At 45.5% G+C, this 72,089-nt stretch overlaps 1 protein-coding gene and 1 gene segment (V, D, J or C); one reads left to right on the top strand and one right to left on the bottom strand.

The window, feature by feature from the left end:
• Positions 1-5,385: 5,385 nt before the first annotated feature.
• LOC113408074 lies at positions 5,386-7,381 on the bottom strand. The segment is given in 2 exon segments: positions 5,386-5,681; positions 7,324-7,381. Coding segments are annotated over 2 exon segments (354 nt in total).
• A 10,503-nt stretch (positions 7,382-17,884) lies between these two features.
• On the top strand, positions 17,885-50,946 carry LOC112104998 (putative DBH-like monooxygenase protein 2). Its single transcript, XM_024197626.2, has 14 exons — positions 17,885-18,166; positions 23,371-23,517; positions 25,834-25,995; positions 31,636-31,719; positions 33,030-33,200; positions 34,907-35,009; positions 35,912-36,078; positions 36,838-36,929; positions 45,532-45,628; positions 45,879-45,938; positions 46,290-46,420; positions 46,716-46,830; positions 50,347-50,433; positions 50,917-50,946. Exons 1-14 carry the CDS (start codon positions 17,885-17,887, stop codon positions 50,944-50,946), a joined length of 1,728 nt encoding a protein of 575 aa, XP_024053394.2.
• Positions 50,947-72,089: the final 21,143 nt, after the last annotated feature.

Raw genomic sequence — 72,089 nt, 5'->3', positions numbered from 1 at the left:
CTGAGAGCAGGAGATGTCTCTACATGATGGCAGCTTTCCCCTGCTCTGTTTCCTCCATCGTCTCAGTTTCCTTCTCTCTGACCCTCAATGGGTGAGAGAAAGGAAGGGCTACTACACTTCTCAGTGGGAGGAGAAACACTGAGGTGTCATTTCAGAGAAGAAACGTACGTTTGCCCATGTCCTCCCCTCACTCCGCCTCCTGGACGGTCAATTTCATGAATCTCCTGGTCACTGGTGTCTGGTCCCATTCTCCTGGATGATATCTTCGTGCCATTAATGCAGGAATCAGCATTTCTCCTGAGGAATGATAGAGAAGACACCAACACAGGAGGGAACGCATGGCAGCCCACAGATCCTAGTGATGGACAGCAGATCCTGACACTCAGTGGATACACTCGACTAGACTCACTCAGGAGGAGGACCTGAGTCTGTTATTTAATTTACATTTTCATATTTTAATTGATTGTTTTTATGTTATTTCTCTCATTCTCTTTATCCATGAGTCCAATGGTCCTATGTCTGTTTTTTGGACAAGAAGATAAAGAAACCAGAAGAATCACTGTCTTTAAGAGTTTCATGGAAGTTATTCCAGAATGAGGGAAGGTGTGAATTTAAAGAGGATTAGCTATTCTGGAATAAGAGTGCCCACCCATGAAGCTATTGTGGAATAGCTATTCTGGTCAATTTCCCTATGTACAGAAGCCCTCACTAAAAACCTAGCTGACTGAATTATCTGTCATGTGCAGAGGGCACTGAGCAGCCTGAGGCATTGGGGATTGGTCCTGCTTTGAGCAGGGGGTTGGACTAGATGACCTCCTGAGGTCCCTTCCAACCCTGATATTCTATGATTCTATGAACACATCGGTTGGTGTGTGTGATCATGGCTGTCTATTTTCTGGGAAGAAGGACAAAGAAACCAGAAAATACACCATTTCTTATTTTAATAAACCTAACTGGTTAAAGGTTACACCTCTGAGCAAATAATCCAACATGTGCAGAGGGCACTGAGGAGCCTGGGGCATGTCAGTGTAACACATCGGTTAGTGTGTGTGATCATGGCTCCCCCTAGCGATGGGCTGGCAGAGCTGATGAGAGTGAGTAGGAAAGGGAGAGAACCGCATGACCGCAGCGCAGGTGTGTCCTGTTTGTGGGGAGCCTGTGAGGGAGAGAGTTAGCAGCGTGTACAGTGGGGAGAGATGTGTGATGGGGGCTGATGATGATGGGAAGGATAACAGTGTCCCTGACTGATAAGGGGTCTCCCTTGAAGGGTCTCTGCACTGTTGGTGTTAGCTCATCTCCCTCCTGCTGGATAACTGACCAGTTCCCCCAGAGCCTCTTGGTTTCAGACTCCTGGTGCTGGGCTGAGATTCCCCCAGTGGGACAGTTATCCCTGAATGAAGGAAGGTTTTTGTCACCATTTCTGCTCTGTTCTCTCACTGTGCCCTTTGCTGCAGGTGCAGTAGATGATCTGGGACTGAGTCACATTCTTCATCTCCAGCCTGAGCTCTGTATCACTGACCCGTTCAGTCTGATAGGATGTTCCCATCCTGAATGTGTTACCAGTATCACCTTTGTTTCTTAAAGATTCCAGTAAGTGCATCTGGCCTTGGGCATCCTGCAGGTACCAGCTCATCCAGGGGTAGGTTGTGTCCTTCAAGGTGCAGGTCACTGACTCTGATGCTCCCAACCGCACCATTAAATATGGGGATGACTGCTCCACTAATCTGCCCTCTGCACCTGAAAGACAAAGGGAATACCGCATGGGGTGATGAACCTCTCCAAGGAGCCTGACCCCACCCAGGTGGCTACTGCAGGGAGCCCCAGTCTCACCTGAGAGGGCAGTGGCCAGCAGCCCCATTAGCAGAGAGAGGAGCTGCAGAATCCCCATGATCCTCTCAGTGTCTGCACAGGGAAGTGTCTGTGGGGTGTTTGCAGAGCCCGGGGGGGAGGGGGAGGGAAGGGAGGGGCGGGGATGAAACTTACACATCCCTTGTGTATGGTAAATAGGCATGGCCAGGGATATCAGTGTTGATAAATGTATTAAGCCCAGCCCAGAGCACCTGCTCTTTCTGTGTGACACTGCCAGACTAAGAGGAGCAGCTCTTCCCACCTGGACAGTAGAAGGAACTGAGAAAACTTGAAGAACTCAGGCACATGCCCTCCCCTAGAGAAAAGTGACAATTTCATTTGTGCGCGTGCGCGCGCACACACACACACACACACACACACACACACAATGCATTCTCGCAGGCCACCTTGTCCATCCTGTCCTGTTGGGCAGTGCTGCACAGCAGGAGCCGAGGGAATCTATATGCACACACATCTATTATGTCATTATGTATATCGCGCATACTTGGCAAAAGTATGGAGGGTAGATGGGTCATTGCAAAAGCATGTGAGTTACACAAGAAAAAGAGCCCACTAACTCGTACATGATGGGCTGAATGGGGGATGCTCAGTTTTTGTGCATGTTGTAGAACTGTACCAAGGCCTCCACAATGAGGTGTGATCTGAGCTGAATTAAACGTGATTACCTACAAGGGCAGCAGACAAAAGGGAACAGGCAGCTTCCCTTGGATCTCTGCTGCTCCGTACATCGAACCACAGCAGATATTGGTGCTGGTGGGGATTCTTAGTGGATGTGCTGGTGACTCCTGTAGTATCACACTCAATTGCCATGTGGATGCCCAATATCTCTTACACTTGCACCAGTCATATAGATGAACCTTCCTGAGCATAGGTCCTTGTCTTCATTCTAGGTTTGTCTCCGAATGGGTCAGCTCTGTGCTATGGGAATGATTTCTGTTCATTTCAATGTATTGCTAGAGGTTTTTGATTGACTTTATCTGTTTACTACATCTCCAGCACCATGTGCACCAATGGGAAGACAACATTCCTGAGCTTATAAGGATATACTGCTACAGCAGAAATAGGACTGTAAGGGCAGCTCTGTCAGACATTCAGTGGCATTTATACACACTCATATCCAAGTCCACTGAGCATTTCTTCCCTTAACCCCTGATTTGCATTAAATGTCAAGGGTCATTCCCTGTCTGAAATTCAGAGCCACATTCTCCTTATGCACCTATCTTCCACCCTCATGGTTTCTGTCTACCCACGGCCGGTGCTACCATTTAGGCCAACTAGGCGGTTGCCTAGGGCGCCAAGTTTTGGGGGCGCCAAAAAGCGGCGCCCCCAATTTTTTTTTTTTAACAGCGGCCGCTGCGCTGGGAGGGAGAGGGAGTGTGAGCTGCCGCCGGCAGCCCAAGGGTTCCCTGGGTCAGCGCGCCGCCAGCAGCCCAGGGGTTCCCCGGGTCAGAGCTGCTGCACGGATCCCCGGGCCGGGGGGTGGGGAGCTGCCGTGGGGGGGGGGGCGCGGGGGGGGGGGGGGGGAGCTGCCGCGGGGCTGGGGGAGGGGGCACAAGGTGGAAGTTTCACCTAGGGTGCGAAACTTCCTTGCACCGGCCCTGTGTCTATCTGCTTCGGCTGATACCATCAACTGCCACGTCCCTGCTCTATGAATAATGGAGCTTTACAGGTTGTGGTTCCTGTCACCAACAGGCCGTCTCCTGTTTCCAAAGTCTTCAGGAGCCTTTCTGGGTAAATCTTGACTCTTCATGATATAGAATGGCCTCCCTACTTCAAATCATCCTCACTACAAGCTGATCGGATGCCAAATTTGAGTATTAATTTCAGAAATTCTTAATAGTAGTTCAGTGCCCTCTACAGGGAATGGAGAGATGTTGCAGACAGCCCTGTTCATCTATCTCTCACATGATCCACACTTAGAGGGAATGGCAGCTGCAGGGGACTAGGTTAGGTTGGGGACCTCCACTCTCTCCTCCCCTCTCTGTCTCATTTTTGCTGCACCTCCTCACAGCTCTCTCACATTGTGATTTGCTGCAGGCACAGAAATGCATGGCTGAATGATGCAGTCTCAGCTGGGGAATCCCCCAGACAAAGTACTTCATGGAAGTTCTAATCACCATGTAGACTAGATCCATGTATGGTGTGATTGTCTCCTCATCTGAGGAAAGGAAGAAAGCTTCTAGCTCATTGCCTTCCTCTGCCTGATGGTACCACTCCATGACAGAGTACATGGTGTCTTTCATTTGGCAGGGGATGCTCAAAGATGACCCCTGCTGGTCATGCAGGTTTAAAGGTTGATCCATAAACTGCAGCCGTTCACCTGCAACACATACCAGCACAGACATCTCATATATTCACAGATACATATATTTTAAGACAACGAGGAACCTTTATGATCATCTAGTCTGACCTCCCAAATAGCACAGTCCAGAGAATTTCATCTACTAATTCCTACACCTAACCCACAGCATCTGGCTCAGTTAAAGCATATCAAGATATACAAACCTGCTTTATGGGTTCCAGATGTTGAAGAATCCACCACATCCCACGGGAAGTTTTTTCAGTGGGTAATTATGCTCACTGTTAAAAAAGTTGTATCTTATTTTTAGTGTGAATTAATCTAAATTCAGATTCTAACCATTGGATCTCATTATGCCTTTATGCCATAGAATGAAGAGCAGTCCATGACCAGAAATCTTCTTCCCATGCAAGTACTTATAGATTGTAGTCAAGTTACCTCTTCACCTACCCTTGGATAATTAAACAGATTGAATTTTTGTGTTTCACTGTAAAGCAGGTTTTCCAGATGACAAATCATTCTTTTCTGAACCCTTTGCAATATTTCAACATCTTTTTTGAATTGTGGGCCCCAGAACTGGACAGGGTATTCCAGTAATCCCGTATACAGAAATAACTCCCCCTAATCGCTTCTACTCCACCTGTTCCTACTTAGATATCTATGGCTCAGCAGTCATGTGAATAAGACCATATCAGGACAGTCCCCAGAGACACAGTCAGACCAAACCACAGGGGAATGAGAGCTGGGATCTGCAATTGGATTTGGGTGTTTAATTTAAAGAAACAGAAAAAGTGAAGAGAAAGGAATTGAAAGTGAGGGAGCTGGAACAAAGGAAATAGTAGGAGAATGACAGACTATAGAGAAGGAATGGAAGGAATTGGGAAGGCAAGAGAGAGAAGTTCAAGCAGTAAAGAGCAATGTCTGATTTTGAAAGCCCAACAGTGAAATCCTGGCCCCATTGAAATCAGTGGCAAAACTCCCATTGTTATTAATAGAGCCCAAGTCACATCTCAAGTGTATGACCAGGTCAGTGATCTGGGATGGGGGCTCCAGGGGCTCTTTGCACCCCTTTGGGAGACATTCTGTATATCCCAGACACTTCATCTGGGAACCACTGCCCTACAGTGTCCTTTCAACTCCTAGGCACACACAGCTCCCCTGTCTCCTCCCCTGTCTCTGTCTTGCTGGGTTTTTGCTGGCTGTCTCAGGGCTCTGTGTCACTGTGCAGTGCTGCAGGCGCAGTAATACACAGCTGAGTCCGACCATGAAAGGTCTTTCCATTGTAGATGCCAATTGTTGTTCTTCCTCCAGGCTGACATGGGCTCAGCTGTGAAGTTGGTCCCAGATCCATCTCCTGAAGAGTAGAAGAGCTGCCCCAGCTCCTCTGCCTTCTTCTGCCAGTACCAGTACATCCAGTAGTGGCTCGTTTCTTTTAATGTACACTGCAGAGTTTGGGATTCTCCTGCAACCCCTGTGAGGAAGGGCAGCTGCTCCACGTAGGCCGATCCTACACCTGGAAGGAAACAGGAAACAATATGATAGAACAGATGGTGACAAGTTGATGAAAAAGTCTGACAGGGAGGAAGGAAGGGAAAGAAGGAAAGTCAGAAGGAGAGAAAGAGGGTAAAAAATTGAGAAGCAGAATAAAAGATAAAATGAAAAACAGGACAGTCATCTTCACTGTTCAGCCAAACAGGAGTCATTGTGGGAGATTCTTGGCTGAGAGCTGACTTCCATATGCAGTCAATTCATGGGATATGCGCTAAGTGTGTCCTATTTAGGATTCACTCTTGGGTCAGACACTCTGAGTTGGGTGTTTTACCCACAAGTCCTTGTTTCTGGGTGGTTCTCTCTGTTCCTCCCAGCATTTCTAAGCAGATGCAGTCTCCAGTGATCCCCTCACACCTCAGTCTCAATGACGAGAATGTGTCCCTTCAACTTGAGATTCTGGGCCTGTCTACCCCACCCCATCCCCATGGCCACTCAGACAGTACCTGGGGCCCAGAGAAGTAGTGCTGAGAGCAGGAGATGTCTCCACATGATGTCAGCTTTGCCCTGCTCTGTCTCCTCTATGCTTTGGGTTTCCTTCTCTCTGCGCTTCAAGAGAAGTGAGAGGGGATGGACAAATACATTCTTCAGTGGGAGGAGAAACACTATGGTGTCACTGCAGAGGAAAGGCTCATGGCTTCTCATGACCTCCTCTCATTCTGCTTTCTGGATGGCCAGTTTCATGAATGTCCTGGAGACTCATGTCTGATCCCCTTCTCCCGGATGATGCCTTCCTGCTTCTAATGCAGAAGTGAGAATTTCTCCTGAAAAATATTGATGGGGAAGATGCCATCAGAGGAGATGTCACATGTGATCATGTAGCAGACCACAAATCCTAGCTATGAACATAGACTCCTGATACATGACTAGAGTCACCCTGGCTCAGACTCTAGGGGCTTCAGATACCAAGGCTTCACAATGCACAGAATGTGGATTATATTCATTGCTTAATATGGTTTTTTATATTCAAAATGATTGTTTTTATGTTATCTCTCTTTAAGAACGTATGCCAGTGCAAGTGTCTCTTTGTCTGTATTCTGCATAGTAGGATAAAGACACCAGAAGAACCACCATCACTGGGGCTTTGTCAGAGAAGTTAGTCTGGATAGCTATTGCAGTCAATTTCCCCATGCACAGACACTCTAACTAAAAATGTATCTGGCTAAAGGTTACAGTTCTGAGCAAATTATACATCATGTGCTGAGGGCACTGACCAGACAGGGGAGTGTCAGTGTAACACACCAGTTTGTGCATTTGATTGTGGCTCCATCTAGTGACCAGCTGGCAGAACCGATTCGTGTGTGTGGGAAACAGAAGAGAGCAAATACAATGAGAGTGCAGGTGTATCCTGTGTGTGGGGAGCCTGTGAGAGAGAGATTCAGAGCGGGAGACGTGATGGGGCTACTGCTGATGGGAAAGATAATGGTGCCCCTAACTACCTTGACAGGTCTCTGTACTACTGGTGTTAGTCCACCTGCCTCCTGCTGTTTAACTGACTGCTCCACTAATCTGCCCTCTGCACTTGAAAGACAAAGCTTGACATCTTATGGTGTGATGACACCTCTCCAGAGAGCCTGACCCCACCCCAGTGGCTGCTGTAGGCTCACTTGAGAGGTCAGGGACCAGTAGCCCCATTAGCAGAGAGAGGAGCTGCAGCATCGTCATGTCCCTCTCAGTGTCTGCACAGGGAGGTGTCTTTGGGGGGTTGTAGAGCTTGTGGGAGGAGAGGGGATGAAACTTACACATCCCTGCTGTGTAAAGTAGATGTGTGACCACAGGTATCAGTGTGTGCTCTCTCCTGCCCTCCCCTCCCATCAATACTGGAAGTAGTTGCTCTACCGCCCCTGGCCAAAGGGATAATGCAGGAGCACTTGGGGTGGTCTGAAACATACTTGCTATTAGTGAGCTGTATTGCAAACCTGCATGTAAGAAGATACATTGCTGATAACTGGGAGATAGTTACACTTATGGAGAGAGGATAGATAAATACCCATCTGTAATCCAAACCAAACCATCTCTGAAGAAGCAATTCCACTGAGCTAGCAAAGGAAAACGGATACAGGTGTTTGTATGATATAGCCCAGGAGGCAGGTGGCACTGCCTGTTCATTGAAATGTGTGGAATGTGGATATCAGGAGATTCTCTGCTGGGACTAAATACATAAAGGAATTTTTCCAGCTACTGAATTCAGTCTAAGATGTTGCTACATCTTTGCAAGAAAAGTATGTGGCCACAAAGTAGCAACATTACTCCAGAAATCTTTTCTATAGCCGCGTAGGATTTGGATAGGATGTCTCACTCATGCAGAAGGCTGGATGGATGGCCTGGCTTTGTGTAATGTTGAATACTCAGTGTTATGCAACACATTATAATGTAACACAATGCAATACCATACATTTCATTGTAATATCATCCAGTGTAGCATAATATAGTACTGTGCAAAACATTGCAATGTGACACAACAGAGTATGATGCAATACAACACCATGCAATGCAATACAATACAATGCATGTATATGCAGTTTCTTGCATAGCCAATAACACAAACTATCTTCCAGGGAGAGGGAATGTTAAGTGAAAAACAAGTGAAAAATGTCAGAGTGCATAATAAAGGAGAGATGGGACTGAGTGCATTGGTGCAAGGGGAGCAGAGGGAAAGGCACAGCTTTATTTAGAGGGAGCAATGGGAGACAGATTGGGCTGTGTGGGGCAGTAAGTGGATATAAGATCAGGGAATGGTGAGTTGGGAGAAGAACTAAAAAACAGAGTCTGTGATTTTGAATTGAATTCAGGGACAGCCAGGAAATGTGAATGTTGGTGAGGATGCTCCAGACATACAACATGTTGTAGCAAAGACATCTCCCCCAGGCAACATTTACCCTTATTCTGTTCAGGTAACTCTTCTGCATGTGTATCCTATGGCTGGGATAGTCTGAGCTGTCATAAGCCATCCTGCAAGTCACAGTTCTGTTTCACCCTGAGCTCTGACATGTTCTCCTGAGAGCTTGTTCCACCTTTGACCTCTTCCCCTCTCTTATCTAACAACCGTTTCCCTCAAAACTACAACCTTTGACTTGACCTGATTTGACTGTCCATGCCTGAGTTGTCTCCCTCTGTCTAATCCTGCATTTCTGACTGTTTCCAAAATCTCTTCCTGAACAGCGTGCAAGTCCCTCATTCTTAACGTGGCAAAAACTGAGTACCTTATTCTTCCTCCTAACCCCTGTCATCTTACCTTACTCTCCTTTGCTTTTGACAGTGTCACCCTCCCTCTCACCCAAACTTGAACCCTGGGGATCGTCTTTGACTCCTCCCATCCCAGCTGTGTCCAAATCCTCCCACTTCTTCCTCCACAACTTATCAGTTACCTGACCCTTCTCTCTGCGCAGACAACCAAAACATATTTTCAGGCCCTGAACATTCCCCATATTGACTGCTGTTACCTCCTCCTCCTCTCTGGTCTCACTGATACCCATTTTGCAAACACTCTGCTGTATCCAAAATGCATCTATAACATATTTGTGTGGGCCAGAAAGACAATTTTTCAACCACAGCCCAAATGTAACTGACAAGCTTTTATAAGTATGTCTTCACAATATGGAGCACATACTGATGGCATCACTTGTTCCTCTGCAGGCATTTGGGAAGCAGAAGGATGGTGTAAGGAGGTTGTGATGCTGGTAAACCAAGTGCCAGCTCTGGCCAACTCCATATGCATTAGCTAAGAACTGACAAACTCATAGCTGGAAACCAAACCAGCTCACTTGTATGCTAGTTTTCTTCAAAACAGCTATTAGTCTTATAAGAATGTATTTAGAGTTTAGACTCTACAAAATGCTTGTAAATTGTTGCATGCATTAATCTCACTTGTAATGTCTGTATTCCATGCTACAGGGTAAAATATAAGTTTGTTTTGTAATTGTACAAATGCCTGCTCTGAATTTGTGAACTCAGATGGGAAGAGTGACTCCCCTGCCCATCCCGGAAGACTATCAAATTTAAGTGGGCCATCATAGGACAAAAGCTTTGTGAATCGGTCCATCTATCCATGGAGAAGTACATTCAGAAGGCCTTATTCCATAGATTTCAATACTGTTTGGACTCTCACAGGGGCTGGAGCTAAGAAACAAAAAGCAGAGAGCCCCAAGGTCGACCTGAGTTAAGCCCTAAAAAGCCATTTAGTGGTGACTGATTACTACATCTCTGTCACCTTTTGATGTAGGAATGTGTTGCTCCCTAATCATAAGCCTTGAAGAACGGCAAACTGTTCCCTCGGAATTGAGGCGGGAGTGACCTTGTTCTAGTGCCTATGTTTGGAAAACATATTGGCTAGCCTGATAGTACCTTTGCAGCTGGCTGTTCACGCGCTCTACAGATGAGTTTGCTATCTTGTATAATTGCACACTGCGTGTATCCTGCCTGCCTTCTGAATGGGCAAAGATGTAACCACTAAGAAGAGTTGTAAACAAAGTAAGGAGAGAAATAAAAACCCCAGGAAAAGTTTTCCTGGGAGGCTTTTGGCTTGAGGCTTTTTGCAGGAGGCTTGTAAAGCCCTCTGGCTACCAACAAACCTGGCGTTCTGTTTCCTTTCCTGCGTCGTCACCACTGCAGCTGGTGACCCCGACGTGATACCCCTCTACTCACCGGCTGGAGATGCCGAGCGCGCCCGCGGCTGTTTGCCGCCCCTAATTCGTGAGTATGGGGGGGGGACTCTCCAGTGCCCAGAAGGAGCACGCAAGAGAGTTACATAAGATTATACGGCAGCGATCATGCATCGCTGTCCCGGTCGCTCATATTGAGGACCTTCTAAGGGAAATAGATCGCCAGTGCCCCTGGTATCCTGACTGCGGGTCTTTACAGCTTTTTGATTGGATACGGATTGGGATCACCTTGTATAGTGAACCCCGTGCCCCAGTTCAGCACCTGCTGCTCTGGCAGCGTTGTAAGGAGGCGCTGGAGGGGTTCGGCCCCGATGGCCTTAAGCCGGCTTCCCCTTTGCCCCCAGGTGAGGGGCCACCCCCCTCCTGCCCGCAGCTGACCCTCCCTGCGCCGCCGCCCGTGGCGGCGCCCCCATGCCTACCGGTCGGGCGGGGGGGCGCTGTCGCCGTGGCGGTGCAGCCGGTGCGCGAGGCCGGTCTCTTGACCGGCAAGGAATCCAGCCATGGGTTCGAGGCGTTTCCCGTCTCTAGGCGGGATAATGGAAATGGGGGGCAGATAGTGGACTGGGAGGCTCTCCCCTACTCGGTTCTGCACGAGCTCCGGGGGATCTTGAAAGGTGTGTCTAACGGTTATCACATGCTCCCCCAAGATTGGAAAGACATGTGTCGCATGATGCTGTCTCCCGCGCAATATGTTGTGTGGGACAGCGAGTACCAGCGAGAGGCGCTTGCGGCAGCAGCACAAGGTGGGGGGGCTTATCTTGCTGAGCAGTTGTATGGCACAGGGCAGTTTTTGAGCATCCCCCAGCAGGTGGAGGGCACGCCCCGGGCAGCTTATCCCTGGTGGTCTAGTGGTTAGGATTCGGCGCTCTCACCGCCGCGGCCCGAGTCCGTGGGCGGATGATGGAGGGGGTACATTTCCACCTGTGGGGCCGTGATGTATTAATGCTTTAACTGCCACCATCCATATTGATGATTAGGCATATGGCCCTCCCCCTCCGTTGGCTCACTGATGAGCCCGTCTGGGTTGCACAGTGGCCGCTTCCTCTGGACAAGCTGGAGGCCCTCCAGCACTTGGTTAATGACCAGCTACGGGCAGGGCATGTGGAGGAGTCCACTAGCCCCTTTATTACCCCCGTGTTTGAAAGCTGGAGTTAGAAGTAAAAGGCAATCAAAAGACTTGGGAAAGTCAATTGTGTCCCTTTTAAGTAAGAATCTTTAAGCTGTGGATAGCTTTGGATCTGGAAGCAAGCCAGAAAGCATCTGTATTAATGCAATTTTCTAACTAATAAGGTAGAAGCCACTGAAATCTGAACTGCCTATGAAACAAATACAAGGAAACATTTTAAGCAATGACTGACTGCCCAGAAGGGGTAGACCTCTGTTCTTTTGTTTTTCAGATCATCAGAGAAAACGGATGCCAGCTAAACAGCATTCAATGTACCATGCATTTACTGGCACAATAGGAATTATTTTTGTGTTTTATGGCAAAAATTGTTGTTAAGAATTGCATACCAACAGTCTTTGGAAACAAGGACATGGAAAGTTAACCCACTCCCCATATTGCCCGTGGGATCCTTCTGGCTACCTCAGATTTTTAGCCAGAGGGCTGGGGAGGGAGGAAAGCAATTAGACACCTGAGGTTGTACCGAGTGCACTCCTCAAAAGTGGGTGTGCTTGTCCCAGTTTGTTGCTCCAAAGCTCTGTAATAAAGTTATTTTACTGGAAGAGTGAAGGTTTCCTTTGTAGGTTAAGAGAAGCCAAGAAGAGAAGAGGAAAAAGCACAGAATGAGTTAATTGAGAGGAAGATACAGCTTGCAGGCTCATCCAAGGTCACAGCCAAAACTTGGCTGACCCCCAAGACAAAGGGGGGGCTTAAATGTGCCCAAGCAACTAAGATCTGCAAAATACAGACAATGCATTAATGAAATGTGTTAGGTTTTTTTACAGGTAAAGAAATGCTATCCAAAAATCTTAGCACCCCTGCCATTAATTGAAACAAGGAAACTGAGTCTATGTAAAGTCCATCAACGAAAGACTGCTTTGGCTCCATGCTGGAAAGGCCCTTTCCAAGTCCTGTTAACCACCAACACTGCTGTGAAGTGCCAAGGACTGACTGCCTGGACCCATGCTTTTCACTGCAAAAAGACCCCTCCACCTCGGGAGGACTTTCTGACTGATGATAAGCCTATTTCTCCTTCTAGTTCTGCTGTGCCGTCTGGACAGCAGGAAAAAGGAAAAAAAGACAAGGTGAAGTGCTAGTAACCTCTCCCTTGTCCACTGACAGACCTACTGTTGCTTTGAATTTCTTTAGAAGACACAAAACCACTACAGGGTGATGTGCTAGTAACCTCTCCCCTGTATAATGCTAAATCATGACTGTTTCAGGAAAAGAGAAGAAGGAACACTTGCTTCATTGAAACCACAAAGTCCAGGGATTCCTGACTACAAGAGACATTAAGAACTGACCCTGGTGAAGAAACAAAGAATCATACATTGGCAGGAAGAAACCTGTGGAACCCATGCTTGGGAATGTGATATTGATTGGATTTTGGGGTTTATTCTACAGGCTGCGCCCTGTGGTTTTGGATAAGTCCCTCAGCATGTATTGCCCCTGCCATTTCCTTCATTACACTATTACCCCTGTAATACATCCAAATACAGACAATGACCCAGAAGTTGCTGACAGAGATGGTATTGAATATCACTGAGGCTGGGAAGGCATTGCAGTGGGATCTAGCATGTTCAGGCTTGGCCCACTGCCCTTACAGACACATCAGGAGTACCATCTGATCTGTGGCCATGGAGACATACTTGAAAACTTTCTGGATGGAAGTGCAGACGTTCTCAGTGCTCCTTCCAAGCATATGGACCGGTTGGGGGGGTGTGGGCTCCCACATACCAAATCCTGCCGGGCCCATGGGGAGGATGCATGTGGGATTGGGTAATTCACCAAGACGTCTGGGAAATTAGACCACCTGGTATGCCCAATCGATTTTTAGTCAGTGCTCCTGGGATTACACCTGACAGGACACTTACTTTTTCAAGCTAACGACAGCTGTGTGTATATTAAGGACACCACACTACAAGACATTTGGGTCCACCTGGCAAAAGTATTGAACCAATCTGATTTCTGCCTGGCCGTTGCCCCGGAAATGCAAGGTCTGTTAAGTACCTGCCTTGTTCCTGTCTGCAAATCACCCAGTAACATCTGGGGTGTGAGACAGTGAAAGAAATGTGTTGTTTTAAGCTTACTAATAATAGTAATTGTATGTAATAGCAAATTGATATGCTAAAATGTTATGCTTAAGCCATTTGCTAAGATGTTTTTCCTCCTTGGTGGAATTATATTTAGTTATAGCCACCCTTAGAGTGGATAAAGACCCTTTTATAGTATGGGGCCTTAGTTTTGATTTTTGGCGTTTTGCTTTGCTGCTTTGTTTAATGTTTACCCAATTTAGTGGCGTTGTGTATGCTACCCTCCAAAGGTGCCTTGTCTAAACACCGCATATAAAATAAAACAGGGGGGGATGTAGGAATGTGTTGCTCCCTAATCATAAGCCTTGAAGAACGGCAAACTGTTCCCTCGGAATTGAGGCGGGAGTGACCTTGTTCTAGTGCCTATGTTTGGAAAACATATTGGCTAGCCTGATAGTACCTTTGCAGCTGGCTGTTCACGCGCTCTACAGATGAGTTTGCTATCTTGTATAATTGCACACTGCGTGTATCCTGCCTGCCTTCTGAATGGGCAAAGATGTAACCACTAAGAAGAGTTGTAAACAAAGTAAGGCGAGAAATAAAAACCCCAGGAAAAGTTTTCCTGGGAGGCTTTTGGCTTGAGGCTTTTTGCAGGAGGCTTGTAAAGCCCTCTGGCTACCAACAAACCTGGCGTTCTGTTTCCTTTCCTGCGTCGTCACCACTGCATTTTGAATCACAGACTGAAGCTCATTTGTGCATATATGTTTGCTTGCTTTAAATTGTAAATAACTCTCATTTCTTTTTCCTTGTTAATAAATCTTTAGTTAATTTATTACAGGACTGGCTACAAGCGTTGTCTTTGTTGTGACTTCTAAGGTACAAATTGATGTGGGATAAGTGACGGTTTCTTGGGACTGGAAGGAATCTGAATATTTTGTGATTTTTGGTGTAAGTGACCATTTAGACTGGATAGACTGGAGTGCCCACGTGGACTGTCTGTGACTCCATGGTAACACTGTTATAGTGATCCAGGAGTTCACATTTGTTACTGGGTTAATGAAATCTGATTATGGAACATACCACCAGTTTGGGGTGTTTGCCCTGCTTTTGACAGTCTGCCCTTTTCCTTCTGTGGGTGTCTCTGTCTCCTGTGTTACACAGATCCTCAAGGCTGCTATCGTGCTGCTGGCCTTATGGATTTGAGCCTCCTCCTTTCACTCTACACCTAGCTCTTCTGCTCTTTTAGTCTTCTAAAGGCATTTTTTATCTCATTTAGCTCCTCTTTCATTTCATAATCTCGCTTGGCATGTTTCTCGTTGTCAGTTTGTGTGGTATGTTCCTGTTCCTGGATATATCTCCCATGCCAGTCACCACTGATATGGAGACAGGGAGTCTTGCCCAAATCCTCCTCCTTAAAAGAAACCATGCAATTCTAATCTCTGTCACACAGCTAAAATATCTCCTCCTGTAATCCCTAGATAGTTGCCTCTTCCAGCAACGTCTCAGGTGCATCCTCTTATCTCACATCCTCTCCATGTGATGCAGAGATTCTCTGCCCTTCCTTTGCAAAAGAAAGTGAACATGAGTTTAGATTTTGTGACAATGAAAACAAAAGCAGGGGCTGGCCGGTGATAGGAAGAGCAGGAGCTGTTCTGTACACACTCACACACCCACATAGCCTTTGTTGAGGTCTCTCAGTCCTGTGCTGCAGCACCCCCTGCTATCCTGGTCCTGGATTTCACACTCAGCTCTGCCAGTGCCCCTCAATCCTGCCCTGCAGCCCCCTGCTCTTCCAGTCCTGAGCTCCTGACACAGCTTTGCCTGTGCCCCTCAGTCCTGACATGCAGCATTGTGTGGTATCCTATTCTTGAAATCCTCACACAGCTCTGCCTGCACCTCTCTCTTGCCTGCAGTACCCAAAGATATGTGTCCTAGACCTCTCTTGAGCAGAAGATGTTAATTGTGCTGTATTTTGCAATGGTTTAACTTTGTTCGCAAAAAGAGGCTAGAATGCAACACACACACATTCACTGTCTTCAGGAAGACTGTCAGCAAAACAACCTTGGATCCAAGAATAACGTGTGGAACCTGATCCATTTAAATCCTGTCCCTAAGAATCTGATTAGATGCCCTTCCTTCTCTGTTCTCTATCTGTTTTGGGAGTGCCAGTCCCAGCGGATTAACATGCAAGGCTGCTCTGGGCATTTCTAGCAGGTATAAAGAAAGAACTAACAACCCCCTGACACAACAACCCCCTCCCCTCACAGGTGTGAGTTGTGGCTCATGGGGTGAGGAAACAGATCACAGTGGTTTATATAACTGAACATTTTGGAGATGAGACAAAGCAACTGAGGAAAAACAAGCCACTCCCTGCAGAACCGGTTGGGTGGTTGCTGGGTTGCTGGGGCCCGCCACTGTTGATATTATTACTGCACACTGATAATGTCTCTGGGAGGGTTAAAGTGTTTTGTTGGTGTTCCAGTCTCCCAATCAAGGGTCAATGCATGGGACAAGGGTGTTTCTCTAATCAGGGCCGGCTCCAGGGTTTGGGCCGCCCCAAGCAGCCAAAACAAAAAACAAACAAACAAAAAAAGCCGCGATCGCGATCTGCGGCGGCAATTCGGCGGGAGGTCCTTCGCTCCCAGGCGGAGTGAGGGACCGTCCGCCGAATTGCCGCCGAATACCTGGACGTGCTGCCCCTCTCCGGAGCGGCCGCCCCAAGCACCTGCTTGACAAGCTGGTGCCTGGAGCCGGCCCTGTCTCTAATTCATATCCCCTTCCATACTATTCAAATCCCCCTTCTTTAACTATTGTAACAATGGCCTCAAGTCCCTGCTCTTCAGAATCTGCCCCACACATCCAGTACTAAAAAGCATGGCCATGCATCACACCCTCGCCTCAGACAACTACCCTGCCTGCCCAGGCATTGTAGGAATGAACTGAAAATAGCTATCTTGCTATTTGAAACATTCCTTCAGCCTGCCTCAGGGATGTGGCTTCTCATTACAATGCACCCCAGCAACTCTCCTCAAGAACCACAGCACTTTCCTCCTCTATGTGCCTTCCCCAAATGTCACCTGGTGTGAGAGCCCTCTCTCTGAAGCTCCAGTCACCCAGAACAGACTCTCTTTTTCTCTCTGTCTCATTGACAGTTTTCGTATTATTTCAGAACCCAGGGGGAAACTTTTTGCCTTTATACTATTATTATTATTGTTGTGGTAGTGCCTAGAGGTGAATCAGACCAGGGCCCCATTGTGCTGGTGCTGTATAAACATAGAATCATAGATTTTCGGCCAGAAGGAACCATTCTGATCATCTAGTTTGACTTGTATAACACAGGCCAGAGAATTTCACCCAATAATGCCTGCATCAAAGCCTGTGACTTCCGGTTCAGCTACAGCATATCTTTTAGAAAGACAGATAGTCTTGATTTTAAAACATCAGATGATGGGGATCTATTGTGTTCCTAGGTAACATATGGTAAATGACAGTCTCTGCCCCAAACAGCTTACACTCTAAAAGACAAGACATAAGAAATGGATGACAAAATCAGCTGGGTAAGGTACAGGGTGCGGGAGATAGGTTAAAAATATTAGGACATGGGCACTTTTTAATCTCTCTCTCTCACCCTCTTCCATTGTTATTGAATTCTGTACACTATTCTGAGTGTTATCATTTGGACAAAGGCTATTACTTGTGATGGACCCAATTCCATGAGGGGAATGCAGTCTCCAGCGCTCACGGTCTTTTTCCTGATACTGACACTGGGACTGCCCCGACTGATGGTGCTTTTTCTGATGCAGACTCTCCTCCCATGAGGAATGGACTGAGATTCACCAACATATTGCTTCTGAACGGCCCTCACAGCTAATGACTACGTGATACTAATGAATGATTGGGGATCACTCCAGCCTTTCCAAGATAGGGGCGAGCTGATGAGAGGAGTCCTTAAAAGAAATCCTTTCTCTTTGTGAACAGAGGTAACAGCATTCCCATCCAAACTGGTATTCTGAGAACCAGCATGAGTCCCCTCCTGCATCCAGGTAGGTCCAAAGAGCTGTTCAATATCTCGTGACACTAGCACATAGGGTCCCTGGTACCTGTCTCCCCCGGGCATGGCACCAAGGTGTATTATGTAACGTGTTGACTTTGTGCCATCTACTTAATCAGATGTAGAAGAACAAGTTGCTGCCCTTCCTCTTTGGCACCAGGCCCTGCCTTGCTAGACATCCATATAAGTTGGACCCCTTACCTCAGAGCATCCAGCCCAGGGGATCAGCACGAGAGACAGGCTACCCTGATCCTGATGAAGATGACGAGCCTCCTGTGGACCAAGAGCTTTCTCTTCCTCCTGTCCATCCCGTGCCTCTGCTCCAGCCAGCCCTCACCTTCCCCGCTGCGTTTCTCTGCTTTCCTGGACCACTCAAACATGGTCTTCATGCGCTGGGACCATGATGAAGAGGAGATGATGACCTTTGAGCTCCAGGTCCGCACTGTTGGCTGGGTGGCATTTGGATTCAGCCCTCATGGAGAGTTGCCTGGGTCTGACATTGTGATCGGGGGCGTTTTCCCCAATGGCAGCATCTATTTCTCTGTAAGTTGAAAACATTTCCCCTCCTTCCCCCTTTGAAGAGGGTCATGTTTTACACATACTGCATTCAAGGCAGGATTCTATGCGGGCTGAGTTCACAAGCAGGAAGATTTAGATAAGTTTGGGTTGTTCCATCTACTATCAGGTCAGTGGATGCTTCCAGAAGCAGTATAGTCCTGCTAACACATGGCTGATGCACCAACACACATGCAGTCAACATGCAGCTAGGTTCACACCTATATCCCTCACCACTATACATGCTCATATAGACACACCTGCTACCTGCCCTCACCTAGATACATACCTGAAAACACTGCACGCTTCTTGTTACTAACATGCCCATGCTCTAATGAAAGTCCCTGGTCCACCAGTTCAATGACCCCTATGACTAGAGATGGGGAAATCATGTATGGTTTATTTCACTGATTCTCAACCAGGGGTATGTGTACCCATGGGGGTACACAGAGGTCTTCCAGGAGGTACATCAACTCATCTAGATATTTGCTTAGTTTTACAACAGGCTACATAAAAAGCACTAGCGAAGTCAGCACAAACAAACATTTCATACAGACAATGACTTGTTTATATTGCTCTAATACTATACACTGAAATGTAAGTACAATATTTATATTCCAATTGATTTATTTTACAATTATATGGTAAAAATGAGAACATAAGCAATTTTTCAGTACTAGTGGCTGTGACACTTTTGTATTTTTATGTCTGATTTTTAAGCAAGTAGTTTTTAAGTGAGCTGAAACTTGCGGGTATGCCAGATAAATCAGACTCCTACAAGGGATGCAGTAGTCTGGAAAGGTTGAGAACCTCTGGTTTATTTTATGTGGATTCTGATGACATTTGTTTTGTCAGTTTCACTTCCTGTGGTTTCACTTGCCTTGAGTTTTGCTATGTCTTTTTTTCCATCCAGACGAAAGATGCACTAAATCCCTACCACTCTGACTTCTCCCAATCCTTGAAAGGCCAGATAAAATGTAACCTGTATCCAAACCATTCCTCATTCTGAATTTGCAGAACCAAACCCCAGCTGATTAGGTTTTGCAAAATCAAAGCCACCCCAGTTTGCCCATTACAGAACACAGTTCAAACTCAGTACAGTATGGTGAACATGAGAGTCTAACCAAACCAACGAATTCTGTGAAGACTTGGGTGTTACTTGCAAAAAAATTACCATGTATTTACTTATCACCAAGCCCCTTAGAAAACCAAAGAGCTTAATCTCAGAATAGTTCTGTTTATCCAGAGGCTTTTTTTTTTCTGAACATTGATGAAACTTTGCAGGGTCAAAATATATCTATTCTACTCAGCTGGTTTCATTTCCATGTTTGAATCTGAAACTAAATGAGTTTTGCATGTTTTCATTGGTTGGTTGTGAAACTCTGGTCACAATGACCAGAATTTTCAAAATGATTCAGAGATGCTTTAATTTTTTAAGGTGTCTCATGATGTCCTCCTAACAGTGAGGCATCCCAAATCATTAGCTTATGTAACTTCAAGATTGTGGCTAGCATGGGACCTCTGATGGCTGGGAAACCACAGGTGAGGGGCAAAGAGGTTCCAATAGTCTTGGCAGATCCAGAAAGGTTTATAAGAATATAGGCAAGCACGCACACATGAATACACACATCTACACCCCATCTTAATTAGCTGAACCAGTGGTACAAACAGTAGGTAAATTCAGGGGAGGGAATGTAGTTTAGTGTAGATGTAGTATGTGTGTATGTTTACATTGCTCTCTTGCCCTCTCTCTCTTAATCATTCTTCTCTGTCTTTCTCAAGAGTGAGAGAGATTTTTCCAAATAAGTCTCAGGGTTAAGAACTGTCTATAGTGAATGATTTTACTTTTAGTTTTTAATACTTATTTTGTTTATTGGCTTTTGTGTAACTCATTTTGGAACTGTTCATCTTTGCATTTTTAGCTTAGTAAATAAAGTAACACAAAGGGGAATTTCAAAGAATAGAAAACAAAGGAGGCATTTTCAAACTCCCCTCTGTAATGTGATTCCCAGCTTGGTAAAGGAGTGGTTTAGAGGGATCTGAGAAGCTACAATTAGAGGCAATGGAGGTGAAATTGAGCAGAAAAAAAGAATGTCAGGCTGGGTATCAGGAAATGCAGTGAAAGTGATACTAGGGTTTGGATAGTCACCCCAAGGAGCAGAGATGTGCTACCAATATATTCACAAGGGGCTCCTATAAAAATGTTCCCTCTTATCCCATGATAAACTCCTGTCCTGGGGACATGTGCTCACATTTAAATGCTTTCACAGTCATGATTGATAGAGGGGACTCCAGTTGGCAAAGAAACTTATATTAAGTGCACTTAATTGAAAAAAATGTACTTTGTACCAGAAAAATATTCTGAGCACATAAATAGTTAAGCAAGGTGTTCTGCTTGTTAATTTGAAATGGGATGGGTTGATGGGAGTGAGGTGGTGATATTATAGGGGGATATAGGGGGCCTCCTGTCATAGGAAATTTTGTTTTTTGTCCATTTCAAAGGTGTGTGTGTGGAGGGGGGGGGGATTCCTCAAACTCTTTCATAGTGTATGGACTATATTTCAGTCACAGAGCATATCTTGATGGCACCACATTTCTCAGTTGCGATAGAGGGCCACCTCCCGTCACATTCACAATTACATTGATCACCTCCCTTTCCATTCATAATCACATAACTCTTCAACTGCTTAGACAGATAAGTAGCATTAGGAAGGTACCTGATGAATGTGTAAAGGTCATTTAATGCAATTTTGAAGCTGGAAATTAGGAGAAAAACACCAGCTGTTTGTGCACCACCAGCAAGTGCTGTGCAGACCACTACTGATCCATGGACAACAGTCTGAAACTAGACAAAACCTAGGAGTATACATTGTGGGGGTGGATCTCTTGTCTATCATTGCAGCAGGGCTGGCTCCAGGCACCAGCCGAGCAAGCTAGTGCTTGGGGCGGCAACTTGTAGGAGGCGGCATTCCGCCCAATCCTAGGGCGGCACGGCCGCTTTTTCTTTTCTTTTTTTTTGTTTTGTTTTGTTGTTGTTCCGCTCTGGCCACCCTTTAGGGGGCGACGAAGTGGAGGACAGCAAGCCCGGCAGCAAGCCCGGCAGGGCAGTCCGCGTCCTTCCTTCCCAGCCGACCGGAGCAGCGTGGAGCCCTCCCGGCAGGCGGCAGGCGGCCCCGGCAGTGCCCCACTGAAGCCCTGGCCGCCCCCCTTCTCTCTCCCACCCCTCCCCTCCCCCAGCTAGCCAGGGCACATCTGCAGCTCAGGGAGTCCCCCTGCACCCTGGCTCCGGCCGCGCCGCCGGTTTTTTTTTTTTTTCTCCTTCCCCCTCCGCCCCCCCCGGTTTTTTTTTTTTTTTTGCTTGGGGCGGCCAAAAAGCCAGAGCCGGCCCTGCATTGCAGTGCCATTCTGTACTATCCTCAAGAAATATTTTGTGTGGAGCCCTTAATGATGAGAAATGAGGGGTGAATTTGCTTGGCTGTGATAACATGCTGTGAATCTTGTTTTAGAGTTGTTTCATTTATACAGTTGTCTCCATCTTCCTTGGGTCGGTTGAACTTTTTTCTCACTACATATTTGTCCTACATGACTAATCTCATTCAGCCCAGCTTGGTTCCCATTTACTTTAAATTCCTTTTCTGTGGCAGGCTGCAGAACATTATCCAATTCCTTGGTTTTACTCCAAATCATCAGATCCTCAATGATTCTGCCCTATTCTGCACCTAGCCCTTCTAGGTGCCAGTACATGTAAGAGCCATTTTCTCAGGATATGTACAAACAATGAGGGTGTATTTGGCGGGTGTAGTCCTATCTTGTCTCTGATTAGCTGATGTGAAGTTACATGGATATATTTCTGAAACTGACCAGAATGATACTGTTCTCTCAATGATTCTACCCAGATGTAGGATTTCATGCTTTGTTGCACCCCTCTGATCCTGAGGCAATCCTGGAGAGAAGTCACTTAAACATCTATTTCCCAAAAGGAGAGTTGAAGGTGTACAATTTTGCATTTTCTGTATTGAGTCAACTTGCCAAAACCCTTGACTTCAAAATACAAGAGCATTTTCTGTACTGCTGCAAGTCTAGGCATGGCAGGCCAGATTTTTAAAGGTATTTAGGCACCTAGAGATTCACATAGGTACCTATTAGGATTTTTGAAAGCACTAGGAGCCTAATTCTCATTGAAATCAATGTGAGTTGGGCACCTAGGCACTTTTGAAAATCCCACTACGCCCTTATCTGTATCTTTAAGCATCTAAATATCTTTAAAAATCTGGCCTGACATTTTCTCCTGTTCTCATAGGGTAGCACTCACCTTTGATTACCTCATTCAATCCCTTTGATGTGTGTATAAATTCTAAACGTGTTTGGTTTTCTTACAGTGACTGTACTGATAAAGCAGTCTGCTAGGCAGAATATTCAGAAGGGTTCATCACCCATAACCAGGGCCCATTTTTAAAAGGCTGGGTGCTGATCTCTTTTGAAAATCTGCCCATAAGTGTTACAATGGGAGGTGCTGGGTGCACAGCTCTTTTAATCATCTGCTCTATTGACTTCTTCACTTGCTCCATTTTTTGCCAAAGATTCAGTTTAGTTTACTTCTGAAATTGATCATGTGACACACACGAGTAAGAGACTGATCTTTAGTTCTTCAGCTGATCTGGGTCAGGAGTAGGGGTAGTCAGAAAAAGTGTGTGTAAGAGAGAGACTCTATAGCTTGGTGGTAAGAAAAACTCTGCTTTCCCTCTCCTCCCAGTATCCTGGATCTGAAAAACCTTCCTGATTAAATTTGCATTGAAACCAACATGTTTCCATGACGCATTCTGGTTTTGACTAAATGCCACTTTTCAGTGAAAAAAAGTTTTATCTAAATTTTTCTGACCAGCTCTAGTCTGGATTACCAAAGGTCATTCTGTCACTATATAGGTGTCAGTACACAGGGATTTCAGGGGCTACTGTCACATTGAAGAGAGGGAGGGAATGGACAAAATGTGACTATTGTGTTTCTCTGATTTGTAGGAAACTCTCAATGAAGGCAGAGGGGCCTTTCAATGTCATAGTTACTTTAACAATTATTCAATCTCTATCAGTGCTATTTAGAGAGATGCTGTCTCAGGATGTGAAGAGAAGTTACTTCTCTTCTCTCTGTGTTGTTTCCTCATTTGATTTGACATCTCTCTCCATGTCCAATCCAGGACTGGCATGCTGTGGATGAGGAAAATCTCAAGGAGGACAAGAGCCAGGACTACCAGCTGCTGTCACTAACAGAGGATGAGACTTTCACCACCTTGCGGTTCAAACGCTACTTCCAGACATGTGACCCAAATGACCTGGATATCACGGTAATGGAGGAGACAATCCTTCTGCACAAGGAGCCACATATAAGTGAAACAAACATGCCTCCCCCCTTGTACTCTGATGTATACCGGAGACCTTAAACAGGGAACTTCTCTTATAACAGTAGAGGAACAGGAAGTATACAGTCTAAAAATAAGAGTGTATTGCAACAGTTTATGATGATGTAGAATGTGTTGATAGGATTAGTAGTTCCCTTTTAGTATAGACCTCTGTGTGGACAGTGTTCAGGACTGGGGAGATGTGAGCCTCAAAACATTCTGAGGCTTGAATACAACCTCTGGCTTCTGGGAAACGCAACTAAACTTAGGCAGAGCTTTTAAAGTCTCTTTTTGCACTCTTGACCCTTCACCTCATCCTTTCCTACTTCTCTTTTTCTGTCTGCCTCTTTCTATCTATCCCTCTTTCATAGATCATGGATCTGCCTCTTTAATAAAGAAGATAAATTTTACAAGTCAATGAACATCACATATATAGAACCATCACTTGAGTGCAGTGTATGATACGAGCTGTTAAAGACATAAGATGGGGCTTTCAGTTGTGCTCATCATTTGCATAACTCAGTTCCCATTAAATCCATTGTTTCAATGGGAACAGCATAGGCACAATGCAAAGTGTTTTGGAAAGTCTCACCCCGGATCTTTTTTAATTGAAATGCTGTGCAGGGGTTTCAGATTGATAGCAAAATTACAATTAAAAAGTCTGATCAACCTAAAAATGACAATATGAGTTAGTGATATTATTATTCTTAATTAGTATTATAGTACCTAGAAGCCCTATTTTCAAAAGATCTGCTTTGTCACTGGTACATTAATGGACAGATTACCAGAACTCTAATTACACAAATGTGTATGTTTGTGGATCTAAATTGGGAACACATTTGTCATCATTCTGCATGTAACTGCATGTACAAATGACCACTTAGATACATGGCTGGTCGTCAGGGCTCAGTTACCAAGATTACATTTGAAGTTGCACTAAGTGCACTCACAGAACAGGCACACAAATAGACATTTTCCCACATTCACTAACACATGCAGCAATTCTGAAAATTTGGCCTTCAGTGTCAGACTTTAGCTCTCATGGATCTTGTGATGCTCCCCAGGGGTACCCAGAGCTGTGAGGTATTTCACCACTACCTGCCCTTAGAGTGAGGCAGTGTTGTCTGCGTCTACTGTTGCTCAGCTCTGTGAAACCAACAGCCTCTGACCCCACAAGCACTGCCTTCCAGGTCTCCACAGACATCACTGTCTCTGTGCAGACTAGTGTTGGCTCTGCTGCCCAGAGACAAGACAACCTCCTTTGGTTTAGTCTCAGGTGTCTTCCCATCCCCCTGCTTATGCCACATGCAGATTTGGCTTATAATGCTTAATTTACATTGGACAAAGAGACAAACATCTTATCTCCCTCTGGAAGAAACCTGTTTGTCAGTTCTGCCAAGTTACATAATTTAAAACATAATTCCAGGATGTGTACATAACTTTTAAAATATCATCAGTGCATACATTTCACAATGATATTAATGCCCAGCTTGATATCAGCTTTCGATACCTTACAAGACACTATTTAAGATAAATTAAAAGCAGTGTGTTTGGTGTAGTGAGTTTGTCAGGCCTGTTAAGAATTGCTGTTATAGAAGAGTGAACCCTTTGTCAGTTGGCATTGATAGTCACAAACCTCAGTACCTGAAAATCAGACAAGGTGTCTCAACTTGTGGGCACACACAAAAATGTAAGTACCCAAAACTAGTGACCATTTCTGAAAATTCTGGCCTCATTCAAATCCTTACACCTTTCCTCTTGATCTCCAACCTATTCTCTTTCACTCACCAGGTCCTTAAACATTGTACATGTGTGTATGTGAATATTGTGGTGCAGTGTGTAATATGATTGTGGAATGTGTTTGGATGATGTTTTTTGAAGGGTTTTCCTATCAGCTTTGCCTTATGGAAAACGATCATGAGCCTTTGTACAGAAGTGTTTTGTGTTGTTGCACTGCACATGTTTGCTGTGTTTTCTTGTGTAGGAGTGACCTGTGTGTGGGAGGCATGTAGTGTGTGTGCATATCAGTGATGTGAGGGGTGTGTGTTTTAGTGTGTAATGTGTGTAGTGCATTTTAATGTATGTCTCATTGTAGGGGTGTAATAGGTGTGGGGTGTTTTGATGTGTGGAATGTGCATAGTATGTTTCAGCATGTGTACTGTGAGTGTGTGTGTGTATGTCTGTGAATGAGAGTGTATATGCAGGTATGTGGAAGCTGTGATGTCATGAGGAGGATTTTGCAGTAAATTTCTCTCCTTACAGGGTGACACCGCACGCCTGATTTCTGCTTTTGGCACTGACGACACAGTCCAATTCTCCAAAAGCCAAAGATTCCTCAAATCTCTCTTTCTGATGAGGGTCATAAGCCCAACTGAATTGAATGACCCCAAAATATTCTTCACCTATGACCTGAAGCTAAATGATGTGAGTATCTGACCACAGCACTGCCTATCCTCTGGACACAAGAATCCCCACTCCCTGACATTCTTTTCAGTAGAATTGATGGTGGCCAATATGGATGGATGGATGGATGGATGGACACGGCTATCTTGATGAATGTGTGAATGGGCAGAGAGATTCAGCAGTAAAGTGGAAGAGGATGGGTTTGTTTTGAGGAAGGGCTAGGCTGCGTTCTATATTAGGGAAATATTTGGGGATATTATCTCTTCCTTTTCAGGCCAATTATATAGGCTGGGACCAGTTTAAATTTCTGTTGTTACCAAAAGAAAATTACACACAAACAAAAGTGATTATTCAGCTCTCAGAAATGTTCCCTTGACTTGACTTTTATTTGAAAAATAAAACACACTGTTGTGCTGTTTGGCTGTTCTATCATGTATATACGTTACACACACAAACTATGTTAAAAGAACATTATTAAGGTTGCAAAGACAAACATTGAAAAGTTAGGAAATGCCAGAATTAAGGTTATCTGTAGCACCTTAGTTTGTCCCCTTGTGTGTATGCATTATGAAACAATCTTTAATTCCATGATCACATACAATTTTTTTTTCACAGGACTCTGCTGCATTCAGCGCACTGGACAGAGGGTGCTCATTGAATGAGCAGCTATTCTCCTCATCACTCAATGAGTGGCCTCAGGCTTTATTTACTGCACACTTTTAAAAGCTGGCTCTGAATATAGAATTATTAATTTCCTTGTAGGCTTTCCTATGGTGCTCATCACTATAGTACTGGAGTGTTTCACAAACATTAATTAATTTATCTTTTCAGCACCCCTATAAGGTTGTGGGGTAATATTATCTCCTTTTTACAAATGGGGAACTGAGAGACGGAGAGATTAAGTTTAACAGTATTCACTAAGTTTGGGTGTCCAATTTTAGATGCTTAGGATCTGATTTTTTCCAACTATGTAGCATTATATAGCACTTTATATGTTCAAGCACAGCTCCCATTGACTTCAGTTGCAGCTGTGAGCACTAAGCACTTCTTCAAATCAGACCCCAGGGTCTCAAATTGGGTACCTATAAAATGAGAAACAATTAGAGGCCATCTGTGAAAAGTTTGGTTTAAGTGACCTGCCCAGCATCACACCGGAACGCTGTGGAAGAGGCAGGAATAGAAGCCAATTCTTGAGTCCAGGGCATCCAGTTCTTCACCTCCCTTAACCATGAGGCCATCCTTTCTCTTTCTGCCTCTTTCACTACACACCTTCCAGCTTCTGCAACAAACGAGGCAAAGATCCTAAACACAACAGCCACCTTTAATACACAACCCTGATTATTCCACAGGACCCCTGCCTCATTCAGTGCACAAGATAGACCTGCCCTAGGGATTAAAGTAGCATGTGATCATGGAAGAAAGACTGCATCATAAAACATATTCACAAGGGAGCTGAATTAAGGTTTCATAGGTAGCCTTAATTCTGGCACTTCCTAACATTTGGGTGTTTGACTTTACAATGTTGACTTTAATGTTCTTTGGATATATTTGTGTGTGTGTGATTGCCTATGTTCTTAATAAAGCAAACTGAAAAAACAGAAACTCCAACATGTGGCAACCTGACCAGACCTGACCTCTTCCACTGGAGTTAATAAAGTAACTGACAGCAGCAGTAGATTGTCATCCTCTGAGCACGAGATGGGGATGGGATACTTTGCCACTGGGTTTCACAGATATTTGCTGATAGTAGAGGAATAGTGAGACTCAGGAATACTGGTTCCACTGCAGGCTCTGGAGGAGTGTGCTGCAGTGGGCACAGCATCTTCTGCCTGTATTTCAAAAGCTTGATATTTTCTGCTCCATCTCCCCCATCCCAGTCCTGTCTCTTTCCTACCCCTAGCTCCTTGGCTGAGTCCCATTCTGTGTACCTACCCAGTCTCTACTCCTCAGACTTCTCATTCCAGTCTCAATCTCCTTCCCAGAAAGTCCAAGTCTCCCCACCACAGGCTCATTTTCTGAGTCCCAATCCCCAGCTCCCAGTCTCTCTCCCTTCCCACATCCAATCCCAGTCTTCTTGTCCATTCAGGCCCAATTCGCTCATTACAGCTGCTCATCTGATCTGTCTCTGCCAATCCCAATGCACCCCAGCTCATTATCAGACCTCTCTGTCTTTCCCCATTCCATCCATGTTACTGGTTCCTAGTGCCATTCTCCTTTTCCGGCCAGCCCCAGTCTCTCCAGATCCTTGTCCAATCTCAGTGTCCCTACCAGCCAGCTGGTTCCTAGCCAACCCTCTTCCCCTATTTCTTTCATCATCTCCCAGTCCCCCTATACAGGCTCCCAGTTCCAGCCTTTCCACTCAACCAGTCCCAGATTCCCTTTGCCCACCTCCCCACTGGCTTCCAGTCCCCGTTTCCTTGACCAACCAGTCCCACCAGCATTTCCCCCTTTTTCTGAGTCTCTTTGCCCAGCCAGCCCAGTTCCTGCCCTCAGCTCCCAGTCCCAGTCTCTGTACACAGCCATCTCAGTCGCCCCCTCCAACACCCAATTACAGTTTTTCTCCCCCTCCAGTCTCAGTCTCACCAGGTTTCTTGTCCCAATCTGTTTCCTTCCTTCCCTCCCACCCACCACCTGCAGTCCAACTCTTGTCCCCTCTGCATTTGAATCAGGTAGCCTCTTCCTTCATGCTGCCTGGGCTCCAGCAGAATGGTCACTGAGAGCACAGGCTTCCAGTTCTCAGTTTCAGTATGTGGCATCACTCTTGCTGGGAACAGCATTTACAGGGAAAGCCAGCTTTGCCCCTGTAGCCCTGGGCTGGTGGGAGCATGCTCTGTGGGAATGGTCAGCACGAGGCGCTGTAAGAGGACGGAGCACGTTCAGTAAGGATGGACACTTGGAGATTTTAGCTTCCAAAATCAGTCTCTACTGAGCATGTGCAAAACTGCAATTTGTCAAAGGCTTACATAACTTGGCCACATTTTGGCAGATTTTCATGGTGGGGGGGTGGCAAAAGGCCACATTCCTGACACAAAGGCTAGCCTATGCCAAATTTCAAGCCTCTTCTCCAGAGCATGGAGGACCTACGGCTTCTCAAAGAAAAGGTCTAAAAAACCTTTTTTTTTCAAAACATGGGCAAAACAAAGTATTTTCCCTAGCTTCTTTCTCAGAAATGTTGGAACTCTTTTGGGTGAATTTAAAATATATATATATTCAGGCTGAGTCAGACATCCAGCATGGGAAATTTCAGCCCAAACAGTTAAAGTTTCACAAAGTTATAAGCAACAGAAAATGAGCCTTACAATGGGAAATGTTAGGCGACCTTAATAGATAGGGTTACCTGCCCGGCCTATAACAACTATAGTGTCTCATGGAAGCACACAGTCAAAATATAACAAGTGTATTTACTGCTCCCAGTTTACTGTTGCCTGTTATTGGAAACTGCATGTTCCTCATGGAGAAGAGCTGCGCTGGGAACTCAGGAATAGCCCCTATATCATGGCTCTGCTAGAGCTCTGGAAAACACAGCACACACTGTGTGCTCCCTCCTGTACTAACAAAAACAATGTCTCACATTCATTACTGAACTGCCATTACTGGTGACACAGCAGCACTTGTGTGCAAGGAACAAGGGATCATGAGAGCACTGGAGGAGGATGGAACACATTTAGCATCCACACAAAGAGCTGGGGTCCCATTAAAATAGACTTCACCACAAACATAGCACCCCCTGTCTTAAACCCACAGATTCTACAAGTAGAAGCTGATCACACTGACCTACTTCAAGTAAACAACCAAATATTTTTGAACATAGTGATCTAGAGGAAAAGGATGTCAGGCAGGGATGCCAAATGTGCTAAATACAGAGGATGTGGTGCAGGCTCTTACCTGGCTATTACCAGTGACGGAGGAGCAGGGGGATTCAGAGTAGTTCCTCTGCTGATTAATCATCCTGGCATGATTTACAAAGTGATAGATGATGACTCTGATCAGGCTAGCTCAGTGCACATTAGGCAGAAGGTAAGGGAGGAGTGTGAGGGTCTGTCTCTGAGGTGCTCTAGGGCAGGTGGAAGAAGTAGCCAAAAAGGACCAACTCACTGTGGTACACCACTGACATTGTTCAGCGCAGCTGCAAAATAAGGAGGCTTGGCACCTGGTGGGGAAAAGTAGAGGCTACCACTATTGAAGCAAAGTGGGGGGAGGGAAAGGGACCGGTCACCTCTTTAGTGCTCCACCTAGACAGCATCTGCCAATGCAAGCAGCAATATCACACGATACAGCACCCCCTGCTAACCAGCTGGCATCAGGGTGCAGTGTAGTAGTATTTTCCTCTAAACTCTAATGGTGACACCTGCACAATTACTCAGCTCTGTAGGAGCAGGTTTAGCCTTCGAATGGGCATTGATCTTAGGTTTGTAAAACTGCAGAAATGTGGGGTAGCATCTTGGCTGTGGGGAGGGGAGCCTATCCAACATTATGCACCGTATCTGAGGAGCAGCAAATGTAGCCACTGGCCAGAAGGCTGAGCAGCAGTGCCACAAGGAAACTCTCAGCTCCAGTGTCATCATGGCCAAGAAAGCCAAAGCACTGTGAGGGAGCAAAACTAAGTTGGGGGCAATCCAGAGATTCCCCAAGAGTTGGGGGCAGCCTGAGGTCTTCTCTGGAGAAAGGGGCAGTCCAGGGAATCCCCCAGAGTTGAAGCAGCCTGCTGCTCCATTTCATTTAGAGAAAATTGAATGGAAATACCTTGATTTTTTTCTAAATGAAAATTTTCAGAATTTCCTTCCCATGGAAATTTCAAAATGTCAAGTTTTTGTTCTGATTCATAATTAAAACTTTTTAAAATGTTAGAATTTCCCCTGGAATTGATATGTCAAGTTTCAACTAGCTTTACTTACCTGCTCCCACATGGAAGGGGAGGGCTTCCTCCAGCTGATGAAGCCTGTTGCAGATCCCAATCTGTGCCATGTCTGTAGCATGCAGAAAGAGCCCTTGGAGCTGTGACAGGGGAGGGTGCATTGATCATGGACAGGTGGACCAGTGGAGAAACCACATATGACACGTCCACTGCTGCACACTGGGTGAGCCTGAGCATTCAGCAGCAGTGCACCACACTATGCATGACTGGCTTTGAGAAACAACACTGCTACTGATATACCAGAGGGAGTGGGATCGGTTATAGAGAACATGATGATATCCATTCCTCTCTGGTCTGGGTTTGTGACCTCAGGCAATTGGCAAAATATGACTGAGACAGAGCATGATGGAGCATGATGGAGAGTTCCCACACTTAGATTTTGATATGGAAAATGTCATTCCAAATTATATGTGGGGGTGGTGGGGGAGGGGGGAAATGTGGAAGGAAAAGGATTTGTTGAAAATTCACTGGCAATTGTTTCATTCTTTCACTGGAAAAAAATTGTTAAAGCCTTCACTATTTCTTTGATACCAGCCCACTTATTGCTGCCAAAAACAAATGTATTTCTTGCCAGTCTCCTGATGAAATGGGACAGTGCTAAAGAATGTGGGGACATGGGCCCAGCTATCAATCTGATTCTCCATTTTCTTCCTCCATTTTGCCTCTCCATTCACACTTGCATCCTGCCTGGGCTGCTGTTCGTGCCCTGGCAAGTTTAGTTTTCTCTGCTTTTTTTTTTTTTCCAGTTCCCCATCCCAGCTGATGAAACCACATATGCCTGTACCTTTATCCCACTGCCCATCCTTAAGCAGAAGCACCACATCTACAAGGTAACCCGACAAGTCCGACTGTCTGTCTTTTGGAGCATCCTGTTAGTCTATGTTAATTGAGAGTATCCTGTCTGCCTTTCAGTGTCCTTGGGTGGGAACATCTGGTGTCTACATCTGTCTCTCTTGAAGCACCCTGTCTTTCTGTCTGTGTCCTTGGGAGCATCTTGTATAACTCTGAGAGTCTTTGGATGCAACAGACCAAATCAATCCCTAGTATAAATCCTACCAACTTCAATGGGCTGACTCCATGGATTAACTTGATTCATTTTATTGGTCTGTGTCTCTTTGTTAGTGGACAGTACTCAGGACTCCAGGATATTCTAAGTTTATAAAAGGTGCAAAGACTTTTGCTCTTGCCCTTGGAAATTACTAGAGATATTTGTTTAAAATAGAAAACTAACCATTTTTGCAATGCAACTTTCATTAAGGTACAATACACATAATTTAAAAAAGCCAAACACCACAGCCCATTTCGAAGTCCAGCTCATTTTTCAAGTGAAGATGACTTTCCAATTAAGGGCATGCAAATATTCATATTTTTGCATTTTTTCTAATATAAAAATAAACACTTCATTGAAATCATATAAAAGAAAATTTCAGAGGGGAAGAAATGGTGTGGTATTAAAAGGTGAAGATCTGCCTATGCAACTCCACAAAACAGAAAATGTGAATACTTTTTGACAGCTCTGATATAGCTACACAACAATCTATGGTCCTGATTCTGCAAAGTGTTAAGTGCCAGCAAAGAGGTGCTGAATCCCTGCTGCTTTCATGGAAGTAAGTGGAAGTTAAAGGCACCCAGCACCTTGCATGACTGGGCTTTTGCCAGTAAATCATGTCTGGCTGAACCCTCAAGGAAATCTGGTTAAATTCCTCATGTTCATCAAGCTGCTTGACTGAGCATCAGATGCGGGATGAAGAAGGGTACAGACAACAGGGTTTCAATATCTTCAATCATCCATTTGGTGCAGAGTTTCAGAGTAAAGTAATGATCTCTCTAGTCTGAACTCCCCCCCCCCACCACCACCTCCTCCAGGTATACCAGGTCAATGGCCCATCTAGTCTTGTCCCTCGCAATGGCCAGATGCTTCAGGGGAAGATATCCACCCCACATCAGTGCACTCAGACAGTACAATAGTATACTATGGAGAAGGGTGAATGTGCCCAAGACACAAGCTGCTTTCCCTTTCTGGAGACCATCAGACCCATGTCCCTCTGTCCAGGTCTCTATTGACTACTCCTTTTAGTAACCTGGAGACAGGTTTTCAGGGTTCAGGATAACTTTCCTCAAATCTTTCTCTTGGTTACAGTTTGAGCCCATAATAACAACCCACCAAAACAGATCGATGGTTCATCACATTCTGGTCTATGCCTGTAGCAATGGCAGTGTGTTACCCACAGGCATCAGCGAATGTTATGGGGCCGATCCAGATTTTGCCCTGTGCTCCCAGGTGGTTGTAGGCTGGGCCGTTGGAGGAGGGGTGAGTATGAATGGTTCATCACATGACCTACCTCTTGTTATGACTGATGATACCCTTTGGTCAGACTAGTCCTGTAATGCATCTAATTCTGCAGTACTGTCTCACTGGAGAATTTCTTCCTGACCCTCCCCAGAAAGTGATCAGTTTAACCATTGAAGCATGAGGATTGATGGCCCTCGTAATTTTTATACTAGCTGCTGTCACTCTGTGTGTTATTCTTATTCATACATATGGCAAATCCTTTATGGACACTAAGTAATAATATCCTGAGTCATGGAGTTCCACAGGTTAATTATATGCCACATTAAAAAGCTATTATTTTATTGGCTTCTACGTAATCCTCTCTGATGTTCTTTCCTTTTCAACATAATACAATAAAAAGTAAAATCCGGTTGACTCATGTGGGAAAGTCAATACTAGATGCAGCTCTGGGTGAATGATTCCTAGTGTCTGGTGCTGCAAAGATGTTCTCAGCATCCACCCTGTGATAATCACTTTGCCTTTCATGGAACATCTGTATTTCTATGGTTGGAAGGTAGGAGAGTGGTTAGGTAAATCACAGAATAGAAGTAAAAACATTTTAATTGGCAAAGTCAGCAGATCTGGCACACATGGAAAAGCCACACTCAAAATGCCATTTGTTCATAGTAGAGTTAGTTGAAAGTTTTCAATGGAACAGTTTTCTGTTGAAAACTAGAGGTTCTTTTTTAATCATATGCTGGAATTTGTCAATTTTGTCTAAATTTTTACAGGAAAATGTCAAAATATTTTGTTTAGACAATGATAAAAGTAGAAGTAGTTGGGAGTCAGAATTTCCATTCCATGGGAAATTCCAACCTTTGGAAAGCAAAAATGTTCCAAATAAAAATAAATTTCAAAATTTCCCAGAAAAGCAAAAATCTAAAAATTGTCATCTCAGGACCATCAGAGTGTTTTATTTCCCTTTTATGCTTTTGATGTGCAGTATTTTGTTTAGATATTATATTATATTATATTATATTATATTATATTATAAACTCAATATATAATACACAAACATAACATTAAATATACTATGGGATAGACATAAAATAATATTAAAACTAATATTTAATATAATATAACATTTGAAACAAATTTAATCAAACTGTTTTATTGTCAAGATGAAATCTTTCCATTTTTTCCCATCAAACATTTTGTTAAAATCCACACATTCCTGTGAAATATTTTTTTTCAGTGAAACTGCTTTTTTACTAGAAATCTATTCTGTTGAAAAATTTTGACCATCTGTAGTTGAAATGTTTTGATATATTTCATTGCCATTTTTATATTAAATATTAGTTTTATTATTATATAATTTAATATGTATATATTTTACTTAATATTGTAGATAGTATAAAATGAGCATCTGTGTAGATCTTTAAATGAACTGAAATGATAAAGTAAAAACAAAACATTTCAAGAGTCCCAAATCTTTTTCTTCCTGAATTTTCATTTCATGGGAGACTTAAGAATTTCAGTCTTTCATTCGTATTCAGAATTTCACGCAGAGTAGAAATTCCCATTCCCATTCCCATCCAGTTCTAGTACATACCAGTAGTTATTGACACATGAATATCAGGACCTCTCTGCAAATTTCCAGCTCTCTGCAGGGAAGGAAACAGCTGAGAAGAGATGAGAAATGATTCCTGAATTGTAAACGTTCTTCTTCTTTCCCCTCCCCTCAGTCCTACCAGTTCCCAAATGAAGCTGCAATCTCCATAGGTACACCTATGGATCCTCAATACATCCGGCTGGAAATCCACTACAGCAATTTTGACTTGATACCAGGTGGGTAAAGATGGATGGGTATCTGGCAAGAAACGGCCATGAAAAGGGGCTCATAATTGTCATTCTCATGTTTTTTTCTCTTACATACACACTAGAAACCAGCTTCCAAATGAAATGACCTCTGGTCTTAAATAGCACAAGTTCCATGACAGCAAGAGGAAGCTGTTAAGGTCCCCAGTTCACAAAGGCATTAAGCATAGGCCTAACTTTAAGCAAATGAATAATCTCACATGCTTATCAGAGGATCAGGAGGGAGCCAGGGGTATGTGAGAGGCTCATAACAACACTATTTTGCATGTGTATAGTGCTGACCATATCACTCAAAAATGCTTTATAAATATTAGTGACTTAGGCCTCACAACAACCATCAAAGGTAAATCAGCATTAATTATTATCCCCATTTTACAGAAGGGGAAACTGAAGCACAGATTTTAAGTGACCTACTTGAGACCACAACACTGCAATTCAGCACCAGAGCAGGGAACAGACTCACATCCCCATTTGCTGACTTACAGCCCCATGTTTTAACCACTAACCAGTGCTTCCTCATATGGAGGTGCTGGGGCAGTATTACCAGGTCAGGGAGATCAAGGGCTACATAGAAGATCTGGAAGTATTGGAGTGTTGGTGAGAGAAAGGCAATACCAGAGTAGAGTTGTGGTGCAGGAAGCATAGAGCTGTATAAGGGAGTTAAGGAATGTGTGGCTAGGACAAGGCTGGGGGTATATGAGGAACATGAGGATGCTTAGAGAAATATGGGAGGGCTGAGGACAGACAGTGTGAATGATGGGAGAGACAGGGGTTCAGCCAGGAGGCTCTCAGGGGGCATGAGAAGTTGGGAGAGCATAAGAGCAAGAAGGTCTACTGGAGAAGTTGTTGAGAGAGTCAGTGTGTTTTTATAGGATTAATTGACAACTCAGGGATACGACTCTACTGCACCCCGGACCTGCGGCCATATGACATGGGGGTGCTACAAACAGGGGTGTTCACCTTCCCTGTCCATTTCATTCCCCCTGGAGCAGATGCCTACAAATCCTATGGACTCTGCAAAAGCAGTCAGTTCAATGAGGTAAGTTCTGGGAAGCCAATAATTCCCCTTTCCCCCTAGGTTCACATCCTGCTCAGGTCATGCCTGAAATTAATTAAGTGCAGATGTCACCCTAGTCTCCATTTTAAAAAACTACCATAAGGCTCAGCGTGATTATTCAGAAGAAGCAGTAGGAATGGAGCAGCAGGCGATGCTGCAGATAAGGAAAGAGGAGCATTAACTGAAGGTTTCAGGTCCAATGCACAAGTCAATATTATCCCCATAGAAGAGAAGGTGAAAGATAGATGTAATGACTTCTCCAGGATCCCAGAGAGAGTTTGTGCCAGCGGTGTTTAGAGTGCCCAACCCTGGGTGTTCATCAGCAGTGATAGCTCTCTGCCAGTCACCAGCTGGTGGTCCAGAGAGAGCTGGTGGCAGCCCTCAGGTCATCAGTGGAACACACAGTGCTGAAAATTCATGTGTAGCCTCCCCCCACTCCCCCCCAAAAAATCAAGGGATATCCAGCTTCAGGTATCCCCGACTCAAGCAACTAATTCTAGGTGGCCCAGCAGGGACTGCAAACAACCTGCAGTTTTCAGGAAGACAAACTGTCAACCCAAGGTGACCTCTGCAAGGAAATAGGCTAGAAGCTTCCTTTTTAAAACTGAGAGCTAAAATTAGCCTTGACATTTACAGAAGAGAACTGAAGCCTATGGACATTACAGACCCCAATAGCCAGCCCTGGGCTGCACTGGCAGGACCAGACAGCCATTCTCTAACCCTCTTTCCTTTGATCTGCAGATGAATGGGACACCTGTGCCAGATCTGAAGGTGTTTGGCTTCTTGCTGCACACTCATCTGGCTGGGAGAGGACTGAAAGTTGTTCAGTACCGGTAAAAAAAAGTGAATTCCCACTTCAGCTGGTCATGCCTGGGGTTCAATCTAATCCAGGGGACAGGGGAACCTTTCAGGGGTATAATGGAAGGAATAACCTTCTTGGACTAGACCCCATGTACCTGTCATGGTGAGAGACTATGGCTGGGAGTCCAACATTTTCTGAATTGCAATGCAGAGAACTAAGTCCTCGGGGATCAGACTCAACTCAATGGACAGCAAGATCCGGAGGGAGAATTTGAGCTGGACCCTTGCACAGGTGCACTAGGGCAGGGGAGGGTATAAGGAGCCTTCCCTCTCTTTTCTGTAAGAGCCAGCTGCAAATGCAGTCCCTGTATTCTCCTGAGCTAGTCAGCCCAAGGGAAGGAGCTGTCTGGTATGGCCCTGCACCACTGGACAGCCAGCAGAGCTGGTTGGCCAGAGAGGGGAGTACCTGCTGAATCCCTCTAGGGGTGCATCCTCAGAAATCATTATGGGGAAACGCAGGGCCACACCATCACCAGTCTACCAATGTGGGCTTGTGCCTGAGACTGTGAATTGAGCATTAAGCATTAAACTCTAGGCAGCCTCCATAACAGGGGTGGGTAAACATCAATCCTTCTGTTGTAGTGGTATCAAAAATAGAGCTGGACCTTGAACCAAAATCCCAGATCCAAACCTGCTTAATGCCTGGGGACATTCTGCTTCAGGTCAGCTCCAAAATCTAAAGCACAGACCTATCTCCGGTCCAAAGTGTTTTACTCAGAACCTGGTGTAACAACCCAGAGTAATGTGAAAGAAACTGAGCATCTAAGGGACCCAGGGGGAGAAATTCTCAAGCAAAGGCCTTCTTGGCTCTTGAGGCTACCTTGACATTTCACAGACATTTCACTAAGATCCTTAATTTGGAAAGAGTGAGATTTCCCATATGCAGAGGACCAGCACAAGATCTATGCACCACAGAAGTACAATTTAAGCCCTGTTTTGAGTATTTAAGTGGTGTGTAAGCCTTGTGTGGGTATCTGCCTCAGGTGAATTTCACCCAAGGGAGGAGAGAGAGAGAGAGAAAGAGAGAGGATGGGTTGTAACTAGTGACAGATGGATCCAATAAAGATTCAGAGTTTTTGTTAGGAGGCATGTTCAAATTTTATCCAAATGGACTACCAGAGATAGAGATTTTCCCTGCATTGGCACTGTAGCTGACCTGCAAGCTGGGTTCAGAGGTCATGAGACAGACCTGTGAATATAGGGATGTTTTAGTCTTGGTGGGCATCCCCCCTTCTAGACTGAAAGTCTTACAGGAACAGTAGAGTTAGTCAGGAATTCTCCATGGAAAATTTGTTGATTTTTCATCAGGAAAACTAAACTGAATGCTTTAAGTGGGTTCAACATGAATCTAAATATTTCAGTTGAACTGAGCCAAAAATTTCATTTCAAGTGAATTCAACATAAATTGTATTTCTCTAGTATGGCATATTGCTACATGGGAGCTGTCGTTGAGGCGCCTGATGACCCCATTCTCTCCTAAGGGCTGGGCTCCATGGCTGGACTACATCTTCCATGATGCAATGCTGTCTCCCCTCTGCCTGAGCAGTGTGGTTTGTCATGGTGTTACCCCCAAAACAGATTTCAGGATACCCCGAGAATGGCCCGGCTGTTATAACCATACCAATCTGTTCTCATTGGGTATTGGTCGCCAGGGTGGCTAAAGAAATACCTGGAGGACACAGATACAACCTTCCGATAAATGATTGACACAAGCAGTATTCTTTTTCCAAAACAAGGCACCTTTTATTGATGCAACCAATAATCCCTGACAAAATAGTAATCTAATACACAGATCCCTTATAACAAGTTAAAGAGCACTCCAAACTATATTGCCTTACAGTTTAAAGTGATAAGTGGCTGCACCCCGCTTCATAGGGCCAATCTTCCACAGGTGGCTGACAGGAGCTCTTAGATATTATTTAAGTCTTACATATTTAAGTTCATTTACAACTAACACATATCTTTATTACCCCCGCCCCCCCCCCCCCCCATATATATATATTGTGACAGGGTCAGGCCAGATGGCTACAGAAGAGTGATAGAAGGCAGATATATTAGTCCCAGATTAAGTAGATCCCTTTTCCCTGGGTAAGGTAACAGGGGCAGTTCCAGAACAAGCAGGAACTTGCTGGAACCAGTTAGGACAGACTGGCTAATCAGGACACCTGGTATAAAAAGGCTCTCACTCCAGGTAGTGAGGTAGTGTGTAAGGAGCTGGGAGTGAGAGGACGTGCTGCTAGAGGACTAAGGAGTATAAGCATTAACAGACATCAGGAGGAAGGTCCTGTGGTGAGGCTAAAGAAGGTGTTGGGAGGAGGCCATGGGGAAGTAGCCCAGGGAGTTGTAGCTGTCGCACAGCTGTTCCAGGATGCACTTTAGACAGCTGCAGTCCACAGGGCCCTGGGCTGGAACCCGGAGTAGAGGGTGGGACCGGGTTCCCCCCAAACCTCCCAATTGACCTGGACTGTGGGTTCTACCAGAGGGGAAGGTCTCTGGGCTGTTCCCCAACCCACATGGTGAATTTCTGAGGCAAGAAAATCCACCAAAAAGCGCAGGACCCACCAATATAGAGGAAGAACTTTGTCACAACTGGTGTCGGTGGGATTTTGGTGTGCACAGCGCGGCGGAAGAAGGAGGGTGATTTAAAAAAAAAAAAAAAAAAGGAGAGGGGGTATTTATTTTTTTTACCACAATGGATGACGTAGTGCGGGCACTGATACAAGCCATGGCTGCCCAGCAGGAGGCTACCCGTGTCCAGGCAACAGCCCAACAGGAGGCAGTGCGGCTGCAGCAAGAGACTAATCGCCTGCTCATGGACCAGGCTGCTCAGGACCGTGCTATGTTGCGGGAACTGGTAAACCTTGTAAAGACCCTTACAGAGCTGAACCATGGCCATGATGGGACGCAGATCATACGGGCCAGCCATTGGCTGCAGAAAATGACGCGGGAGGATGATGTAGAGGCATACCTTCTGGCCTTTGAGAGGACAGCCCTACGGGAGGCTTGGCCTCAAGATCAGTGGTCTGGCATACTCGCCCCATTCCTGTGTGGGGAGGCCCAGAAGGCCTACTATGATCTGCCTGAAGAGGCTGCAGCAGACTACCCCCAGCTGAAAGCAGAGATCCTGGCCAGATCTGGGGTAACGACAGCAGTGCGGGCCCAACGGTATCACGAGTGGAGGTACCAGGAAAACAAAACCCTGCGGTCCCAATTGTATGACCTCATCCATCTCGCATGGAAGTGGTTGCAAACTGAGTCCCAGAGTCCGGAAAAGATACTAGAGGTTCTGGTCATCGACCGATACATGAGGGGGCTACCGCCAGACCTTCGTGCCTGGGTAAGCCAGAACGAACCCTCCACCTATGATGAGGTTGTCGCACTGGTAGAGAGGCAAAGGACGGCGAGGGAGCTGACGCAACCAGTTAAGGAAGAGGCACCCCGAATTAAACTAGCAGCACCAAGCCCTAGAGCTCAGGTGACTGGGCCACCAGGAGAGTCCAGGTGGAAAAAGAGTCGGAGTACTGAGGGAGAAGAGGATCGGGATGTTAGACTACCCAAACCAAGAGACCAGGGAACACCTAGGGTTCCATACAGATGTTATGCCTGCGGGGAGTGGGGACACATAGCTGCACAGTGTCCCAATGCCGAGGAGTCTATGCAGTGTAACCTGGGGAACTGGGCAGATCCATGCTCCCTAATCCACCTTGTAGGGGTCTTGCTAACCCCACATATGTACACCAGACCAGTGAAACTAAATGGGGTAGAGACCACGGCACTGGTTGATTCGGGGAGTGCTATCACGCTTATCTCAGGGAAGCTCGTGAAGTGTAGTCAGCTGCTGTGGGCTAAGCGTATGGGGATAACATGTGTCCATGGGACAGTTGGTTATTACCCCATCATCCCAGTAAAAATTGAAATCCAGGGGAACACTACTGTGGTAGCAGCAGGTGTAGTCCCTAAACTCCCATACCTGGTGCTCATAGGGAGGGACTTCCCAGGGTTTGGAGACTTACTCCCAGTAGGAGGATTGGAGAAAGAGGGGAACCCTGAAGTTAGTGAGGCATCCACAGTAGACAGTCAACCCCCAGTCTTCTCTGAAATATCCCTGGATTTGTTCTCCACTCCCAGACAGGGTAGAAAGACAAAAAGGGAAAGAAGAGCAGCTAAGGCCTTGGGAACCCGAATACTGACCCAAAGCCAGAAGGTCGCTCTCATAGGTAGGCGAACCCGAGCAGCTGAAAAGGAGGCCGCCCAGGAGGGAGAAGCACCCGAGTCTGACCCCCACCCTAATGCCTCTGAACCAGTAGAGGCAACAAAGACTGGGCCTCTAGCTCTCGGGCAGATTAGCCCTGGGAGAGTAAATTTTGGACGGGACCAGGCTGAAGACCCAAGGTACGACAACATTAGGAAGGAGTTGACCGAAATAGATGGGGTCCCCGTGGAAGGGAAAACCCAGGGACCAGGACCCTACTTCATAATGAAGAAGGATCTCTTATACCGGGTTGCACCAGTACAGGGGCAGAAGGTACAGCAGATACTAGTACCTCAAAAACACCAGAACGCTGTATTAAGTCTTGCCCATAGTCATCTTTTTGGGGGACATTTGGGAGTAGAGAAGACCCTGGCATGGGTCCTACGATGGTTCTTCTGGCCCAGAGTACATGAAGAAGTGCGGAGGTACTGTGCCTTCTGCCTGGAGTGTCAGCTGCACAGTCCCCGTCCCCACTTGAGGGCACCTTTAGTACCCCTTCCCATCATAGAGGTCCCCTTTGAGCGAATAGTGATGGACCTAGTGGGACCCCTGGAGAAGACAGCTCGGGGCCACCAATATATACTTGTTGTTTTGGACTATGCTACTCGCTACCCAGAACCCGTCCCTCTGTGGAACACAGCCTCTAAAACAATAGCTAAAGAGCTGGTGGGGATCTTTGCCCAAGTGGGGCTACCAAAGGCGATATTAACAGACCAAGGAACCCCATTTATGTCAAAGCTAATGAAGGACTTCTGTACGCTGCTCCATATTCACACCCTGAGAACTTCAGTCTATCATCCGCAGACCGATGGGCTGGCAGAAAGGTTTAACCGAACCCTCAAGGCTATGATAAGGAAGGTGGTAAGTCAGGACGGGAAGGATTGGGACACCCTACTATCTTACCTTATGTTCGCCATACGGGAGGTACCTCAAGCCTCAACTGGGTTTTCACCCTTTGAATTATTATATGGGCGCCACCCCTGTGGCATATTAGATATTGCCAAAGAGATCTGGGAAGAGGAACCCAATGAGGGGAGAAATATAATTGAACATGTATTGCAGATGCGAGACCGGATTGCTCGGGTCACCCCTATTGTACGGGAACATTTGGAAAAGGCGCAGGAGGCCCAGCGAACCCATTACAATCGCCAGGCAAAAGTCCGACAGTTCCAACCAGGGGATCGGGTGATGGTGTTGGTACCCACGGCAGAAAGCAAGCTTCTGGCCCAATGGCAGGGGCCCTATGAGGTGGTTGAACCCGTGGGGGAAGTAACCTACAAGGTGCGGCAGCCAGGACGCCGGAAACAGGAACAGATCTATCACATTAACCTCTTAAAGCCTTGACACCAGCAAGAGGCATGTGTAGTGGTCCAAGAGACCCCGATCCAGGGAAATAACCTGCAGGAGCAGATCAGGATATCCACTGATCTGACACCAAACCAGAAGAAGGAAGTAACTGAGATGATCAACCGATACCAGGATGTGTTTTCAAGCAAACCAGGCCGGACCACTGAAACATATCACCACATTATCACAGACCCTGTGGCAAAGGTAACTTTAAGGCCCTACCAGGTCCCAGCGATGAAAAGGGAGGAGATCAAGGCTGAGGTAAAAAGGATGTTGGAGCTGGGAGTCATCGAAAAGTCCCACAATCAATGGTCGAGCCCGATTGTGTTGGTGCCCAAACCTGATGGCACCACTAGGCTTTGTAATGACTTTTGCCGGCTGAACGAGATATCCAAATTCGATGCATACCCCATACCCCATATCGATGAGTTAGTTGACCGCCTGGGAAATGCCCGATTTTTGACCACCATTGATTTAACAAAGGGATACTGGCAGATTCCCCTTGCCCAAGATGCAAAAGAAAAGAAGGCATTTTCTACCTCAGAGGGTCTATTTCAATATACTGTTCTTCCTTTTGGATTGCATGTGGCACCTGCCACCTTCCAGCGTCTTATGGACAAGCTCCTGTGGCCCCATACCAGTTATGCAGCTGCATATCTGGATGACGTGATTATTCATACCCCTGACTGGGAGACCCATTTGAAAAAGGTGGAAGCGGTTCTGGACATGCTAAGACGGGCTGGCCTCACAGCCAACCCAGCCAAGTGTGCTATAGGGCTAGCTGAGGCTAAATACCTTGGCTACATTGTAGGAAGGGGCATGGTCAAGCCCCAACTGAACAAATTGGAGGCTATCCAAAATTGGCCTCGGCCAAATCGGAAAAAGCAAGTCCGGGCATTCCTGGGTGTGGTGGGGTACTACCGGCGATTTATTCCCCATTTTGCCATCAGAGCGAGTCCCCTGACAGAACTGATAAAAGCCCAGGGTCCAGACATGGTGAAGTGGACAGAGGCTGCAGAGAAAGCATACACGGATCTACGGACAGCCCTCTGCAGTAACCCCGTGCTTATAGCCCCCAGACTTCAACAAAGAGTTTATTCTACAAACAGATGCATCTGAAGTAGGATTGGGAGCTGTCCTATCGCAGATGGTTGGAGACGAAGAACACCCGATTCTCTACCGCAGCAGGAAACTCCTCCCGAGAGAGCAGAAGTATGCTGTGGTTGAGAGAGAGTGCCTTGCTGTAAAATGGGCCATGGAAACACTTCGGTATTACCTACTGGGACGACGGTATTACCCTTGTGACCGACCATGCACCCCTCCAGTGGATGCAGCGAAATAAAGAGAAGAATGCAAGGGTGACCAGATGGTTCCTGAGCCTACAACCTTTCCAATTCACCATACAACACCGGGCCGGAAGCCACCATGGCAACGCAGATGGCGGGTACACTGCCTGACGTCCCAAGTTGCCCAACCCCATGGTGTTGAGCAGGGGGCGGGGATATGTGACAGGGTCAGGCCAGATGGCTACAGAAGAGTGATAAAAGGCAGATATATTAGTCCCAGATTAAGTAGATCCCTTTTCCCTGGGTAAGGTAACAGGGGCAGTTCCAGAACAAGCAGGAACTTGCTGGAACCAGTTAGGATAGACTGGCTAATCAGGACACCTGGTATAAAAAGGCTCTCACTCCAGTTAGTGAGATGTGTGTAAGGAGCTGGGAGTGAGAGGACGTGCTGCTGGAGGACTGAGGAGTATAAGTATTAACAGACATCAGGAGGAAGGTCCTATGGTGAGGCTAAAGAAGGTGTTGGGAGGAGGCCATGGGGAAGTAGCCCAGGGAGTTGTAGCTGTTGTGCAGCTGTTCCAGGAGGCACTCTAGACAGCTGCAGTCCACAGGGCCCTGGGCTGGAACCTGGACAAACTCGGGCGGGCCCGGTTCCCCCCAAACCTCCCAATTGACCTGGACTGTGGGTTCTTCCAGAGGGGAAGGTCTCTGGGCTGTTCCCCCAACCCACATGGTGAATCTCTGAGGCAAGAAAATCTGCCAAAAAGTGCAGGACCCACCAAGATAGAGGAAGAACTTTGTCACTATATATAATAAAGATGTGTGTATATATACAGTAACACTATACTAAACTTACTATGCTGTACTGTGTCTCCAATCACTCTCTCTCTCTCTCTCTCTCTCTCTCTCTCTCTCTCTCTATATATATATATATATATATATATATAAACATATATGTAATGTTTAATAAAGATGTATATACACACTAACACTATACTTTAACTATCTGACAGACTTACTATGCTCTACTGTGTTTCCTGCATGCTGTGTCTCTCTCGCTCTCTCTCTGTCTCTTCTGCCTCTGCTCCAGTGACAGGATTCCCTCTGCTGCTCTCTCTCTCCTCAGCTCCTCAGCTATTGCTGCTGCTGCCTGCCCACTGACACCCTGACCTTTATACCATTCTGTCACAACTTTCTAGACACTGTAGCTAATATCTTTTGTCAGATCTTTCTTGGATGCCAACTGCCAACATTCTCTTTGGATGCGTCCCAACATTCTAAACTGTCAGTTCTATTTTTAGTCTTGTTTCTAACTGCCAATTCTGTCTTGAGCACTACATGAACTGCAGCTTCCATCTAATGGTGGAGTGACTCTTGCTTATTTAAAATGGAAGCCAGAGATCTGGGGATTTTAAGATGGAGTTTCTCTGGTATCGCAGAGCTGCAGGTGCCTCACAGGAGTTGTAGTCTGGCCAGGGAATCAGTTCTGGGCTTTTCATTTTGGGGCATAAAGTTCAACCTTTGGGTTTGGAGGAGGAAGGTGTGAGGTTTGGGACACATAAGGACTGAGTCTTCGGGAGAAAAAAGGGACTAGTTATTATTTTATATGAACTAGTTCCCATCCACATCCCTAGTCTGAGCAGTGTATGGAAATGCCTCTGATATTTTTTCCTTATTCATCCCTACCAGGAATGGTGAGCAGGTGAGGATCATCTGCGAGGACAATAAATATGACTTCTCCCTGCAGGAAACACGGGACCTGAAGGAAGTCATCACCATCAAAGTGGTATATTCTGCTGGGATTTCCCACTGGGACATAGTTTGTGGGCTGGGGACTGGGATGCAGAGGAGGCAGAACAGGCTTACATAGTGACACAATTTTTCTCCGTCATTTTGGTTTGGAGCCTATTACTGTCTCACATAGTTTCCAGGTTCCCACTGGTGGGTACCGGTTGCTCTGTGCTTTCTCCAGGCACACTTTTGGCAGTGGCCCCTGCTCCTACAGCTCTGACTATGTGACCTATTTTGTGCTGCAGGGAGATGAGATCCTAGTGGAATGTAACTTTCAAACTTTGGATCGGACGGAGATCACCTTCGTAAGTCTGATTTCTATCTGCAAATTTTCTATGCGTTTAAGACTAATTTAGTTCTATTGAAAGGTGCTGGACTGACAGATGTTGGAGAACAATGCCCTCTAACTAAAGCAGTGCAAGCTTTCTTTGACATATACAGAGATTCATACCGTGATTGAGGGCTTGGCTTCCCAAGCAGGGAAGTGGGTCTCCAAGACTGAAATGGAACACAGCTGCGTAGTATCATTCATCACACAGAATTACCCTGTGGTCTGGCTTGGGCTAAGCTATAGAAGGGGCTGGTAATGACACTATGGGTAGTATTGTTCCCACTGTGTCTTAGTAGAACTTTGTGTTGCTCTCTGTACCTTGAAGGGTGGGCCAAGTACCTTGAATGAGATGTGCCTGGCATTCCTCTTCTATTACCCTCGCAACAACATCTCCAGCTGCATGGGCTACCCAGACATCCAGCAGATTGCCCACGCACTTGGCCAGGAGGCCTCAGAGTAAGTCCCTCATTAGATGCATTTCTGGGGAATAAAGAGCAAAACTTCTGAGGGATGTGGCAATGGATGGGGAGGATGCCAATTGAAAGAGATAATTGAGAAGGGATGTTGCTGATGTTGCATATGTCTGGACCTGCCTGATTGAACCCTACTCAGGAATTTTTCATTTGTGATACCATAACAATCTCCTTTCCTTTTCCTCTTCTTTCTCTCCTTCCTTCTTCTCTCCTCTTCCTCCCCCTCCTCACACTTGTCTTCCTCATTCTCCCAAATCCCCTTTACTCTTCCCCTGCAGTGCGATGGAAGGAATGATTGCCATGAACTATGTCGAATGGAACAATGAAACCATCAAGACTGCAGAGAAAGCAGCCAAGGAGGCTGATCAGATAGTCATGATTAAAACCATTGATGTAAGTGTCCTTTGCTTTTACCTTGCTGAGTGGTTAGGGGTTGGAGAAACATGGTCAGCTCTGGAGTTCGAGACCAAAGCACATGTCAGAACCAGAGTCAGTGCCTTACACACAGAATGGCACCTGCACTCCATTGATATCCACCGGGTCACATGTAAAGGAAGGGCCTATAGGCAGGTGTATTCACTTCACTTTACACTTTCACTGACTACTCCATCCCCTGAGAGTCTAACCCTGGACCTCCCGCATTGCACACTCAGCTCTGCCAATGCCACTCAATCCTATTCTGTGGCCCCCCTTCTAGTCCAGTCCTGGGCACTACACATACACAATTCTGCTAATGCCTCTCAATCCTGACAGCCCCTATACCCTGCTATTTGAGTTAGTGCTTCTGCTCAAATCTTTCAATGCATCTTAATCCTCATCTGTGTATTGGTTAGAGGACACTCTCTTAGGATTCATCTGATGAGCTACGGAACTATGTCACCAAAGAAGTTTACATGGGACTAGCATGAGCATGTAGGGACAAAATCAGGAAAGCCAAGGCAAAGAATGAGTTACAGTTGGCAAGGAACATTAGAGACAGCAAGAAGGGGTTCTTCAAATATGTTAGACATAAAAGAAAGATCAAGGATGGTGTGGGTCCACTGCTCAATTGAGAAGGTGACCTGGGAACAGAAGATGATAGGAAAGCAGAGCTGTCAATACCTAGCACATGTGACCAGCTGCCTAGCAGAATTACCATAGACAATATAGGGAAACCAATATAGGCAGATCAGAATAAGTAAAGAACATGTCAGAGATCTTCTGACCAATTTGAATTAATTCAAATCAGCGGGGCTGGATGCTATTCACCCATGGACACTGAAGGAATTAGCTGAAGGAATCTCAGAGCCACTGGCGATAATGGGCCGATAATATTTACAAACTCATGGATGACAGGAGTGGTCCCAGAAGACTGGAGAAGGGCTAATGCAGTGCCCATCTTGAAAAAGGAGGATCCAGGGGACTATAGACCAGTTAGCCTGACTTCAATACCTGTGAAGCTACTAGAGCAATAAATAAAACATTCAGTTTCCAAATATCTGGTGGATAAAGGGGTAGTCGCTAGCAACCAGCATGGATTTACTAAGAACAAATCATGCCAAACCAGTTTTATTTCCTTCTTTGACATGGTAACTGGTTTGGTGGATAAGAGGAATGCAGTGGACATAATATACATGGACTTCAGCAAGGTTTTTGACACAGTCCCACATGACATTCTGATAAATAAGCTGGAGAAATGCAGGTTTGGCAGAACTATTATTAAGTGGATACATAACTGGTTAAACCACTGCATAGAAAGAGTAACTATTACTGGAATGATTTCAGATTGGAGGGATGTCTCAAGTGGGGTTCCACAGGGATCTGTTCTGGGAATAGGAATAGACAGCGTACTGATCAGATTTGCAGATGACACAAGGGTGGGGGGGTTGCCAACACTTTGGAGGATAGAGTTAAAATTCAGAGGGATCTTGATAAATTGGAGAGCTGGGCTATAGAAAACAAAATACAATTCAAAAAAGACAAATGTAAGGTGCTACTCTTAGGGAAGAAAAACCAAATCGACAAATAGAGAATGGGGGTAACTGGCTTGACAACAGCACTGCTGAGAAGGATCTGGAACTTGTGGTGGATCACAACCTCAACATAAGTCAGCAACGCAATGCTGTTGCAAATAAAGTAAATGCCATTTTAGGTTGCATTAACAGAGGCATAGCATGCAAGTCACAGGAGGTGATAGTACTGTTCTACTCGGTACTGGTTAGGCCTCAGCTGCAGTACTGTGTCCAATTTTGGTCTCTGATGTATATAAAGGATATAGAGAAACTGGAAAGGATCCAGAGGTGAGTAACAAAGATGATCAAAGGGATGGAATGCAAACCATATGAGCAAAGGCTGAAGGAATTGGGTATGTTTAGTTTGGAAAACAGGAGATTAAGGAGGGACATGATAGCAGTTTTCAAATACTTGAAAGATTGCCATAAAAAGATCGAGAAAAGTTGTTCTCTCTTGCAACACAGGCAGGACAAGAGGCAATGGGTTCAAACTACAGCATAGCAGATTTGGATTAAATCTCAGGAAAAACTTCCTTACTGTAAGAACAGTAGGACAATGGCACAGACTGCCTAGGGAGGTTGTGGAAGCTCCTTCCCTGGAAGTTTTCAAAAGGAGGCTGCATAGCCATCTCTCTTGGATGGTTTAGACACAACAAATCCTGCATCTTGGCATGGGGGTCAGACTAGATTACCCTTGTGGTCCCTTCTAACCCTATTATTTTAATTTAATCTTTCAACTAAGTATTTCCTGGGAAAGCATACAGACTATGCTTACATATAGACTATGCTTACATAGTTAACAGAACTTGCTGTTCTGGATTGGACCAGGGGATTTTGTAATCTGGCATCCTGCCTGTGACAGTCACCTAGATCAAGTAATTCAGGAGACAGTAGATCTGCCATTCCCATAAGATATCTGTCCAATTTGTTCAATACTTTACTATGGGTGAGGAATCCGAACGGTGAGGAAGAAGTCCTGTTCATTATTATTTGTACTATGGTAGTGCTCAGAGGTTTCAGTGGGGTTCTATTGTGTACAAGCACAGATATAGACATGGTCTCTTTCCTAAAGAATTCTGAGCCCAGCTGGTTATTAGGAAGGCAGCACTAACCTGCAGAAGACAGCATCCCCCATCTTGAAATTTGTGGGACAGTCCTGATTTTCATAGAGCCATCAGAAAATCCCTTGAATCCACAGTTTGAAGGACTGTTCAATAACCCAGAATTTATTTTGAGCACTGCTAGGCTTGTCACATGTTTATTTGATAGGACAAACTCTTGAAACATAATAATGTTTATAGTGGGATGTCATGAAACAATACTTTTGGCACAAAGTGATAGTGTTGCATGTCCTCAGGCAGTGTTTATAGGATGTGGGATCACCCCAAGGAAATTAGGATGAGTCAGGAAAAACATTGGCACATATGGTGTATCTATATACATTATAGTGCATCTATTGGATAACTGGTCATTTTATACATAAATCAGAAAAATAATCACTTCTATCAAGAAGGTATCAAAATTCCACTCTCCTGTCTTCTTTCAAATTGCTACCCTGATGTCACAATGAAGAAATATGACATGATTTTGTCCTATAGGACAATTTCATGTGGGTGGGAACCCTACAAATAAGACACCAACTAATCTAGGCACTCCAATAAATGTATTGTTAACCCCAAGAGTCGTGTGGCATCTGGTAAATAGATCCCCAGTGGGGCATGGATCAGCCTTCATGTCACACTTCCCATCAGTACCTGGCCCAGGCCAGGGAAGCTAATGACCCAACCAGCGGACCAAGTTCAGTGATGCATCCTGGTCAGATGGCACCTGAGGCACGTTGTGCCTAGACTAAGAAAAATAAAGCCCCTGCCATTTTGAAAAACATGCTAATTTTTCCCCTCTTTCCTTTCACTCCCAGGAGCTGCAGAAAAATGAGAGTGGTATAATCCGGGACATTATGATTCCAGAGAGTGGTCTCTGCCATGACATTTCTGGACGCCTCGGAGTGCGGGGTTCCCAAGTCGCAGCAAACCTCCGGGGGGCTGCAGCTGTGATTTCCCAGGCTCTCAGCCCTGCAGAGATCTTGCCTCTTCCTCTCCTGTTGCTGACACAATTGGCATTCACCTGGCTTCTCACTTCCTCCCAGTGTAGAATTTGAGGGGCAGAATCCCTGTTTTGTTACAAGATATAATTAACCCATTGAAGCCTCTACAATTACTGTGTGGTGATGGGATATTTACCTGGTAAAGCTTCTGAAATCCGTAGCAGTGACTGGACATTTACCCAGCAAAGTCTCTGAAATCACTGGGCATGAAACTGTTTTTACCTACTAAGGTCTTTGGGATCCCTGTTGTGATAAAAATGCCTTTTAGTATAATCTTCCATTCTAAATCCAGGGAAATATTGCAATATTCTGCAGAAAAGACAGTATTGCAAGAGGATAAAGGCCCCCTTTTTAGACTCTGATCTTGCCCTTAATGTCTACTAGAGTGTTTACTCATTCAAGGATCCCTGGTAGCTGGGCAGTCACTTGGTATGTACCCACTGGCCTTTCAGTAATCACTGTCCACCAACAGGGTATTTACCCAATAAACACTCTATAATCATTATCCAGTCTCGGGCTATATACCTACCCAGTGTTCTCTGATCACTATCCAGTTAAATGCTCTTTAGTCAACAATCCAACAAGTGAGTATGATTTACCTGTTAAATACTCTCCCATGTCCAGCATCAAGGTATTTAGCCAGTAAATGTGCTGCAATTGCCTCCATTGACAGGAGGATTAACTGGTAAATGCTGTGTTATCATAATACAGTGACAGGGTGTTTATCAGGTGACTTCCAAGGCTCTAAACACTACAGAGGTACTGCCTCTTCCTCTCTTGATGCACTATCAAAATGTGAAGACACACAAACTATGGGAATCCTATGCCTGGGCAGGTAACACCTCATTATCACACCTAGTTTTCTGTTTTCTTTTTTTAAACTGTAAATGGATGTTTCCTTCCAGTGTCAAAAATACCTCCAAATTCTGAAATGAAATGTTTCTCTAATTGCAACACTGTGTTGATTTTTTAAAGGGGAAGTATAGGACAGCTCCAAAAATTTCAGTTGAAATGTTTTTGAGAAACAAAACGTTTTCACAGAAAGTCTCTGCTTTCCTCAAAAATGTTCAGTTTTGTTGTCAGAAAACTGAAAACCACATACTGTTCCAATATGATTTTTTTTCCTGCAAAAACTTGAAAATCATTGTGGAAAATTTCAACAAAATAATAATGGTTTCAATTTTGTCAAAATTTTCTGTTGGGGAAAAAATCCCATTTTCTAACAACCTGTAGAGTTTAGGTTTTTTAATGTATGATGCATCCCAGCACAGGTCATCAGCAAGGACAGACCTTGGGACATTTATCATGAAAGACTTCCACCATGTGAGCTAAAAAGACAAAATCATCTCACTCCTCTGAGGTCAGAGCTGACGGCGAAAAAGAATCAAGAAAAAATGTGTTTAATTTTTTCCACTCCATAAAAATATTTAGTTTCCCAGCCTTCCACACATTTATTCATACAGTTTTACAGTATTAGTAAGTCACATTGACAAGTTAGGTGTAGAAAATAAAATCTCTCCAGCTGCACAGCTATAAATTCATTTTAAGCAGGAAAAAATACCCTCACAACCAAACCAGCTACAGAGCAAAGAGAATATCAGGGAGAAAGCATAAAGCACTGGCCTAAGCATTCCTTCTGAATACTCAGTTCAGTGGAATAACAGAGCCAGCAGGGCTGCAGGGCAGAAAATGCCTACATCACAAGAAGAGATCCACACTATTGGAATCAATTGGCCCCTTTAGGGAAGGTCTCAACAAGAAAGGCTAGGATTTGAACTGGCCACAGAAAGTGATTCTCCCCCTCCTCCCAGCACCCATCACCTGGGAAAGGACTGAGGCCCACTTGTTAGGAATTTTAATATAATAGCATCTCAAAGCTTTAACTGAGATCAGGACCCCTGTAGTGGGCACTGCACATACACAGGGTAAGGCCTTGGCTACACTTGCAGATGTACAGCGCTGTGAGTTAAACCTGACTTCGTGCAGCTGAGTAGGGAAAGCGCTGCAGTCTGTCCACACTGACAGCTGCCCAGCGCACTGTCGTGGCCACATTTGCGGCAATTGCAGCGCTATTGGGAGTGGTGCATTATGGGCAGCTATCCCACAGAGCACCTTTTCCCATTCTGGCGCCGTGGGTTGTGGGAAGGGGGCGTGGGTGCGGGGGATTCTGGGTCCTGTCCCAATGCCCCGTGATGCATCGCTTCACATCCCAGAAATCCCTTTGTTTCCGTCCACCTTTGGCGCCATCTTTCAACGGTTTCTGTGCAGCGCGATCTGTCTGCGGGAAATGGAGTCCGAACTGCTGAGGTGTTTGCTGACAAGTCTCGCCAGCATGTCACGTTTGGCTGTCGAACTATTCCTTAAGATCCAAAGTGACAGTGAGAGTGAGGGTGAGGAGTCCGACGATGCTATCGAGCCGCGTAACGCGACACGAAATTGCTTGTGGCATTCACGGACATGCTCAGCACCATGAAACGCCGCTTTTGGGCTCAGGAAACAAGCACCGAGTGGTGGGATCACATCGTCATGGAAGTCTGGGATGATGAGCAGTGGCTGCAGAACTTTCGGATGAGAAAAGCCACTTTCATGGGACTGTGTGAGGAGCTCGCCCCCACCCTGCGGCGCAAGGACACGAGATTGAGAACTGCCCTGCCAGTGGAGAAGCGGGTGGCTATTGCAATCTGGAAGCTGGCAACTCCAGACAGCTACCGGTCGGTCACAAACCAGTTTGGAGTGGGAAAGTCACCGTTGGAATCGTGTTGATGCAAGTTTGCAAGGCCATTAATCGCATCCTACTCAGAAGAACCGTGACTCTGGGTAACGTGCAGGAAATAGTGGATGGCTTTGCACAAATGGGGTTCCCCAACTGTGGAGGGGCGATAGATGGGACGCACATTCCTATTCTGGCACCACCCCACCTAGGATCCGAGTACGTTAATCGGAAGGGGTATTTCTCTATGGGCGTTTCATTGACATTAACACGGGCTGGCCCGGAAAAGTGCATGACGCACGCATCTTTCGGAACACTTGGCTGTTCAGGAAGATGCAGGCCGGGACTTTTTTCCCAGAGCGGAAGATCACGGTAGGGGAAGTTGAAATGCCCATTGTGATCCTTGGAGATCCCGCTTACCCGTTAATGCCGTGGCTCATGAAACCCTACACAGGGAGCCTTGACAGCAGCAAGGAATGGTTCAACTACAGGCTGAGCCAGTGCCGAATGACTGTGGAGTGTGCCTTTGGCCGTTTAAAGGGCCGCTGGCGATCTCTGTATGGGAAGCTGGACTTGGCCGAAAACAGCATCCCCGCGGTTATATCCGTGTGCTGTGCCCTCCATAATATTTGTGAAGGGAAGGGTGAAAGCTTCACTCAGGCATGGACCTCCAAGGTTCAACACCTGGAGGCTGAATTTGCACAGCCAGAGAGCAGGGCTATTACAGGGGCCCAGCGCGGGGCTGCAAGGATTAGGGATGCCTTGAGGGAGCAATTTGAGGCTGAAAACCAGCAGTGATATCTGGTGCCCTGCACGGGAGTGAAGTGCAGTAGTTCCAATCTTTAGGAATCAGTGTTTGCTAAGCAGACAAGCAGACTTGCAGTGCCTGTTTATTTCCTGGGCTAAGGAGTCTTTTACTTTATGCAATAATAAAGAATGTTTTCAAAGCCAAAGAATCCATTTATTGAAAAGAAAAAAAAAATATTTATTGAAAAGAAACAAGGGGGTGGAGTGGGGAACAGTACAATCACAGATTCGCGTATGTCCTGTCTGGTGTGCTGTGCAGTGAGTGCTGCACTTCAGGACAGCTATACTGCATGGTGATGGGGGTTGAGTGCAGAGGGTAAGGGTCATGGTTTTCAGGGCTGGGTGGTGAAGATACTGGTGTTGGGAGCAGCGGGTGGCGTGAAGAACACGGAAGTTGGGGAAAGTGGGTTGGAGGTGACAGTGGGGCACAACGGAAAGAGTTTTGGGACAAGGGCTGTAGGGGGGGATGGCGTTTGCGTTTGCGGTACTGCTCCTCTTTCTGCATGGCTACCAGCTCCTGGATAGTGTCTGCTTGGCGCTCCAGGATGCTTATGAGCCTATCAGTGCTTTGCTGCTGGTGCGCGGTGCTTTGCCGCCGGTGCGCTGCGTTTTCCTGGTGGATCCTGCTTTCTCTCTCCCTCCAGTTCTGTGCTTTCTCATTCTCTTTAATAGATTGCCGCATCACTTCTTGCAGCATGTCTTCTTTGCTTTTTCACGGTCTCTTCCTGAGTCTTTGCAGTCTCTGAGCAGGCGATAAGAGGGACGGCTGAGGTCTCAAGGTTGATGCAGCTGTATAGGCAAAACGCAACATTTAACAGAGGCAGCATTGTTTATACCAGACAGAGTAATGATTCCCCCCGCACTTAAGGAGTAGAAAACACACAGGGTCTACACAATAGCATAATTTTCCCGTCCGAAACAGAGCACACATATCCCACGGGACCCTCAAAATGGTGAGTAAGGGGGACTGATTGTTTCAGGGCTGCACTGTCCTCTGGGTTTCTGTGCCTTGGGGAGAGCCAACAGCTTCAGGGGGCACCTACACTGAACACTGTCCCAACATTTTCCACAGGAGTTCGTCCTGGATGATATCTCGCTGCTGAGGGTGACCTGGGAAGCAAGGGAGGGTCTTCTACTGCAATGCAGCTTCTGCCCTGGCCCATATGCAGCTTGCCTGTGTGCAGCAATGGCCCCCCCGCCCCTCGCGGCACAGTGGTGCGAACAAGTTAGCCTGGCTGGGACAAGGACCATGGTGGCTCTCCCGATAAACCTGCGCAAGCGCATTGCACACGTTCTGGATGAGACATTCGAGGAGATTACCGAGGCCGATTACCGCGATGTGATAAACCACATCAATGCACTATTCCGCATCTAGGCATGCATGCCTAACCGTCCTCTCCCAAAGAGCCCGCACCGAAAAAATTCCTTCCCGAAAAAAAAACCCGCTTACCGGGAACCTGCTCTTCTGTTTGTCCTCCACCAAGTACCGGCCGCTGCGACTGGCTACCTTCCTCCTGGCTCGAGAAGAGCTCCTGGCTGCATGGCTCCAGGGATTCCGGGGTGTCTCCATCTGGGCCACCACCATCACTCCCGTTTTCCTCCTCCTCCTCCTCCGGCTCTGAAGTGTCCATGGTGGTGCTCGGAGTGGAGGTGGGGTTAACTACAAGTATCGCATCCAGCTCTTTGTAGAATCGGCAGGTCGCGGGGGGAGCACCCGAGCGGCCGTTTGCGTCACGGGCTTTGCGGTAGGCACTCCGCAGCTCCTTCACTTTAATCCTGCACTGCAGGGCGTCCCGGTCATGCCCCCTTTCCATCATGTCCTTTGATACCTTCCCGAAGGTATCGTAATTCCTACGGCTGGAGCAGCTGGGACTGTACAGCTTCCTCCCCCCAAACTCTGATGAGGTCCAGCAACTCGCCATTGCTTAATGCTGGGGCTCGCTTGGCGCGTGGAGGCATGGTCACCTGGAAAGATTTGCTGATAGCACTCCACACCACACCGGGCTGAGCAAACAGGAAGGGGATTTTTAAAATTCCCGGGGAATGTAAAGGGTGGGTCACATGGTTGGTTACCTGAGGGCAGTAGAGTTTGAACTGATGACCAGAGTGGCTAGAACAGGCATTGTGGGATACTGCCGAATAATTCTGGAGGCCATTCACAGCGCATTGGGCGGCCACACTGGTGCCGCAGCGCTGCAGCAGCAGCGCTGCACTCACTATTCCTCTCGGAGAGGTGGAGTACATGCAGCGCTGCAACCACGGAGATACAGTGCTGCAAATGCCTTGCCAGTGTGGACGGGGAGTGAGTTACAGCACTGGGGGAGCCTTTACAGCGCTGTAACTCGCAAGTGTAGCCAAGGCCTGAGATGCACTCAGCTCAGGGGCTTCTTAGTTAACAGAGGCATTCCCAGCGACCATTGTTCAGTCTTTCTGGACAATTTGCAACTTGCGTAGTTTTAGCTTCTTTTGATCTTCACTCTTACTTATTTTGCTTCCTTTTCTGTCCCTAGTTCCCTTTCCCGAAATAAGGAAACAGAAAATAACAAACCAGTAACCACTTTTTCTGTTCTCCAGCCACCACACTTAAAACTCACTTAAAATCACTACCAGTATCTCAAAGCAATCAGCTGTGCACAGACCCTGCTCGACTACTCCACTGTCACAGGCTGGATCACACAAACCCCCTTGGGAGCTGCCACCTGATGTGCAAAGACTACCTCTGCTCCTGTTTTCCCTGCCAGCTCAGAACTCCAGCACCCTGTCTTGCTGAGCCAGACACTCCCGTCTGCTCCAACACAGACCCAGGGTCTGAATCACTTGTCCCAGAGCTGCAAGTTTACCCGAAAACAGCTCACAGAAGTGTGCTTGTCTTTAGCACTCAGATGCCCAACTCCCAATGGGGTCTAAACCCAGATAAATCCGTTTTACCCTGCATAAAGCTTATGCAGAGTAAACTCATAAATTGTTCGCCCTCTATAACACTGATAGAGAGATATGAACAGTTGTTTGCTCCCCCAGGTATTAATACATACTCTGAGTAAATTACTAAATAAAAAGTGATTTTATTAAATACAGAAGATAGGATTTAAGTGGTTCCAAGTGGGAACAGGCAGAACAAAGTAAGTCACCAAGCAAAATAAAATAAAATGCGCAAATCTATGTCTAATCAAACTGAATACAGATAATCTCACCCTCAGAGATGCTTCAGTAAGTTTTTTTCTCAGGCTGGACACCTTCCAGGCCTGGGCACAATTCTTTCCCCTGGTAGAGCTCTTGTTCCAGCTCAGGTGATAGCTAGGGGATTCTTCATGATGGCTCCTCTCTCACTTTGTTCTCTTCCACCCCTTTATATATCTTTTGCATAAGGCGGGAACCTTTGTCCCTCTGGGTTTCCACCCCCCCCTCACTGGAAAAGCACCAGGTTAAAGATGGATTCCAGTTCAGGTGACATGATCACATGTCACTGCAAGACTTCATTGCCCACTTGCCAGCACACACATATACAGGAAGACTAACAGGTAAACACAGCCATCTGCAGACAATGGTCCTGGTTAATGGGAGTCATCAAGATTCCAAACCATCATTAATGGCCCACACTTTACATAATTACAATAGGCCCTCAGAGTTATGTTTTAAATTTCTAGTTTTAGATACAAGAGTGGTACATTTCTACAAATAGGATGATCACACTCAGTAGATTATGAGCTTTGTAATGATACCTTACAAGAGACCTTTTGCACGAAGCATATCCCAGTTGCATTATATTCACTTATTATCAAATCTTTATAAAACTATCCCAGTTACATTATATTCACTTATTATCATGTTTTTATAAAACCATATAGACTGCACAACATCACAGGATATCTCCATTTATTTATTTAAATTTATCTCTTCCATAGGGACAGTGTCCTTTGCCCCCGGTAACAGATATGCAATGAGCAAGGTAAAAACTGAACCCACAGAAAAAACCCTATACTCTTCTATAGGTAAGAGCCAAGTTCAGACCTTTAATAGCAACTCACAGGAAAGTGCTTTTATTGTACCTACAACTGCCACCTGCCTCTCAATGAAAGCATTTTATCATGCTCAGGGTGGGGCTTGAATTTGTTCATCAGTAATGGGGCTTACATAGGCTCAACCATTGCCATTCTAGCATCAGCCTTTTGCAGATTATCCCCCAGTTATCTTTGCAGTGAAGACAAATCCCTAGAGAAGACATTCCCAAACTGTGGTACATGTATCACAGGTGGTATGTGAGCTTGCTGGAAGTGGTACGCTTTCACTGCATAGTCTTGTGAGGGAAAAATAGGCCAGGCCGCTATTTTCCAAGCTCTTCTGCTTTGGCTGGGCCCACCCTGTGGCTGACAGGCTGTAAGCCTGAACCAGGCTAGGCCATTGGACTCCCTGACAGTGGCAGTCAGGGGTTAGCCCACAACGGGGGGCAGAGGAGGGTGGAAAGCCCCAGCAACTTGAATAATTGCAATTTGTGCCTATGGCTGTTAAAATATAATAACCGCTTGTGTGAAGCAATAAGTATAAAATAACCGGTTTTGTGTAGCAATAAGCATAAAATAGTCATTCATAATGAGTCATCATGCCTCCCCCTACCTCATTTGTGTAACCCTGCCTCCCCCTACTCCAATTGTACCAGTACTCCATTGTGTAACCATACCCTGTCGGGAACATTTGTGTAATGGACACCCCATATAAGGCAAAGAAATGTCACTGTCAGAAACCACCAAGAAGCTCCTAACTCTAATTTGTGCCCAGTTCTGGGAAGGTTACAAAAGAATGCTGGAAAGTACCACAAGACCCTGACTCCCTTATTCCTAATATGGTTATTATTACAGTAACTCTGTGTAATTTGTTTGTGGTTTTATGCTTTAAAAGGCTCTGCGTACCTTGTATCAGGGTTGGTAGTTTTAATACTGCCAGCCCCAACGCGTTGGTGTGTGTTCAATAAACGGGCCTCAAGCTTGAGTCTCTGATTTAAAAATGATGTGTGGGTAAATTTGTCCATGCCAGTCTTTTCCCTTTAAGAGATAGTGGAGCCCAGGGCCAGCCAACCCCTGTTCCATGACATGGCTTCTTTAAGGAAACAGATTCAAGGAAACAGCAGACTAGCTGGGAAATGGGGGACAGGTGTTATTCAGGTAGCTACCTCCTTAACATGGTAAAACCCAGCTGTTAGGTGACTCCCAAGAGGATAGAAAGGGCAGACAACCTGGAGATAGGGTGACCAGATCACACAGGTGAAATATCGGGACGCCGGGGGGGAATAAAAAAAAACAACAACCCAGCAGCGGAGCAAAAAAAAATAAAAATACGGTCGCCCCGGGGCTCCACGCCCCCCCCCCTCCCCGCACCAGCTTGCCTCTGCTCCATCTCCACCTCCCCCCTCCCTCCAGCGAAAAAATAACAAAACAAAAAAACGGCCGCCAGAGCTCCATGCCCCGCCCCAACAGCTTGCCTCTGCTCCGTCTCCACCTCCACCCTCCCTCCAGCACTTGCGCCACCATACAGCTGATCAGCGCAAGCCTGGGAGGGAGGGGGGAGGAGGAGGAATGCGGCATGCTTGGGGAAGAGGCGGGGCCAGGGCGGGGATTTGGGGAGGGATCCAATGGGGCAGTGAGGGGGCAGGGCTGGAGGCGGGGCCAGGGGGGATTTGGGGAGGGATCCAATGAGGGAAGGAAGGGGTGGAGTCGGGATGGAGGGGGGCGCGAGCCCCCTCCGGGTTCCGCTCCGCCTGTGAGCGGAGGCAAAATAGTGGGACAATTCGCGTCCCGACCTACCTTCGGTCGGGACGCGGGACAAATAAGCAAATATCAGGACAGTCCCGATAAAATCAGGACGTCTGGTCACCCTACCTGGAGAGGAGAATTATACAGGAACATCAAGTTGTGAGAGAGTCTTCCTGGGATGGGGAAGCCTACCTGAATCACAACCAGCCCCAGGGAGAAGATCTAGGGGCTCCTGAACCAAGGGGATGAAATGTGTGAGTCCAAGAACCCAGGGAGACTCCATGGAATGAGGCTGAAACCTAGAGACTTGTGGAGTGGGAAAGGCTGCTTGAATCACAGCCCAGCTCCATGGAGGAGGGCTGTGCAATCCTTTTACCAAAGGGAAGGAGTTGCAAGTATGGGGTGAGGGCAGGAGGAGACCTGTGGGAAAGACTCTCCAGAGAGGTCAGAGCTGCAGTGGGACTGGCACCGCTTCCAGGCTCAGAGTGGACCTGGGACCCTGAAACCTTGGAACAAGGGTGAATTGAAGCTGATGCTGCCTGGGACCCAGGTAAAGCCTCCCTCGTGCCAAGGTTCCCCACCTCTCTACTCCTCAGCCCCCCTGCACTTTTACTCCCTGACACTCAACACCAAAGCCCCACTGCACTCCAGCCAGAGCACCTACCTTCTAACTTAATTACAGCTGGGTCTAACTTCATTACAGCTGGGTGGGAAACATTTTGTGATTTCAAAAATGATCCCATTCCATATCAGGATGAAACTGAGACCTTTCAAAATGTTTTGTGAAAAAAATGGACAGAGAGCAAGAAACTTCCACCCATGCAAGAATAACCAACAGCATGGTTGATTGGGCGTTTCCTGGGATGTGGGAGACCCAGGTTCAAATCTGCCAGAGTAGGGCTTTAAAGCTGGTTTTTCCTTACCCCACATGAGTGCACTGACTACCAGGCTATTCTGGGGTGGGTTTCTGGCTTTGACTAGAAATTCCATCTTCGATGTGAGGCACCTCTCCTGAGAACAGTTTAATCAAAAACTGTAGGTTCTTGTGAAAAGGTTCCATTTTGACAAATCTGCATATGCTGATGAAAAAACATTTTGCCAAAAAAATCTTGACCAGGTATAAATCTCATGTCCTCTAGCCTTCCCACACAGGCTCCCGCAGCTGAACACCCTACTCTTCCAAATTCCCTGAGGCAGATCTCCATCAGTCAAATTCAAAATACTTAAGCCTATTAAGGTTCCAGAGAAATGTGCATATAAAGGAGACATTTGCATGTGGTACTTCAAACATTAGTTGTTTAAGAAGGTGGTATGTGATGAACCAATACAGTTGGTGAGTGATCCTGGAAGCTCGCCCTTCAGTGTGACCTCTATCTGCATATCTGATAGCTAGATTGATCTCTTGAAATGTGATTTCACCTAATGTGGCAGTTGAAGAAGATATAAAGGGGCAGAGGCCCCTGAATGATCACTTCCAAGTGTTCTCCAATGCATGGAATACATGTCCCCTTAACACATGCAAAGGGACTTGAGAACCAAAGGCTGTTAAGGTCATCGCACACCCTATGACTTACCACCAAAAAAAGTCAGTAGCATGCTAAAATTTCTCTTTTGCCAATAAAGTGGTCAAATGATACAACAGAAAGGGACTGAGACTTTGTTCTTGAGGACAGGAAAAGGGGGTAGTTTTAGCAAAAGAAGCTTTGAGCCATACCCAGACTAGAGTCAAGTTCTGACAGTGACACAGAAACACAGCAAAAGGTAAGGCAGGATAAAATGTCAAAAAACATCACCTATGCTGACTTGAACCTGCTTGTGGTAGCCCAATCAGAGGCTGGTAAAGGGAGGTAGGTCATTGCTTTCTGTGCTGTGCTTTGTACTGCAACTGACCATTCCACCCTCACAGTCTGGGTCACCATGAGTGTTATGGAATGTTCCAGGCCTTGTGGGAGGGATGATGGAAAAGGAGGGAAGGAGGCTCCATGGCCCTGTGGATGGAGGAAGGGCTGGTCTTTATACCTTAATTTAACATGGTGCAATTCTGCTTATAGATAACACCTCCCTCTTCTCTGTGTCTTCACTGCCAACAATGTGTTTTTATAATGAGATCGCTAACTTGAGTTCTGTCACTGCTTTCCCTTTCTTTTTCCACCAATCCCTTTCCTGGTCAGAGAACCATAGAGATGAAAATACCTATATGGTCACACTAATCCATATTCCTATCAACCCTCTGCCCTCATCTTGCATAATGTATGATTCCTTATGGTCCACTTAGCATTGTCCAATTGAGTTTTAAATGACCCAATCAATGGGGCTTCTACCACTTCCCTTGGGAGATTATTCCACATTCTAACAGATTCCCCATCTACACAGGACTCTACCCAGCTGAAATTTCCCTTTGCTTTAACGCCATCCTATTACTCCTATTATAACCCCTCAGTAGCTCTAAATACAATACATCTGTTTTTGCCCTTTACATACTGCTGGACTGTTACAATCCAGTTTCCTTTTTGTGGTCATTTAGCCAAGCTGCAGTGCAGACATAGCCATGGTTACAAGCAGCAGCTCAGGATTCATGTTTTGCCAGAAAAAAATGAAATTTGAACCTCAAAAGCTTTGGGTTCAGTGTAAATTCAGTCCCCGATTTTCAAGTGAATTCTACATTTAGCAACTTGTCCTCATCTCTAAGTCTTTCCTTATAAGTCAGCTTCTACAAACTACTATGCCAAGCTTTTCAACAATAGGAGCCTAAAGTGAGGTTCCTAAAGCCATGTTTAGGCACCTGCCTAATTTTCAAAAGTGCTGCACACCCAACAGGTGTCACAATGAGATCAATGGGAGCCATCAGGCGCTCAGCATATTTGAAAATTAGGTAGGTGCCTAATCCATATTTAGGCACCTTAATTCAGGCTGCTTTTGTTGAAAAGCTTGGCCTTAATAATTTTTTGTTCTTATATGAGCTCTCTCCAGCTTGTCAGTATCTTTCTGGTAGTGAGCAGCCCAGACCTGAACATCTTGTATAATTAAATGAATTAAATTCATTGCTATGTTGAAGGCCAACCTTGTAGCCTATGTTGCACTTCTATCCCATGTAAGGGATTAATTTCACCTGGTGATAAGAGTGAGGGACTATTACTTCCATGATCTACAACATGATGACACTGAATATGCAGCCAAAAACTGCTCAGGCTTCTTATAAAACTGCAATATCACACTCCTGATACCCAGTTTTCTCTCTTCACTTATATCTGTATTCACCCAAACAGCCCCCCCCCCCAAAAAAATACCAGTTGCTTTTGTTTGTTCAAGATGAATATTTTTTTTTGTTTTAGTTTGTGCATATATTTGTAATCTCTGTAAGTTCTTTTATCTCTCTGTTATCACTGATAACCTCTGCCAAATTTAGTATAATATGCAAACTTAGGGTTAGAAAAATTCAATTGTACTTGTAGTGTAGACAGGGCCTTAGTCACCTACTTACACACCTGTTAGAGGCACGTAAATTCAGATATAAGCATTCAAATAGATATCTTCAGTGGGGCTGCACAGGAGTAACTGAAGGTAGAATCTCACACTGTAGTTGGAACTTAGTTATCATTTCTTTTGCTAGGTTTCAGAGTAGCAGCCATGTTAGTCTGTATCCGCAAAAAGAACAGGAGTACTTGTGGCACCTTAGAGACTAACAAATTTATCTGAGCATAAGCTTTTATGGGCTACAGCCCACTTCATTGGATGCATAGAATGGAACATATAGTGAGGAGATATATATACACATACAGAGAACATGAAAAGGTGGGAGTTGTCCTATCAACTCTAAGAGGCTAATTAATTAAGAGAAAAAACTTTAGAAAGTTCCCCGTCCAAAACTCCAGTTCGCCCTCTCTGAGCTGTGCTAATTCATCATGGCAAACAGGAGAAAAACACAGTAGAAATTTTTTGTAGTCTGTGAAGTCCTTATACATCACTCTGCCTGTGCATACAAAATGGGGTCTGTTGACTTGCTGAGTAAGTGGAATTACTTGTTTGAGTGGTAAATCTCACAAACAAAAACTTTCTCCTGAGGTTTCCTCAGACTTCCTGGTACTGGTTGGGTGAGGAATACCTACATATTACAAAAACAACAAGGAGTCTGGTGGCACCTTAAAGACTAACAGATTTATTTGGGCATAAGCTTTCGTGGGTAAAAACCTCACTTCTTCGGATGCAGCCTCTCATATTACAGACTCTCAGCACTTTATATGCATCCGAAGAAGTGGGTTGTAGCCCACGAAAGCTTATGCTCTAATAAATTTGTTAGTCTCTAAGGTGCCACAAGTACTCCTGTTCTTTTTGCGGATACAGACTAACACGGCTGCTACTCTGAAACCTCTCAGCACTTTGTTACTTTTGCATGTGGTTTAAACTAAGAAATGCAGAGTTGGGTGTGAGATAGGGAAGGAAGCAAGTTAATCAGACCTTTAACCATACATCATGAGAGGCCAGAAGATTCAGCATGGCTTTTCTCTGGGCTAACCCAGCTTAATTTATAGAACTATGGATAACATAGTAAATAACCTCAACTCGTTCTTCTGGTCCCATCAATCAAGAAGTAAATGTAACTACCAAAGACATAGGTCAGCCTGGACCAGGTGAGCAAATATTCCAGAAGGGTGCTGAAGTAGGAGGAAATGGAGAGACCTCTTTCCCCTTTGTGATATTCAATGTCATATGATGAGCTCATGGGGCCATTGAACCCTGGTCTCCCTTGAAATCTCTTGTGGATCTGAGTCACTCGTTTCTCTGGCTGATCAATAGTGCATGGTTAGTACCTACCAAGTTGAACATTGAATATTTCATGGATCTCCTTGAAATAAACCCTGGAAAGAAATCACATAATGGGATAATCATAGAAAGTAAGAGGAGACGATCAGGGAGAAAGAGAAACCCGATCTCCATTGCAAAATTTACCATGTTGGGGCATGGCATAATAGTCCTTATTTGTTATAACACAGTCTGGGCTTGCTCTTGGAATTCCATGGGAGGATGGTACTATTTAGAGCTTAGTGTTCCTCTCAGCAACCACTACTGAGCAGTGACAAGAACACCCAGCTGATGGTAGAGTGGCTCCAGAAGGTACTGCAGTGCCAGGAAAAGGGGTCAAGCTGAGATGGAAGATCTCTCTCAGTTCTCAGTTGAGTCCACATTGCTGTATTTGTAATATAAACGGGGAAGTTCAATGCTGTGAGTCTGGCATAACTTGACAAGTTTTCATCTAGCTGCTGAATTCAGAGAGGAGAAGGAAGAGAAACATTATCTCAGCAGCAGATTGGGAAAAAGGAGTTTCTTTCCTAGCTGTTCCTCTCTTGGATTTTCTCTTTCTCCCTGCAGATAAGATATGCTGCCCCAGAGGCCATGTGCTTGCACTGACAGCTGTGACTGGTCTTCTCGTGGTAATAGGGGTGACACTGGTACTTGTATTTAAGTTCTGCTTAAAATGCCACAAACACTTTGATTTGTGATTTCAGCTTGGCTGGTCTTTGCTATTTGTGATTCTCCAGCTGCTGGCTGGGATGTGAACTTATGACCCTCACATCCCAGAGCAATAGCTCTACTATTTTTAAGTTTTAGGAGAATCCTCATCAGCTAGAAGTGGGGTGTAAAAGTGTCTTTCAAAATGTTGAGCCCCATGAACTTTTACAATTAAAACTATCAAAAGGAAAACCAAACCCAAATGATCAAAACTGATTGCTATGAAAAACAACAAAGAATACACAGCGCTGTGCCCCATCCTCATCTGGCCAAGCAGTTCCTAATGGGCCACTGTAGGCAACTTAACAAAAAGTAGCTCTCAAACTGCTCTATGCTACACAGGGGAGAGTTTCGGCCCCTGAGCAAGCTGAAGATCTAGGAAGGCACAGAAGAGTCTTAGGGCTTGTCTAGATGGAGAGTTAGTGTATGGCAAGATGGGGTGAAAATCTACTGCACACTAGAACACCTATGTAGCCCCTGCTACCATACACTAAAAGTTCCCTGGTGCACTTTGACATCTAGCTCTTTGACACAGGAGTACCTCAAAGGGAACTTTTAGTGCGCAGTAGCAGGGTCCACATGAACCGTTAGTGAGTGGCATACTAGTGAACTGTAGATTTACACCTTAGCTTGCCATGCACTAACTTTCCATCTAGACAGGTTCCCCAAAGTCACACTTGCCCCCTTTCCTTAACCTCTGTTCAGTAATAAGCCTCTCCTCTTTCCTACTAAACCCTCTTCCTTCCCACTTTCTCCATCACTGTTTTTTTATTCTTTTTTGCATGTAAGCTAAAATTGTGGAGCTACTGAAATATGTAATACTACATAAATATTAGAGCCCTCCTCAGAGGCCTGGTTTTTAGACCTGGATCTCATGACTGCAGATACACAGATATCTGCTGCTGAAAACTATAATTAAAATGCTGAAGTGAGTCCCATAAACCAAAGCCCCATTATGGTTTCAGTTTCACAGACCACCCAAGAGACACCTGAGCCACAAACACACTGCAACCACCAGGACTGACTAAAGAGGTAATTCAGTGGCATTTACAATTTGTAATAAATCAATAGGAATGTCTCATTCTGGTTTTGGGGAGAGCTAAGAGGGAGATCAGTTCCCAGCTGTGGATGGGGGTGGGGGGGTTGTAGTGCTGGAGTGTCTTATTCTGGTTGTGGCTGGTAGGAGCAGAGGGTGGGATCAACACTTAGCTGACTGGTAAAACAAACACCTTTGGGGCCAGATTGGTGCCCATCACTTATAATCGGAGTCAGATTGTGACAGTGTACCCCATAAGGCTTTATGGGGAGGGGGTGCTTATAAATGTATGTATGACATAACTGGAATATGTTTTGTGCTGCCTGTGCCAGGTAACATATCTCCGTAAAGGTTATGGTCTACTATATCTATTCATCCTATTTGTACATATATATATCATTTTCTACTTGAGGTTAAGAATATGGGCTGTATGCTTGCTTGGTTTCTAAGTAAGCTTTGGGAGGCATTTGGTCAGCTTCTTTAGGAAGGAATTCGCCAGGTTAAGTACCTGATCAGGAAACACTTGGGGAACAATGCATCTTGGAATGCTCCAGTCCACATAAGAAGTTTTTCTGGAGACATGCAAGATACCATGTGGACAATGGCTTCAGCCTGTAAAGACTGAGTCATGCAGGGACATGTGACTTGCCCAGGTGACTCCAGAACTCCATCTTGGAGCTGGACTTTGCATAGGAGGGAGGAGGGGGGTCTCCACCCACAAGAGAGAGTCTATTTAAACCTGGGGGAGACCCCTCCATCTTGTCTTCAGCTGGCTAAAGAAGGAACCTCTTCACCCCCCCGAGGATACTTGAAGGAGACTAAAACAAAGGACAGTAACTACAGGGGGTGTGAGTGATTGCTGGACCCAGGCTAAAAGGAGATTAGCCTGTAAAAGGGAGTGCTCTGGAACTGGTGAGGAAATCATCTGTATTTAGTTTGATTAAACATAGATTTGCGCATTTTATTTTACTTTGCTTGGTGACTTACTTTGTTTTGTCTGTTACTACTTTGAACCACTTAAATCCTACTGTCTGTATTTAATAAAATCACTTTTTATTTAGTAATTTACTCAGAGTATGTATTAATACCTGGGGGAGCAAACAACTGTGCATATCTCTCTATCAGTGTTATAGAGGGCGAACAATTTATGAGTTTGCCCTGCATAACCTTTATGCAGGGTAAAACGGATTTATCTGGGTTTAGACCCCATTGGGAGTTGGGCATCTGAGTGCTAAAGACAAGCACACTTCTATGAGCTGTTTTCAGGTAAACTTGCAGCTTTGGGACAAGTGATTCAGACCCTGGGTCCGTGTCTGGAGCCAGACTGGAGTGTCTCGCTCAGCAAGACAGGGTGCTGGAGTCCTGAGCTGGCAGGGAAAACAGAAGCAGGGGTAGTCTTGGCACATCGGGTGGCAGCTCCCAAGGGGGGTTCTGTGATCCAACCCGTCACAGTGGCGTAGTCGGCAGGATCTGTGCACAGCTAATTGCTTTAAAATACTGGTAGTGATTTTAAGTAAGTTTTAAGTGTGGTGGCTGGAAAACAAACAAAGTGGTTACTGGTTTGTTATTTTCCGTTTGCTTATTTCGGGCAAAAAAAGTAGGAACAGAAAAGAAAGCAAAATAAGTAAGACGGAAGATCAGAAAAAACTAAAACTGCACAGGGTACAAATTGCCCAGAAAAGCTAAACGCTGGGCACTGTAAAAGTCTTTGTTAACTAAAAATCCCCTGAGCTGAGTGCATCTCAGTTTCAGTGAACTGCAGAGGGGAGATTTTCTAGAGTTCAATGCCCAACATGCACCCAAGCTCAGAGCTCTTTTGAAAATCTAACTACTTATTTTGGTGCCTAAATGGGAGCCAAGCTCTTTGGAAAATGTTGCCAATTATGCCTCACTCTGATTTTTGGGATGAGGGGATGCAGGAGTGGAATTGGTTCCCAATTCAGATTCTCGCTAAGTGCACTTGCCCTGTTATGAACCCCACCGATCCCTTATAACATGCAACAAAATGTTCATCCTTTGAAAACATTATTTCCAGGTTCTACAACCCCAGTTGAGCCACAGATGTCCTCCACAACCACCAAAAACAATCATCACAAATCGGGTAATTCTGCAACATTAATAATCCAGTTTTCAGGATAAAAATATGCTCTTAACATGAAATTGTTCCTAGCAAATGGTATTGATAGAAGACTTGTATGTACTTGAGGTAGAAAGAGCACCATCTGCTGGCTTACATAGGAAGCTCTTTCTGTCTAATAAGAGGGCTCTGAATAGGGTGACCAGATTTCCTGATTTTATAGGGACAGTCCTGATTTTTGGGTCTTTTTTTTATATAGGCTCCTATTATCCCCCACCCCTTGTCCCGATTTTTCACATTTCCTCTCTGGTCACCCTAGCTCTGGAGTTCCATTGTCTCTAAATTTGATAAACAGCCTCTACTGTATTGTTGTTGCAGAGATTTGTAGTCTAGTTTGTTCTCCTGACATTAGTGAGTCTGTGGCTGATATGGACATGTAAATGTGGGGGTGTATATATATAACATTCCAATTGGCATTACAGTACAGTGACACTAAAGTTAGGACTGAGGAGGCTCTTTCAGTATAAATCCTTATATTCAGAAACAGAACTTTTCCAAACCTGGCATTTTGGATTGAAATTTCCCATGATTGTTCCCAGGTCTGAATTCTTTTGAGAATTCTGAACACAGGACAGAACAGCTGCTTTCAGTGCTTTTGACGCTTTCCAGATCTACATTTGCTGTTGAATTTCTCGGAAACAATTTATTTTTAAAACATCACACTCTCCCTCAATTTTCTTCCCAGTGAGGGGCCGATTAGCACATCTGGGCTAGAGATAAAAAAGTAGCCAAAGTCTGGAAATTGCCTACGATGAAATCCTGACTCTAGTGAAGTCAAACTTCTACCACTGACTTCAGGATCAGGATTTCATCCCTTGTGCCCATGTCCATAGTAGCAAATCTGACATTTAAAAAGATCATGATTTTTTTTTACTTTCGATAACACCTAACTGGAAAAACTGCACCACAAAGCTCCTGGTTAAGGGAAGATAATTAAAATGGAAAAATCAGAGCATGGTTCATATCCTGGGCCTCATATCTGAGATACAGCAGTGTCCATCAGATCTCTCTGTCAGTCCTGACAGTATGATCACCATGGGAGAGAAAATAGAAAGAAAAAGAATTCTTAGGCCTGGTCCACACACAGTTTGTGTCCTGGTATAACCATTAAATTAGAGTTTGTTTGTTTGTTTTATAACTGAAATAGTTTATACCAGTACAACTCCTAGCATGGACACAATTATACCAGTAGAAAGATGCCTTAATATTACCTAGCTCTTACATATCACTTTTCATCAGTAGATCTCAAAGCACTTTAGAAAAGAGGAAAGTATTAGTATCCCCATTTTACAGATGGGGAAATTGAGGCACAGAGTGGTGAAGTGACTTTTCCAAAGTCACCAGCGGGTCAGTACCTGAGCCAAGAATAAAACTCAGGGCAAGTCTACACTATAAAGTTGCATTGGCACAGCTGCAACACTGTAGCACTTCTGACAAAGACGCTCTAAGCTGATGAGAGAGAGCTCTCATCTCAGCTTAATAATGTCACCTCCGCAAGAGGCGATAGCTAAGTCAGCAGAAGCTCTCCCACCGACATAGCGCTGCCTACATAGGGAGTTAAAGTTGGTATAACTGCATTGCTCAGGGATGTGGATTTTTCACACCCTGAGCGACATAGTTATCCCAAAGTAAGTGTGTAATGTAGACTTGGCCTCAGCTGTCTTGGGTCACAGTCTAGCACTCTAGCCAAGTAAACTCTGTGGGATTTTCTCAGTTCCCTGAGGCCTGGTCTGCACTACAGAGTTAGATTGACATAAGGCAGCTTATGCTGACCTAACCCTGTAAGCATCTACACTAAAATGTAGCTCTCACCAATGTAACTCACCCACTACATTGACTTAATAATTCCACCTCTGTGAGAGGGGTAGTACTTTGGTCAATGTAGTTAGGTGGACACAGTGTCAGTGTAGACACTGTGTTGCTTACATCGACTGTTGTTGCCTTTCAGAAGCATCCCACAATGTTCCCCACTGACAGATAAATCGGTGCAAGACACCCACCGCCTACACAAGGAGAGTAGTGTGGACATGCAAAAGCAATTTTATTATTGTGGCCGGACAGCTTTCTTAAGCTGGGTGCATGGGAGCTTGTCAGGGGGACAGCCCGGGTTTGAGGAGGCACTGGGAACTTTAAAAAGGTCGTGCTTGTGGCCAGGAATGGCAGCTGATTTAAAATCACACCTGGAACATGGTTTGGACTATGCCTGGCACAACCCACCTCACAAGGTGCTAAGGGGAGAATGAGACAAGCCCCAAGGGGACCTTGGGAAAGAATACAAATTGACTACACAGGACCCCTACCACCAGATCACAGAAAAAAATGATTCATGTCGGTGGTAGTAGATGCTTTCAGCAGGTGGGTGGAAGCTTTCCCCACAAAGTATCAAACTGCCCGGGTAACTGCTGAAATACTGGTAAATGAGGTATTCTCTCGCTGAGGGGTCCCAAAGGTGATTGACTCAGACCAAGGAGCTGCTTTCCAGTCAGATCTGTTAGGGGAGCTATCGGCCCTCACTGGAATCACACAATTGTTCCATATTGCTTATCACCCACAGGCTGCGGGGCAGGTGGAATGCATGAACTGCACCATTAAAAGTGAGCTAAGAAAGGGAGTGGAAATGGGAGGAAAAAACTGGTCACAGTTACTGCCCTTTGTCTTAATGAGAATAAGGGCCCGAGAATCAAAGGGCACAGGATTTTCTCCATATGAGGCTCTCATGGGAAGGCCCATGGAACGGTGGGAAAATCTACTTACCCCAGTACCTGGGGAAGTCACTACATGCGGCTTAACACAAGAATGGATTTTAACTCTAATCAACCATGTAAAACAGGTACAGCAGGCGGTGGCCTGGCGAGATGAGCAAGGAGCAGCAAGAGTCACAGCATGGTATGACCTGCCCGGGGAGTGTGATCTACCCACATTGGGAGATCTAGTGATGTACAAGATTCCAGGTCAACACCATCCATTCCCAGCTCCTAAATGGAAGGGCCACTATCTTGTCCTTGACTAATTAGGGCCCAATTAGGGTACAAAGACTGGAGGACAGGAGTGGGTTCACTGCTTGCAAAACAAAACAAAAAAGGACAAACGGGGATGTGTAAATTTTGTTGTGTGTATTACAGGTTAATTCAAAAAGAAGAAAAGGATGAAAATTCCCAGGCCCTGGATGGAACAATTACTAGTGCTAATCACAATTCACATTTACAAATTCTATTCAGATCCCACGATGTGAAGTGTCAAAGGAGGAAACACATGAATGGCTACACGTGCAACGTGTGGTAATAAAGCTAATGAAGACTATGAGAATCTCCCCATAGAAAGATGTACCACTAATACTCCAACAGGAATTTGGCAGTGGAGAGGAAGGAAGATCAGCAAGAGAAAATGATAGAGCAAAAAGAGAGATTTTGTATTGTTGCCTTTCTCACATAGGCACACAAACAAGGTTCTTTTTTAAAATTTATCTGGAGTCTTATCCCACTTTAATTAATTGGCTTTGGAAGTAACGTAACTCTGTTCCATAATGAGTTATACTGGTGTAAGATATGTACAGATGCATCCCTATTTCAAATTAACTATACCCCTTCATGCAGTCATCCCATGGCTATCCCACAC

The sequence above is a fragment of the Terrapene carolina genome, unplaced genomic scaffold (assembly GCF_002925995.2).
Source record: "Terrapene carolina triunguis isolate 2854851 unplaced genomic scaffold, T_m_triunguis-2.0 Scaffold740, whole genome shotgun sequence".
NCBI classification, from domain to species: Eukaryota; Metazoa; Chordata; order Testudines; family Emydidae; genus Terrapene; species Terrapene triunguis.
This window is presented reverse-complemented; position numbering and strand designations above follow the sequence as displayed.

Coding starts and splice junctions, on each gene's coding strand:
- LOC112104998 (XM_024197626.2), top strand. CDS start 17,885: ATGACGAGCCTCCTGTGGACCAAGAGCTTTCTCTTCCTCCTGTCCATC. Junction 25,996..31,635: donor ATGACCTGAAGCTAAATGAT/GTGAGTATCTGA, acceptor TTTTTTTTCCAG/TTCCCCATCCCAGCTGATGA. Junction 35,010..35,911: donor CAATTTTGACTTGATACCAG/GTGGGTAAAGAT, acceptor GTGTTTTTATAG/GATTAATTGACAACTCAGGG.